Below are 65,627 nucleotides of genomic sequence, written 5' to 3'. Positions count from 1 at the left end.
AACACCAATCAATAAGGATACAATACAATCATTGAAACATTGAACCACATAAAAATATGGATATTTTGAAATGTCAAAAAAGTCAAATATTTTTCTGTGTCTTTTGAGTGCCTATTCAGTTTGTTCTAATAGTTTCCTTTACACTGTTTGTTATATTGTACTTATATTTTGATTATGTTCATGATACACGGTATTGTCTATATTGTACGCCTCTTGAAAGATGATGGTGCTATTTAAATAATAATAAATCAATAGTTCTAACTTTAGCAAAACACCTTAATTGAAGGGCCCCCTATTCCCCCTACCCCCCTCACTTTCCTATTGCCATACCTTTTATTACATTTTTATTGTCACTTGTGTTTTTACACTGTTTTCCTTTCCTAGATTATCTTATCTATTAACTGTGTCTATTGTATGTCCACCAAGGCTTATTGTGCTTAGAACTGGAGTATGTACTTGATATCAATGATATATTGTGAGGTATTTACATAACTATAAATGACCATATATTACAAAACCTTTAATTGACATTTTTTTATTTTTAATCAGCGATTGCTGGAACTGAACAAGTTAGGGGATTTGATAGAAATGGGCTGCAAGTCTTTTAATCAACTCAACCCCCATTGCACCGTGCCCTATTTTGCCATATAGGCTAGGGACATTATTTTCCATATCCTATGGTTTGAGAGCGTCTTTCCTGCTTTAATGGTTTAACTTACATCTGTGTTTCCCCTGAAAAGATTCTCCTTTTCTATTTGGCGATCAGACACATAAAGTAGTGGGAAATCTATCATTTGTTGTCACTCGGACTGAAACAATAAATGCTCCAATGTGAACATCTTTACTCTATCCACAACTAAAATTTTGCTTTAAGGGCCCATTCAAGCTTCTCTGTTACTACATGTGCTTCATGTTATCTGTTCATGCATGATTCGTAAAGTCATCAAATTTTTTTTTGAATAGGCTTGAAAATGGACTATTATCATCATTAATATTATTATTATTAGTATTAATAAGCAGGATTTATGTAGCACATAACATATTACGCAGAGCTGTACATTAAATAGGGGTTGCAAATGTCATACAGATACAGACAGTGATACGAGGAGGAGAGGACCCTGCCCAGAAGAGCTTACAATCTAGGACTAAAAATGTACATGGAACCAAAAGAGGTTAAAACCAAGGATAGAAAGCTCTGGCCTTTATAGATCAGTCTGGTGTTAGTTTACATACTTTAAAGCAAAACTAAACCAAAAAAATGTGACCAGGCAAGTCTTTTTTGCAGAAGGAACAGGCTATGTCCCATCTGCAATAAAATAAAATAATAATATTATTCTACATATTCTATATATACCTGCCTGATCATAATTTTTTAATTACGCCACCATTTTCTTCCTTTTTCTCTTTCTGCTTTTACTCTTTGGCCATGTTGATTGGCTGGGCTGACATAACTCTTGCACAGGGACATAGAAACCCATCCAGTACTGCAGGGGTAGCCAGGCATTCTATGTTTAATGACAGCTTAGAATGGCAATCAGGCAGGTAAGAATGCTCATTGTAGAATATCTTCAATATTGCCTGCCCCTTGTTGCAGGCCGGCCTGATGCTAAAATTTAAAATTGTTTAATGTGTTCTGGAAAAACTACAATGGATTGGTTGTGATCAACAGAGATATGTGAATTGTGTCTCGGCACAGTATGGGGTTCAGCACGGGTGACTGCTGGTGATTTACTTTAACATGATTTATACTCCACTGTGCGCATCTTGTCTTCAAAAGCAATATAAACCCATTCCAAAATCCTACATCGGTCCTGCTGTAACTTATTAACACAGACAGGGACTGCAGGGCCCATCTTCTATCTCTGATGGCAGCTAAACATGTCAAACCAAAGGTCATGAATCAGGATGTTATTTGTGTCACTCTGCACTGCAGATTAAAATTTCAATTATTAAAATTATAGAAACTCTTTATGCCGATCTCCACTTCAAACCAATATAAAAAATAAAAGCTCATAAAAGGTTTCATAAAAAGCCACATTTGTTGCTATATTCCACTTTTACCTGGGGATGTTCTATGCAGAATTTCTTTTTTGCCACAAGGTGTCCTCAGTATTCTGTGTTAAATAATGGCTGGCATGATTCTACCAGCTTTCCCTAATTTGAGGCTGGCATTGACCTGGTGGCAAAGTAAAGAAAAAAAACAGCACATTGATGAGCTTGTCTTTGCTTTATCCCATCACATGTAATTTAACAATTTTCCCCGGCCTTCCCAACATAAGCATATGTCTTGTATAGTGCTTTACAATGGGTTCTGCTACTTTGGCTTTAAATCCCCAGTGATGTATCCAGGAATCATGCGATGAATAGAAGGGAATAAAATGTTTAAACCAATATGGTTTTCTTTACAGAGGATCAGTGTTTTGCCTATGCAGTGAATTAACAGGTTAGCTGTACAACATTGTCTCTCAGCAGCACATACCTCAATACAGGTGCTTCTTACAAGGGATTTGTAGCCAGTTGCTGTCTTATGGTATAATATCAGTATAGGCAATGCAAGTAGAAAATATTCTTTCCATTCTGCCCTTTTGAAAGAATGGGGTTATAATGAATTTGTTGATTTGCCCTACGTGAATCACTTCAGGTTAATATAATAAGATCTCTCAATATAATTTAAAATTCACATTTCCCCGTTTCTGTAGAGCAAAGGGACCAAAACCAAAGCTGTATTTGGCCATGACCATGGACCATGATGACTAACACAGGGATTTTATGTTCTCTGACCTATGGCCGTACCTCCTTTCTATAGTTCACCGGTCGCCAACCACCAGCCATTTTTGGTGGTCCGCAGCTCTGGCCAGTGCACCCTCCCCCAGGGGAGTCCTTCTGCTGACCCCGCTGGGGGGAGGGTGCACCGGCTAGAGCAGCGGACCATGTCTCCCATACAGGTGATGGACCATGTCTCCCATACAGGTGATGGACCATGTCTCCCATACAGGTCACAAGCTCAGGACAGTGGGCGGATTTCTGGACACAACCTGTGTAATGTAATCCAGACAGGGTTTAGATTGTCTTCCTGTGATAGTAAAGTCCCTGAACTTGTTGTGATCAATGGCTTCACGGCTTATTCAAAATAACTGCAGAGAATTACGTCAGGAGGCCCCTTAGGCGAGACCTAAATTGCTGCCAATTACTGCATTCCATTCCTAATTGCAGTGGTGAATCAATAGTCTCCCGCTAATGGCCCAGTAATGAACTAGCTAAATGTACAAAGCGAAATGTATATCCATCCCAACAGTGGATCACAACTGAATGGCATTTTAATGTAGAATTTAAACAATAATATTTTCTTTGCTAAATTATTGAGTATCATACAACATTTGTCACATTTATAAATACTGTTTACTGATTTTATTTTATCCTTTGTTACATCTCAGCATTGCTGATCTTCAGTGTCTCCTGCCTCCTCCTTTGTGTCTTCGTACAGCAACACCGTTGACTGAATATCTTAAGACAGGTTTACCTTATGAGGACAATAATGGGCCATGTCTGTGCAATGTCCATCAGCTATGGCTGGTTGTGGACCCCAATGGGGGAATGTGGGACAGGGTGACATTCTGTTCTCATTCTATAGCAGAAAGTACCTGAACCTTCACAGCAGTATAATTATATATATATATATATATATATATATATATATATATATCATACACTGATGAAATCTTTATATAGGCTGGTTTATTGTGAATGTTTTTAGATAAATATGCAATTATTTCATATAATTACCAAATGTATTCTGGTAATTATCTGAAATAATTGCATATTCATCTGTAAAGCATTTAATATAAACCATCCTGCATAATGATGTCATTGGTGTATGGTGCACTATTTATTGTGTATTACATTGGTGACATCTAGTGGTAATAACTGGCATTGCAGCAAAGCCATGTAATGCCGTTTTTAGTGTGCTTTCTAAGTGGGCTGATGGACTTTATTTTGTGTTTATAGGAGAGTATTGTTGTATACGAGCTTATGCTCACTAAAACTTCATAGAGACGCTCAGAAATGTGTTATCTGGGAATAATTATTAGTGATCGTTTCCAGTGACAATAGAAATACAGTGACCATAGAATAAATGAGCATTAGCAGTAATTTATGCTTTACAGTGAGTGGATGACAACTGGCAGAAGTTCTGCCTCTTTCCCCCCAATATTTTCACACCTTAGATAATCAGGAACAATCATCTTGGGACAGAACAGAAATCTAAGGCAGCTGTTCTACCAGAAAAATAAAGACACAACGCTTGTATTTTTCCCCCAATCTAATACCATGAAATTATTTTGGCTAGAATTAGATGTTAGTGTACAACCAAAACTTTTTTAGTTTTTTGTCCAGTGGTGAAAAAACTTAGGACCCCATCAGGTTCCTAATAATGTGCCTCATCTCTGGAGATTTAGTGTTCTGTTTTGTTCTGGTGACCACTAACAATAGGTTTAAAATTGAAGGAGAACACCTATTAGATTGTTGACTATCTAAATCCCTTCAGTTTAAAATTCCTGTTGTGTTTACATTACAAAAAGTGTTTAGCTTTAAATATATAATAAATGAATCAAGAATATGACAATATTGCTACTGGCATTTGAAACTGATTTTTAGTGGGAACTTACAAGGGGGGGTCTTCTATATATCCTGGAACAAATTGTTAAGTGATTCATAAAGATTTTGTTCTCATTGGATAGGGAGCCGGTGGGTGGATCGTGCAGTAAAAAAGTGAAACCAGGATCAGAGCACTGCACAGACAAAGCTCTTCTAACCCAAGTTTAGAAACTCTGTCACCAACCTCTGAGCAGGTTAGCAAACAAAACTTCTTGAGGAATCAATTACCTAGCACTACTCACAATATTTTTGCTGGCCCAGCTTATCCATCCTAGTTCAGCAAACAATCTTTACCATTTGCTAACCCGTTTGCTGCGAAGAGCTGATTTTCGATTGTAAATAGCAGGTAGTGTTCCCATTGGCTGGTAGTTGTTAAGGACAGAACCTCCATTAACAAACAGCAGCCAATAGCAACTCTTCCCGCTGTGTACACTAGCAACTGGCTGGAAGACAGAAGTGTACCCACTGGTTGGTTGGTGGATGCTAGGCCAGTACTGCCCTGTACCAATACTATTCACAAACATGCAGGTAGGTTAATTAGCTTCCCCCCAAAGTTGACCTTAGACTGTGGTAATGACATATGACTATGGTAGGGACATTAGATTGTGAGCTCCTTTGAGGGGCAGCTAGTGATATGAATATGGACTTTGTACAGCGCTGCGTAATATGTTGGCACTTCACAAAGTGTTTGACAAGGTAAACAACTGTGCTGTTTGGAGATGTGCAAATAGGTTTACCAACTTGTTGAGCAGGGGGACACCTACAAGTTGATGCTAATTGGGGTATCACCCCTGCTCCCTACATAACCTTTGATAAAGATGCCCATATAGGAAAAAAGGGAATTACTATAGAATGCCACTTGACAGCTCTGAGTCCGTTGGGGCTGCTGGCATCACAACCAAGATGGCAGCACCCAACAACACTTCTGGGAATTTTCAATGTCCACACAAAGGGGGCATTTACAGGTAAATAGATTGCTTTTAAATACAATAAATGCAGATAGAACCTAATGAAAAGATGGTTACTGAAACGAGTGGCCCAGCATCAGGGTCTTCTTTAATGTACACAACCCAAAGTATTAATTTTTCACAACAGCAAAAACTGAAAGGAACTGATAAAAATATAGGTTTTATTTTACGTAAAGAATAGCTTTATAGACACAATTTTGTTTTATCTGATGGTAAGGAAAATCCAAAGTTATTTAAAACATGTCAACTGCCCAGATTACATTACAGTGGCACAACCAGGAGCAGCCGTACGGTCAGTCTATTGATTCACTATTGAGTCGTGACATCACAGAGACACAAGGCAGTGAACTGATAGGCTGCAATCCTACTGATGACAACTGCCTTTGCACAACGACTGACAACAGGTTGAAGTGACCGTCACTTTAAGCTCTCGTACGTTAGTGTGATGTTGTCACTTTTTGTTACATAAGAACTCAAACCCATCAACGTGAAGACATGATATATCTAAAATGGTAAAACAACACCATCGTTTTTATTTTTTCTTCTTGTAGGCACACAATGCATTCGTATCTCAATTCTGTTCAACCACACGTTCCCTTATACAACGTGTTGGCTTGAAATACACCCGACAGACCCAGTGTTAGTATCTCCTCACAGGCACAACTTTTGCAAATCCACAAGTTTGATGCTGTTTTGTTTTCTTTTATTACACAACATAAAAATCTTGGTGTGACACAGTTATACCATCCTGGGGAAAGCGTGAGCAACGGAGACAGGGTGACCAAGAGATGTTGAACCACGAGCAATAGTGTGATGAATTTTGACCTAAGAAAAGACAGGACAAAGCCTTGCTTTGGTAAGTGTCTCATGTTGATTGGTTGTAAAACAACGCTACGGATGTGTCCTTAGTAGCATGGAGTCAACTCAGACCTATTCACCCTTCAGGACGGACCTGGCGGAAGTTAGGGATACAAAGAGCTTTGACTCCAGTCTGTAGTGTTATTTTGTACTTAGCCGCGTCCGCGGGTCCCCTCGGCTTTCATAGTAAAAATGGGTTGGTGGCATTCATGGCTTGGGCGTTCGAGGGAAGGATGGCAGTGTTGTGATGCGGCAAGGTGGCTGCCATGTTTATGTTCATGCCTGTTGGAGGTACCACGGGCACTGCTGATATGCCCATTAATGGGGGTGGCACGGAGGTCTCATTAGCCATGTTGTTGAAGGATGGTGCCACTCCCATCATGGGGCTGGAACGCAGCTGGTTTAGGGTCAGTGCTTGAGGCTGGTTAACCTGAAAGGGATTGATAGCAGGAGCGGCTGCTGGAGCAGTTTGTCCTAGGAAGAAAAGAGAAAAAAATCATTAGCCCGAGTTAAAAGAAAATTATTATAATTAATATTATTATTATTATTATTATTATTATTAATAAACAGTATTTATATAGCACCAACTTATCATGCAGCGCTGTACATTAAAAAGGGGTTGCAAATGAAAGACAGATACAGTGACACAGGAGGAGGGCGGGACCCTGCCCCAACGAGTTTAAAGCAAACCACCAATATACATATTTGAGAGGTGTTGTAGTAAGAAAAGGAATATTATTAGTGCCACATTCAGTACTGAGGTATACACAGCTCTGCCACAGAGCGTACCCCTGTATTGCAAGTCACCTGATTTTTACATACACCTCAAGCAAACGTGAAAGCGGAATTACTTCTAAGTTTCCATGATTGGGTAGGTCATATGATCAGTAGGTAGTGATATGCCTGCTGCAATAATCTTACCTATCTGCCTGTTTGCTCTGGCCTCCCAGGATACCTGGCGATCCCGGCTTCCCCTGCGTTTGCTGGGAATGAATGAACTTAGTTTTATCATCCCGGCCTGGCCACTCAAGATGGCCTAAGAGGAGAAAGGAGATGGCAGTGCCCTGCAAGGGACCAGGGACAGGTGGGAATTGCAGGGTTCGATGTTAAGTTTGCAATTCTGTCTATTGCACAGCTGGCAGTTCTGAAACTGCCCCCTTCCTGTGTAATTACAAAAATTATCATACCCTCTTAATCACAGGGAGATATCACCCCCAAATAATTCTTAGCAAGAAGCATTGAAGAATTATCTATACACAGAACCCATATATAGGATTGGACAGCTTCACCCAAATCATTTTTACTATAGCTAGGAGGTAAACCTATGACCATGCATGTGCAGTCAGCACTGGGAGGTTCTGTCATCAGCAGCATAAAGAAAATCTTTACCTATAAAGCAAAGCTTTTGTTTTTTCGGCTGTCTCATTTGGGAGATAGCCGCTCATTTCCTGCCTTAGAGACACAACAGGAAGTTTTTCTTTAATAAAGTATACGATTACCATTCAGTGGTCCCTGGAAAAAGTCACATTGAAAGACCTCCCCTACCTCTTATTTTGGTGACAACTGTTACAGTAATGACTGCCTATCACATTCTGATCCTTAACAATGAGCCAGAATAAATTGAGAGGATACAGCAGTAAAAGTGTGGTAGAGGTCTTAATAGGTCACCCTGTATCCAAAGCTGGAAAAAACAAATTTGGCTGAAGTGAGCTCCAGGGGCACCCCGCTGTTTCCTCCTCCATAGAAAACAGCAGCAGGTAGGGGCAGCTTTACAGATGCTAGTTTTACAATCTAGTATCTGTACTTATGGCTGCCTAAACCTCAGCCTCATCCACTCAGACCTAAAAACGATTCTAAAACAAGGACGATTTGGATTGAAGACTTGGGATTTAGGTTCGACACACACAGGAAGATTTGTTTCCCCAAAAGATTTGTTTGAAGCAACAGTCTCTACATTCTAGGAAGATAAAAGCTGATAAAACTATAATACAAACATGTATGATTCTTTTAAATATTGAAAGTAAATGGCAATCTAAAAAATATCTGCTACATTGAAAAGCAAAAATAGCCAGCAAATACCCTTCACCATAAAATCAAAGGAGTCATTGCAATCCCATTGCAATATAGAAGTTTGGACAAAGTGGCGGGTGTTCATACAGTTTTAATGGCGTCAAAATAAGTTGGGTGATCCAGAAATGTATGTGAGCTTTGTGGCAGGATCAGGGACTGATCATTAGTTAATAAACAGTAGAAGGAGGCACTGGGCAGTGCTGAGAAGTTCCTACGGCTCTGTCTGTATTGTAAGAGGCCTTATTATACCATTCCGAGTAGAAGAGGCGGGGGCGGGCTACAAGGTATTTCAGGAATCCCCAAAGTAAACAGGTCATTTCCGATTTTCAGGCAGACAGGAAAAACACAGGAAAGAAACTTTCTCTGGAATTAAGAGGCCCTGGCCTGGTGCCACAGACAATTAGAAAGTCTTTGTGAAATGAGAGAAGGGAAGCCTATGTATGTAAATCCTGCAGGAGGGTTTGGTGGTGGGAAAGATGATGAGATTTAGGACATCCCAGAGCTGGGATTCACATAGGAACTGTTTATTGGTCAGAAAGAATTGTAAAAGTTAAAACGTACCTAAACTCAGAAATTCCACTTTACATAAAAGGGTAGACAACACATTTATGTAAGGTAAAAATCGTGTTTTGTTTTTTTTAAACTGCAAACAAGGTGCAGCACTACCCTGTAATTCTCAATCGCCTGGGCGATCGAGAATGAATGGGAGTGCAAAGCCTCCCAGGATACCTACGTCATGCATCCCGGGAGGCGCAGAAGGAGCTTTTTTGGAAAGGGTTTAAGAGCTTCCCTTATCCCCTCCTCTATATCACACTGTGTTTGGGCTAATCAATACTCAAGCTGTGCATCCAAAAAGGAAGGAAAACATTTTCTGTGTGCCCCATACTAAGGGCTATAATGGATGAATAGCAGAGAGTGTGACAGATAAATTTCAGTGAGCGAGTGAAGGATGTCCTGTCATTTTCCCCAATTGGAAAGAACTTGGCTATATCTAAAAAGTCTGCAATTACTCTAAATTCATGTACAAACCTCTATCCCTACCCACCACACACCCTGTGCTCCCTCTATTCTCTAAACCCATAAGTACCCACCCTTTGTAACACAAGTATGATTGCAACTTTCACCTACTGTGTGCCAAATATTCAGTGGGATTGATAGCTAAAGATTTTAACCAGCCTGTTTTTGGAAACAGCACTCAAATAACTCTAATAAAGGTAAAAACAGTCACAGTAGTAGCCAAAATATGCCGGGCATTTTTACTCATAGCGTGCCTATCAACCAATGTGGCCATATTCACCAGATGATCAAGCCAGGTCCATTGGCTTGGTGCTGTAAAGGGAGTGATGAATTGGGCAGGTCAGAATACCTTTTTCAATAGATTACCATAAGTGTCAAAGGCTGTGTAGACCATGCAGTCTATACAGTCTCAACACTTTAAAAGCTGGGATGACAAGGTGAATCTCGGCTGCACTAAAGAAGTAGGAAATTTTTTCTGTACGATTCCTATTGTTCTGTTTTTTTTGTACTTATACTGATGTACCCAATGTTAACTTTATTCAGATGTTTGTAATGTTGTTTATATTTTACATACTATACACTATTTACAAATCATATATAATATACAAGTTTTATTGCATATACCTTTTTCAGTAAAAACAAATTCAACCATAAAGTAGTAGGAAAGAACAGTGGTGAAGGAGAAGGAATGTGAGGTAGACATTGTCTGTGGTTTTTCCATTGACAAAGGTTCCATTGTATTTTGAAAGGATCTCAGTCTGCTTTACTCCTATGTGTCTAATTACTTTAGCTACAACAATGCAAGAATAAGATGTTTGGCATGCCTTGTTATAATAAGGCATCAGAACATCACAGGGCTGAATAGTATGGGATGTGGATATCCAAGCACAGGAGTAGGGCTTACAACTATACTCCAAGCACAAAAATGATCATATAATTATATTCTTTAAATATGACATCCAATATTTGTGCACCAATTACCTTAATAAACACAGATATAACTTAAAGCGTACCTAAACTCAGAATTTTTACGTTTCATAAAAAGCTAGACAATGCTTTTATGCAAGGTAAAAATTCTTTTGCAACACCCTTTTAAAAAAAAAAAAAGTTGGCAGCACTGCCCCCTAAATCTCGATTACCTAGGCAGTGGAGAATGAATGGGAGCGCAGAGCCTCCCGAGATACCTATGGCAGGCATCCCGGGAAGCTCTTGGGCACTCCTTCTGGACCAGATGACGTAGGATGAAGAAACAGAGAAGAAGATGGCGGCACCCAGGGCGCCGGCTACGGGACGGATGCCGGGCCAACGCAAGACACCATCAGAGGGATCAGACTGCCCTGCGGGATTGAAGGTAAGTAGATTTTTTTTTGCAGTTTTGAGTTTAGTTCCTCTTTCACTTATCAACAATAGAACAGTAGATGGGACCTGGATGGTTCTGCCACTACTGGGTGTTTGAGGAACAGGGAAGGTAGCAAAGACCAATTACTCTGCACCAAGAAATTCCTACAATGAGCAGATCTGGAAGGTATGCTGTTGGTTCAATGGCTAGTAATCCCTTTTGGATCACTAGGGTCCCAGGTTCAAATCTTGATTAGGACACTATCTGCATGGAGTATGTTTTCCCAATGTTTGTGTGGCTGTCTTTACAGGGGGGATAGGGGCAATTGGTGTTTGACGAGAACTGTTTCTGGACCAGGGCCTTACATATGAGTGTTCATTTTTACATGATGAGCATGTTAACAACCACCCAGAAGCTGCCCAGATACTGTGTGTATAAACTTAGCCAACCAATTTTCCAAAAGTGAGCATGGTTTATATAGGTATGTTTTTTTTTATATTAGTTGATATTGGAGTCTAATTGAAGATGACAGGTAACCCAGCTATATCATTTAAAAGCTAATTGTTGATCTCTATCTGCAAATTTAGGTTAGTCTCTTCTAATCTACAATAAATGTTTATTAACTTTCCACCTGCCATAATTTATTAAGCATTTTGGACATTTAAGGTTCCAGCAGCTGCTGGCAAAAAGGACACTGTACATTCCCAGACCAGCACATCAGCGGGTCAATTGGACATGCTACTTCTACTAAGCAATGTTCACATTCCTATTCTACACTACACTACAGAGCGAGTATGGGCAAAATAAGACAAGGGCAGAGGGTATGTCTAGGATTAGGCCTATACAGTAGAAGGGGTTACATTTAAACTGGAGCTTACTGTAAGGTTTCGGGTGTAACCAGGGCCAGAATGAGTGGCAGGTAGAAGGAGGGAGTAAGGAAATGACCTGCAGGGCAGTTCAAAGAAAAGATGCACACTTAAATCCTTTTGCTTTATAAAATTTTGGACCTTGTCCCAGCATTGCCTGAAACAGGAGGATTGTGTACACTTGGGCAAGTTTGAAGATATGGTAGGAACTAGCAAAGGTTGCTTAAAATCAGGTAAGAGAGTATAGTTATTAGCAGGATTACGGTTTACAGGATATGGTTTAGATAGGACAAGTAAAGTGAGTATTTTTTTAATCTGGGTTAGAACATAAAGTATGGTTTGAATGAGGCTTGAGCAGAAGCTTAGGTTAAATGTGAATATACCAAGAATAGAATATAGCAGAATTTATGAGTAAGAATAGACAAAAAACAGAAAGGATTAGGATAGGGCAGAAGGTATTGTTAAAGTGCACCTAAACTCAGAAATTTCACTTTACATAAAAGGGTAGACAACCCTTTTTTGTAAGGTAAAAATTCTGTTGTTTGTTTTTTTTAAGTGCAACACACTTTTTAAAAAAAAGAAAGGTTGCAGCACCGCCCCCTAATTCTCAATTGCCTAGGCAATCGAGAATGAATGGGAGCGCAAAGCCTCCCAGGATACCTTCGTCACGCATTCCAGGAGGCTCTAGGGTGCTCCTTCGGAGCATGCCTGAGAATCCCGGGCATGCGTAAAAAGAGCCTTTCCGAGCAAAGAGAAAAATGTGCTGATCTCACGCCTGCGCAATGAGAGCGGCAAGTTTTTTTCCATCCTACATCACCCAATCTCACACCTGAGTCGGGTGATGTAGGATGAAAAACCAGGAAGAAGAGGAGAAGATGGCGGTGCCCGGTGCGCCTGCTCAGGAACAGATGCCGGGATGACGCGGGACCTGATGCAAGACACCCCCGCATGGATGGGTCTGCCCTGGGGGATTGACGGTAAGTCTATTTTTTTTTTTTTTTTTTTTTAGGCACTTTTCAGTTTAGTTCCTCTTTAATTTAATTTAGTTGTTTTTTTTTGGGAGTTTTCTTAAAACCTTTTTTAAAAAAAGAGACGTACCTGATGCCAAGAAAGGATTAAATGTAGGGGCAGGCTGTGCAGGCATCGTCACCAGTGTGTCAAGGTTCACTAAGGCTGCGTTGGGTCCCAGGAAGGATTCCGGAGTTTTGCGCGCAATAGCCTGTTTGCCAGTGGCCATGGCTATGGGTTGGGAGTCGAAGAGGTCTGGACTGGTGGTACCACTGCGTAAGGATGGTAATGTAGATATGGAATCTGCTAGAAGGAGGAAGAAAAAAACAGGTCAGCCAGAAAGTAATTCTTGCTAGAAGTTTTCTCAATAGAGCAACTGAAAGAGAATTGTAGCAATTGGTTTTATGTTACCCTGAAATTTTGAAAAGAGGCTCTCAAGATAAAAACCAGCTCACCTGTTTAATAAAATCCTAAAGGGAACAATAAGAAGCTGGTTTACAAGCAAGTCCTTGTTTTTAGAATGTGTTGCTGTTAGCAATTTTGCAGTGACATGGATGTGGTCTGGGACTGCCCTTAGCTAACATATATTTTTAATTGTACAAGTTGTACTCTGGACAAGAAAAGTCTTAAAGATGCTGGACCTCCTCCAACCAGGAAATGAAGAAGGCAGCAGCAAGACCGTTTACTTGCAGACTTTCTGCAGCTCAGTATGATAGGTCTTTTTTTTACCTTTCTACTTCAAGCACAGGATAAATAAAAAGTTCAACCTGGTTTAAACCTGCAGGTCCAGGAATGAGGACAGACTAATAAAAGCACTCCGTGTATGTAAGCAGTACAGCTGCTGTGCATTACAGAAACAAATGTCCCTGCACAGGTTTAAGTAGCAGCCTCTTCCTTTCCATATGTGTGTAGACTACAGGGGTTTGTGCACATGTGTGACCTATAACCCCCACACTCCATCCAAAGTTCCTCTACACCCAATGCCAGTTATTCCAGCAGATGTTCCGCTCTCAGACACCTGGGATACATCATATTTCACCATGGGCTTTTCAGGCAGATAGAAACATAAGGAAGAAAGGAAACCAGAAATACTTGCAGAACCCGGGCTGCCAGTGGAATGTTCCGGATGCAAAACATCTGCGATTCACTTTAGAATAGGCCATGGCTGCTGGAATAATCAACCACAGGCAGTTTGTACAGCTGTGCCTTAACCGCATCGCTAAGGCATGATGGGAGTTGGAGTTCCGCTACAGCAACCAAGAGGTACATGCAGGGGAGGAGGCCTGAACGTGGATATAACTCCCTAAAGGCTAAGAGAAGCCATTTTGTCTCCTTGTGTTACAGCCAACATAAACAAGATTGTGATTTCATTCGTAACCTTGTCTGGACAAGTATGCAGTTCCTAGAAACTTCATCGTTAAGAAAAACAGATTAAGCTATATCAAAAATTAGGATACAGCAAGTCAGCTGTTTCCAATGGACAGGGTCATGGTTCAATCCCCTATAACGGTGCATTTAGCAAACATAGAATTCTTTCCAAGAAATTATTATCACCTGCCTGAAGCTGTCCACACATATTACAATTTTTGGTCTACAATAAACTCTAGCCTTATGTATCAGCAAGTTAGATAGAACTTAACTTATTTTCTGGATGGAGAACATGTAACATCATTATGTTACATGTTCTCCATCCAGAAAATAAGGTAAGTGTCTGACTGTTCCTAGTCCCTTTTTAATCCTTTTTTGACAGCTATCATGAAAGTGTGATTGAGAACCTCTCTATTCTTATATTCTTTATGCAAACCCCTGGCACTTTTACTGGAAAAGTATGTCTGCATGTGAATGTAGAGAAATCTTTTTCCCCTTTCATTTATTAGATTTCTATTCTTGATAGCTGAAGGCTCGGCATCCCATGTAGGCATTATTTGGGGCAGTCTGCATGTAAATGCTGCTTGCCCGGGAATGCCCACTCCTCCAGACTGACGGCATAACGCTTCCTAGCAGTCAGCCAACTGCTTGCATTGGGGCCAAAAGTATAGATTTCACTGCACAATGTGAACTTCTCACAGTGTGATTTAAAGCTGCAGCCAACCAAACCAACCAAAAAAATGTCCATCGTCTTCTCTTTCCTCCCCAGCCTTACTGTCCCTGGTCCACCCCTTTAATTCATGAGATTTCTGTTCATTTAACCATGTGGTAATGGTATTAAGACGCTAGATACAGCAACCTATCCACCCTTCCCACCAGCTATAATCTGCATTGGGAAGACCTGATAATAATGTAATTGAGCCTTAAAATGGGTATATAATAAAAATAAAAAGGGTATATTGGAATGTGGAATTGGATTAAACTTCAATTTTAAGATAATTAGTTCAAAAAGTGTAAGAAAAAGAAAAAATATTTCTAAGCTGTTGAATGGTTTACTTGAATGGTTTACATTTAAATTTTTAAATGATCTAAAAATAGTTTCATATCACCCTGAGTGGATAATTGAATTAAACATTCTCTTGTTATTAAATGAATGGTCTCTACTACTTTAGTAAATCAAACCAAATCTCAATTCACAAACTTTATTTCATTTGTCTATGTTTCTTGTTTTCCTGTTAGCCTGAAGCTGGTGATAATTGAGTTTTAATGAGGTGTTTATTGAGTAGAGCGGGCAAATAAGGGATTTGGGGTGGTAAGTACCCAAGGGAAACCAAATATATTGGATGTGCAGACTGATATAGCAAGGACGTATTGAATATTACATACCTGATACTTTAGAAGTAGACCTCAAGCTGTCAAACTCAGAAAAGTCATCTTTTGCGGTCCCATTTAAATTGCTGAATGGGTCAAAAGATGAACCTCCTGTATAAAAAAAAAAAACGTATTTTAAGAATGAGAATTTGTGGATATGACTAATTATGACAGGTTCTCTTTCTCTAAAGACAGCTGTAATTTAATACTCTGTGCATCTGCTGCTACACCTCTCACCTGTGCTTGTGCTAGATTTAGTTGCTGGTGCGGCTCCCCAGGGGTCTGCTGTAGAATTAGCCGCTCCTGTGGCAGCGGAAGGGGCCCAAGGGTCCTGGCTTTTGGGAAGAGACTGCGTTGAAGAAACTGTGCTTGATCCCCAGGGGTCGGGGGTGGCAGATGTCTTCGTACCTGCGTAAAAACAGATGGCCGCTGTTAGCTCTAAGTGTTAGGAGCAGGCTGTGACATTTCACATGTAAGTGGGGGCATCCCAAGCAGGGAGCCTGCATGGAGCACAGACCTTTCCTGCTAAATACATGTTAATTTCATGTACAAATAAAAGCACCAGGGCTTCAGTTCAACAAAAATTACATTGCTAATCCTTGCCTGCAATATCACTTTCAGTGCCAATAGGAAGCAGTTTTACAGCTGGTTGGGTAGCCGCAAAGTAAAGTGGGCAACACAAAATAGAAAAATAAATTTGATATCTCCAAAGTGCTGCCCTTTGGATGTCTTAATTGTTCTTTGGGTCTCTTTTCCTCCAACAAACACCAACATGAGAAAGTTTTTTTTCTACTGATAACAATGATTGGGGAACTATTTCTCCCACTGACATCAGTGATGGGGCATTACTCGTCAACAACAGAGCAATGTTCTTCCCACTGATACTAATGACGCAGTATTTAGTGTTTTTTCCAATGGGAGTAATATATTACCATTGCTTCCACCGAGATTACTGGTGAGGCAGTAACCTACCTTCCACTAACCACAGGCACTCAGCCTTACCTCTACTGACCACCAAGCCTAGGGATAGTTTACTTCTGCTCACCAAAGTTTCTGGGGTATTATCTTTTTTTTTCTGGCCACAGCCTGGCCCTTCTCTATTCCAGTGGTTGCCAATCAGTGGTCCATGAGAAAAATTTGGTGGTCCACAGAAATATTTGCAATATTTATGTTTTATTAATAACAAAACAGAAATAATATTCTAAAAATTTCCTATATTCTGAATGACAATGTTCGCCTTTACATTGCACTAAATTCACAAACTCTACTAGAGATGGAAAAACAAGGGAGGTGCAGCGTGACGTCAGTTTAGTGTTAAGTCTTATGAGGGAACCATTGCTGAGCCGTACGCTTCACTATTGTTTCCACCATTACAGCAGTCACCCCGCTCCGCCAACACCGATTCTCATCGGTATGTTTTATTTTTGTCTCAGATGCTCTTTTAGGTAAGTATGACCTTAACTGTGTATTTTCTTTAACTGTTATATTTAATGGCATCAAATAGTTTGACTTTGATAACTATCATTAGTAAGATTGGAATGAAATAAACCCATAATGAGTGAGAAAAAGCAAACAAATATTTTACATTTCTTTAATAATACCAAAGATAATTCAACTAATGATAATAGTAACAGTAGTAATATTTCACTTAACCGTGAGCTGATCAATGAATCAGAGTCCTCGTCAGGCACCATTAGGAAGATCATTATTTTTCAAATGTATTTATCTTTTTTTGAAAAAAAATCATATTATTGGTCCGCAGGATTTAAAATTATGAATTATGAACCGAATGGTTGTTGACCCCTGCTCTATTCTACATTACTACAAAATAGCTGTTTATTATTTAGAAGGCTGAGGATCTCTGATTTAGATGGATTGGGTAAGACTGTCGTTTCTACTTTTAATCTAATCTTCCCAATATGGTAAATATACAGTGCCAGTCACATGATTGAATTCCTCAGGACTGGCCAAGTGATTGGTCCCTGATTGGAGGTTCACAGTTCAGATGCAGCCTCTAACTGGCTAACTCTTCCTGATCATGTGACTAATGCCTTTACACCTGATCATGTGCTCAGCACAAGAGAAAATTAAGAGCAGCAGTTCCTCCAGGACAATATTTTTTAACTGGTTTTATTTTCTAATTTTTTTATTGTGCCAGGAGTGACAAGTTGGAATGGTCACCTTAAAAATGGGTCTTCCTTAAACACAGAATATGCAGCAAGGCAAATCTACTTCTAATATTAAGGTCCAGAGCCCAGACTTTTTTGTTACATTTCAAGTTTCCATGATGTGGCTTTTTTAAATTAGAAATTTAGAGAACAATGTGGTCAGACACTTGAATTCCCGTCTTAGGCATAACACTTTCTACAAATTCCAACAAACTCATCTGTGACTTTCCACTAAGGAATGTGTCTGAGCTGCCAGCTAAACGACGTCACACTAAGCTCAATCCAACACTGGACTCCTGTGTAAAGGGAAAGTAAACAAGGCCACAGGTGACTCCGTACAACAAGTCAATAGGAGAAAGCAGAGGTCAGTGGCATTAAAAATCTAAATATATATAGTGTGCAAAATGAAATGGAACTCTGTGCCCCAATATTTACCAAAGTAAACTATTGCAGACTTGTGCTCTCAGTATTTTGGCATATCAAGAACTGCATCACATGACCAAATCCTAACAATACAGTTTACTCACCAAAAGACTGCCAGGGATCTGCTGAGACTGGAGAGGCAGCAGCTGCCCCCCAAGGGTCAGGTTGGCTGTTTGATGTTGGTACCGATACGGCTGCCCAAGGCTCGGATTTCGGAGGGTTCTGGGCCCCAGGAGGCAGTGCGTCAATTAGGTCCAACAAGGACGGCGGCTGCTGCTGCTGTTGCTGCTGATGCTGCTGCTGCTTCTTATAAAAAAAAATAAGTAGATTAGTAAACACTCTGAAAAGAAGAACATATTCTAGCCACGCATGGGCACTCAAATTTAACACTAATAATTTTTATCTGGATTCCATATGTTAAAAAGGCTGGGTCGCTTTTTCAGCTTAAGTGAAACTTTCCCAAAGTTACCTTCTACTTCTGAGTCTGGTAATAAAGTACCCCTCTAATGGTATGGAGATAAGAACAGGGGAGGGGACAAATCAGTTTGGGGGTTCAGTGCAGAAGCGTTGTCAGCTTAGGTTTGGCGCTTAGTGTGATCTTCATGTATATACTGACTTTTTTTTTAATTTGCCTTAGAGAGTTGACGTCCAGATTATTGTAAATGCCTTTCACAAATGGTTCTCCTTACAATGAAGATACTTTCTCTGTTGTATAACAATATTGGCCTCCAAGCTTAAGTAGGTGCCCCCTCCGGCAGTGACCTGTAACTTTGCTACCTTAGTTTATTTGCCTGTATCTAGTTTGCCAGAGGATACATTCTGCTGTATGAATCTTCCTGCACCCTCCCCTCTGTTGCTGTCCTTCAGCAGAATCCAAATAGAACAGTTTTTATGTCAAGAGGACCCTCACCGATTTCTTTTTTGGCCCTTTGATAGTGTCTTTTTTACTCTCTTCCAAGGCCATCTGAAGACGCAAATCATCACCTCGACGAATTCGCTCCTCCTGTGAGAACATAAAGTAAAATTTAAACTTGAGTGCTTTTTTTATCTCACCATTGTGAGGGGTCTTTTTTATTTATGCTAGCATTGTGTTGGGTCTCTTTTTTACTCCACCATTGTGAGGGGTCTTTTTTATTTATCCTACCTTTATATCCCAAGGCATATTAGTCAGAAGGCTTCTACAGGTGATATTTTGCATGTACGAATACCTGACAGAACAAAGGGCAACAACGCTATCCTCTGTCACTTCTCTATGTAGTTTCAACGGGGCCTAGAGGTCATTACTTACCTGCTCCGCCACCTCTCTGCTCATGGCAAGTGCCAACTGCAGCTGTAGCTCTTCCTCTCCACTTGTCTGAGGTCGGGCCTGTTCCAGCTCAGAGGAGACTCGGGGGGAAGTAGCTATGAAAGACAAACAAGTAAATTATTATTATACAGGATTTATATAGCACCAACATATTATGCAACGCTGTACATTATTACCATTTCCTTTTGAACATCCAACCCCTGTTAACATTTTTTCTTTTGGATACAGTAGGGAATAGTTAAAACCTTTTATTGACTTGGGAAGATTTCTCAATTCTTCCTGTCCTGGGAAAGAGGCTTAAAAGGAAAGGAAAAAGTTAACATCTTTCCAGTGGGAACATAGACAGACCCTTGCTGCGGGGCCACTCCACACTGCAAGGGTTAGCTGCAGGTTTGCCTAATGGATGGTTGACATGGTGATATATATATAATATTCTTCACTCCTTTAGGCTGGTTTTGTGTGACCGTTCTCCTAAGGACCTTACCCATTGAGGTTGTCTGACATCAACCTGTGCAGTGCAGGTTCTGCCATGCTTGCATGGGTTCCACCCTTAGCTCGGTCTAATAAAATAATGTTTATGCTGCTTATCCTGCTAGACATTTCACCACACTTCCTGTCCTGGGGGCCAGCACTGTCACTGGAAAAGGAAGTAAAGTGAAATCTCCCCAACAGTTCCACAGAGAACAGGTAAAACTGACAGATTCTATACCTTTCCTTGTGTCAGAAACTTTTAAAACCTTTTAAAACTTTCACAGCAAAGTTGGTAGTATAATGGAAGAATTATTTTTCAATATGGATAATGCAGAAATTAAAGTGATTAATATTTTAGTGAAACAACAATATATTTTAATTTTGGTTCTGCTTGTTGTTGGGTTTAAATCGAGTAGCACAGCAAATGTATCAAGCACTATTTAAAAAAAAAAAATTAGTAACAAAAAATGTGTGGCCACCAATAGGACCTTAGGCACGTTGTCTTGGTGTCACCTTTGGTGTCGGCCCTCTCATTTACCCCCCCATATTCAGAACGTTTTCAGGTCCGGTCACTTTCACCTGCGCAACATCTCCAAATTCCGCCCCTACCTGTCCCGAGACCACCACACTCTTTGTATACACTCTTATCATCTCTCGTCTGGACTACTGTAACCTCCTCCTCTCTGGTATTCCACTAACCCGACTCTCTCCTCTACAATCAGATGATCGTGCAAGGCCTCAACATGGAAAATCTGGGAATTACAGAATGCTTACTCCCCGGCACTGACAATTTTGGAAAAAGCCTTAAAATACCAAAGCGCCCCACAGACAGGAAGCAGGGGCAGGGTTATTGGATATACGGGGTCACTAGGCCTCATTCCCCGAATTCCTATCATAGAAAGCATGCAGAGCTGCAGTGGGCTGCAGAGACTATGTAGAAACCTGCAAAGATATACTGCATACCCCTATCATTATTACTAAACAGTATTTATATAGCACCAACATATTACCCAGCGCTCTACATTAAATAGGGGTTGCAAATGATACAGACAATGACACAGGAAGAGGAGAGGACCCTGCCCCGAAGAGCTTACAATCTAAGAAGTGGTGAAAGTATCACACACTAATGTGTAGACCCTGACATAGGTAAAAATAAGTGTCAGTACCCCTTGATCTCTCTCTCTCGGCTTCAATCACGCCTTTCAGTTTTTTTTAATTAACAAAATTCATTACAACTTTGGCAGCAGGCACAGTTTTTCTATAAAACTATTTTAACTCCTCAACAGCTTCAAGATCAAGTTTTAACAAATACCAGCCAAATACATTTTTAAAATACTTTCAGAAGAATATTTCCTCACTCTAATAATGAGTTATTATTATTGTCATTATTAGTCATTATTTGTGTCTCTGCCCTGGCAGGAATTGAAGGAAAGTCTACCCAAAAAGGACAGTAATATAAACATGACTGCAAAGTTTATGTGATCCTGTTGCTTGTCCCAACAATCCAATATTAGGATCACTAGGAAGGGCGGAGAATATTACTCACCTGTTTCCAAGGCATTATTCCATCACTGGCGGATGGGAGAGGTGTCGCTTCCTTGTTGACGGAAACGCTGCAGAATCTCCCTGGCTGGTGAGAGAGAGGGATTTCTCTCATACAGCCAGTAAGGAAGCAACACCATTAGTATTATTGTTAATATTATTATTAACCAGTATGTATATAGTGCCGACATATTACACAGCACTTCACAAGTCCATAGTCATATCACTAGCTGTCCCTCCAAGGGGCTCACAATCCAATATCACTACCAAAGTCATATGTCCTTAATACAGATCAATTTTGGGGGGAAGCCAAATAATACAAATGCATGTTTTTTGAAATGTGGGGGGGGGGACACCGGAGTACCCGGAGGAAACCCACACAAACACGAGAGAACATGAAAACTTCATGCAGATAATGTCCTGGCCAGGATCCAAACCTGGGACCTAGCGCTGCTAACCTCTGAGCCATCGTGCTCCCCCAACACTATGGATACAGATGAGTATGAAAAAATGCCAGTGCATTGGTAGCCCATTTCATCCAGAATCATTTTGCATTGTTCTTGTTTGAATATTTCATCAAAGCAATTATAACTTATTGCTCACCCCCTTTACAACCAGCACTCTCCTCTTCCTTCATGCGCTCTGGGTTCCCACACTGACCACGTGAGGTTGCGATGCATGCGAGTAAACTGCTGCATCTGGGGAGATTCTACATATTAGCCACTTCCTGAGGCAGCCCCATAGAGAATGAATTGGGGCCGCAGTGAGCGGTACCAGTACCACTCACTGACATCAGATGTCAAATCTGCAGGCACTGTTTCTATAGATACCAGCAGTGTGAGTGCCCGAGCGGCTACCAAAGTGCCAGTCATCCGCCCTTACAATGTCAGCAATGACAGAACCTACATTTCTACAGTCACAGGTTCCCTCTAATAGTTTTCAGAGTACATTTGCTGCTGCACTATATCAGAGTATTATCTCCTCTGGAATGCTCCCATCTTGATTTAATAAACATGCAGGTTGCTTTTTTTTCTGGCCTCCTCCAGGGAAGCTGAAATGAATTCCAAACTCTACTAATCACTAAAGCAGGATTCCCATTGCACCATCTGTCTTCTGTCCTTAGTGTTTTCTATGCCAAGTCTGCAGCCAAAGAGGGACAGGAGAAGTGGGCACATGTCACAGGCGGCAGGTTATTGCTGCCTCTGCAGACTGAATTTAAAGTGGAACCACTGTCAGAATAAAGCTGTAAATGTACAAAAAGGACAAGGTACTGGTACTTGGCATGACTTGATTGCAAGCTGCAAGAAAGATCACAAGCCAGTTTTATTATTATCCAGTATTTATTTAGCGCTAACATATTACACAGTGCTGTACAAAGTCCACAGTCATGTCAGTAGCTGTCCCTCATAGAAGCCCGCAATCTAATGTCCCTACAATAGCCATATGTCATTACCATAGTCTAAGGTTAATTTGGGGGAAGCCAATTAACCTAACTGCATGTTTTTGGAATGTGGGAGGAAACCGGAGTACCCAGAGGAAACACGGGGAGAACCTGCAAACTCTATGCAGATAGTATCCTGGCCGAGATACCTGGGACCTAGAGCTGCAAAGGCCAAGTGTTAACCACTGAGCCACCGTGATAACAAACCAGTAATAGTCTCTCTTTACAGAAAATAAAACAGGTATCTATACTTCCATTCCGCTGCGTGCAGTACCCCAAAATACTGCTGCAAGTGTTGACTTTCTGGAACAATAAATCCACTAGAAAAAAGGGGTGGGCAAACTTTTTCAGCCAGGGGCCACAATCTGATTTTTGACAATTTGACAGAGGGGCCGGGCAGATGGGAGAGTGGGTGGGGTTATGCCATCATGACACCAATGACTGTGATGTCATGATGGTATAACCCCACCCACTGTCCCATCGCAGACTTGAGCCTGCGATGGAAGAGTGGGCGGGTTGTATGTAGAGACATAGCCCACCCACCTCCACGAGCCGGGATACAAACGAGGGCCAGAGCCGCGGACCACCCACAGGGCCAGAGAAACAACCTTGGGCAGTATACAGACCGCGGACCATAGTTTGCCTATGCCTGGTCTAGCTGCTCAAATCCAATGTTTGCCTACAAAAAGAAATGACAAGCTCCAGCACAATGATCCAGAGATCTTATAGTAACACATACAATGGACGATGTCAGTGAATCATTACAGAAAACATTCATTAAAAAAAATCAGATTAGAAGTATTTTAATACCTTCTGTGTTTTGCTGTTACATTTACACTTCTGTATATTCTGGCATCCAATGCTATTATTGCATTGGGTGTAAAGGATGCATAAAATGCATAGCCCATTCCCCTTGTTCCATGCACAGTAACAACTAATTAGAAAGTAGGCTTTTGCAACACTGTCATTTTATGTACACCTTCTGATGTTCACACATAAAGGAACCACTTTTACCCTTTCTGAATATATTAGAACAATTTTCATGTTTCTGGTACATAAAGGAGTTAATGTGTAGGCAGAGAGGAAATCCAGCATACAGCTACAATGTACTAACCCCCACTGACCTTGGTATGTGCATAGCAAGCTTTGCTTACACTCCTCTGCTTTACATTTTCCTCCTCACACAGCTATAAACCTTAAACAATCTTACATGAGTAAAAAAAGACCTTGTCTCTAAAAAATAAAATTGTATAAACTGCCATAACGAGGTGCATGAAAGCACCGTAAGTTAGCTTGGCTTCAGTGCATGGCAGAGTATATATTGCAGGTTACAAAACTGCTTGTTCATTAAGACATTTCAGTATTATCCAATCTGTTGAAGTAAATCATGCAATGCTTTTTGGCCAAGAGGAAAAAAAGCAGAAGCTAAATTAAACAAAATTAAATGTACTATACCAAACAAAATTACAAAGCATATTACTGCATTGGATTGCTGTATAATATCCCATTACCATGAGCAGAAATATGGGGTAACAAGCTCCTGGACTGTTGTCATATAGCTATAGCTGTAAAGGTGGAGGGATTTTAGATGCATTTTAGATGAAGGTTTTAGTGCATTAACAAATGATCATGCCTAGGGCTACTAAATCTGTGTTAATATAGTTTTCTAACCGCACGGCAAGATTTAGAAGTTAGGTTGTAGAAGGGTCATTTAGTTTCCTGTTACTATGGCAGAATTAGGAGGTTAGTTTTTATTACATCAGGTGTATTATACAGTTTCTTGTTAGGATGGCAGAAGTAGGAGGTTAGCTTTGTGGGACAAAAACTAATATTTACCATCTAAGTACATAAGTGAATACTAGACGATCACCAAACTAAACCTAACTTTATTAGAGATCTCAGGGTTCTACACAGCTATGTCTATGAAGAAATGGGTACAAGAGTTTGGATTAAGTTGTGCTGCAGGGTGGTGTGTTAATTTTTTACAATACACTAAAACCTTCATCAAGCGAAGAAAAGGGAAAAGTTTTTTTCTACTTAAAGCACTCACTAATATTAGCATATAGCCACCTGAAAGTTCATAGGACAGCTGGATATGCAGGTACGATCTGACCATCTTTTGGGAAAGTACTGTGCCCATATGCTGGGTTCATATGCGCAGTAATTATACTGTGTAAAGGTGTTCCCTCTCTGCTCTCTGTTCATCTAAATCAACAATGATTATATAAAAGAACTTCTTGGAGTGGCCCCTGTCTCTGGTGTCCATTCCTGTCCATTAATTGCAATGTAAAGAGATACTTGAACTATTATGAGCATCCCATAACTGTGAGTTTTATATAATTATGTAATTATGTGTTTTTCCATGAAAATCGAGATAATTGTAAATACTTATGATATGATTATGTGTTAACATCAAAGATCTCCCTTTCTGCCCTGAAGAAGTGGACAAAGTTTCTGAGAAACGCGTTGACAGTGGGAATATCATAGTGGGTGTCCATGCAAGAGATACTCAACAGTATGGTGTATGTTTTTATGTAATTGTTTATTGTCATTTTGTATTTAAATAAAAAGCTTTTATGATTTATATATCAGTAATTCTGTCCCAAGAGGAGATATAGAGGAATTCTAATACTTTTTCTGCCTATAGGTATTGTTGATCAGGTTGTCCCAATAGGAAGTATAGAAACTAGTGATATTGAGTGGAATTGTTTTGAGATCCACACTCTTCGTATAGAATAGGAAATTATCGTCCCATAGTCCCTGATAGAAACTTAAGAATAAAGGATAACTATGACAAATAAGAACTGATGATATGCTTTCAGAAGTGAAATCACTGATTTAACATGAGAGCCAGACAACTAGCATTTATAGTAGCATAGGTCAGCATAGTTTATCAATTCTATATGGATACAATGCCTACAAGCAATCTTTTCTTAGTAGAGCATTTGTCATCTGACAGATGCATTTACAAATAGAGAACGAGAGAAGACCTGTGTGTGTCTAGGTTGGGGATGGACACAAAAGAGTCACGTGATTACAAAAGACGCAGGCTGGGCCAGCCGCAGGACAATCATCCATTTATGTAAGCTAGCATTTGCAGGCAATGCATCTTACTCTGTTCACTGCTGGGCTGCAGGGATGTACAATGCAACTCCCCCAGGTTGAGCCCTTTCCAATCTTTAAAGCTGCTCTCAGCCATTGCAGGGCGGTCAGATCGTATCTGCCATTTTTTTTATAAGTATACATAAACATGCATGCTTAGATCACTTGTGTACATGTTTATGCAAAAGCAACAGGAGCAGGAAGCCTCACCAGACACCTTGAGAGATATCCAACACAGCCTGTGGCTATGTTTCCAAAGGCTGGCTAGCAGGGGGTGTCAGCTAGTGCCAATAGATTGATTCAGTCATGCAAACCATGCAAATTTCCATGCCTGAGACAATGCACTCACCTGTGAGGACATCACACATAACTGGAGGCAGATAATAAAACACAACCATCCATGTTATTATATTGTAAATGACCTGTATATGTTAAAGAGGAAAACATAGTCCTAGGCATTACAAAAGTATGTAACCTAATTATGGCAAAAAAGAAATGAATGACAGATTCACCCAAGATTCAAATTTGAGCCAGCCAAAAGGATTCACCAACATCTGTATTTTGTTTTTGTAAAAATGAGGTCACCATTCTGTATAAAATTTCATGTATATATGTATAAAACAGGCTTAAGAGAATTACAGATATAAAGCAGCCACCTTGCAAATCAAAGTTTGACAAGTCTGAACCAGGTAAAAAAAATACAAACAAATTTTGTTAGGTCAACTTTATGCTAGGGGCCCATTCACAACAAGGTGGTCCACTGTGGCATAGTTAATGTGCCCTAACATACATCAGTTTAAAGCAGCCTATTCAAATCTGCAGAAAGTTTGGGTGGCATGGTAATGCCCTTCTGCACTGTGTGTGGTGCACTGCACCCCGGGTGCGATGGAAAGGGGTGTTAGAGCAGACAAATGTGCATAATGTTGCTGTTGTGCCTTGCAGTAATGCAATAGCAATATAGTGCACTCAAATTTGTGAATAGGCTCTAAGCTGGCCACAGATATTACAGTTTGATTGTACAAAATTCTACAGATTTTCCTACTAGTCAGCATGTTGGCTGCCCGTAAACTAGGATCCAGCAATCATAAAATAAAGCCGCCCCTCACCAATCTGCCCACCAACGTCACCGTCTTCTCCCCATGTCTTCAGGGTCCCATGTCTATGATCATCTTTGGGGCTGACATAACTCTGGTGCATGCATGCACTGGTAACATAATCCCCCACTGCATTCCTTTCATATTACAGATTGTTTTTTCTTTTGCATTAGAGACTATTTAAGTCTCCACTTACAGTACATACATACAATATATCACTTTGTTTTGCACTGACAAAGCACAGGTTAAAACTAAAATCTCAATAAAACATTTGCTAATTGTAGCTATTCACTTTAAAGTATCAAATTTACAACAAAGATGCAAAAGGGTAACATTATGATTGTAAATGTAAACAATCACAGAAATGCAATCAGAATTGAATAGCAATCTGCAAATACAAGCTATTTTGTTCCTGTCCTTCAGCCAGGCAAAACAAAAAAAAAAATAAGCTTTTAACACTCCACCAACTTCAAGGGATAATTAGTTTGGATTTTGTCAGCAGGCTGAACACTATTCTCCATTTCAAAAGAGAGCTAAATTGGATTAGCTTGGGGTGATAATGACAGAGGGTGGAGCTTGGGACTTGCATTGTCACACTGCATGTATAGAAATGAGAGATTAGATGACAGTTTATGTTACAGATAAGGAGGAAGAGCAGCTGTTCATTTGCTGACTTTCTTTTCATTAAAGGAATAACTTTGATCTGTTGTACAACTTTTAAATATGCACCTAGACTCAAAGTGGGGCTGGGAACACACGTTCAATAATTGTCAGTGGAAAGGATTTTTCACGATCCTTTGCAACGACAAAGACTGAAGGATGAATGAACGAGCACTGTACAGCACCATTCTGCTCTATGGAGAGGGGAGAACGACGGGGCGGCACTCTCCCCCCTTCACCACCATTACGGTCATCCTTGGATCCGCCAGGATGGATCCATGAAGGACGAGCGCTGTACACACACCAGATTCTCGTCTGATATTAGCCCTGTGGTGATTATCGGACGAGAATCATCTGACGTGTGTACGTAGCCTAAGAGCTAGAATTGGGTAAGCAGATAAGTTTGTTACAGGTAAACTTTTGTGTATCGCTCCTATAGACATGGCTATCCCTTGCTGTATAGGTCATATATTAATGCCATGACTGTGACATATCTTGCAGTAAAAGAAAACAGCCTTATCTTCCCATGCCCTAGCCCAGGGGTCGTCAACCTTTACTATCAAAAGAGCCCCTTTGCCCCCTCTTCCACTAAAGAAAAATAGTCTGGAGCCGCAAAACATAACATGGTTTATAAACTTTTAAAAGTTTTATTCTTTTTTTAATTTTACCTGTTACAACAACAGAATACAACAAACAGAAGTGCAGTGGGCATGTGAAGGCCTACTTTGAAATAAATTAAACACTGAACTATGCCAGTCTTTTTGAGTCCTGTAGAGGACAATTTGGACAAATCTTTAAATGCTTTCCAAATTTGGAAAGCATCTAAAGAAAAAAAACAATGGTTTTGATTGAATGCAAGAATAATGTGAGCTTTAGTTAAGTGGGATAGTTCATCTTATTTTATTATCAATTATTTTATTTAAATTTACTGTGATCATGATCAAATTAATCCAATTCATATAATAATATACTTATTTATTTAAATGTATGTTTATCATGATTCATTAACCCAAGATCAATGCATAATTTATCAGATGATTAATATATAATTAGTTAATAAAAACCTAAACAAATCCATAATGGCAAATTAAAAAAAAAATATTAAATTCATGAGGATATATAATTACATTCGGATATTAAGTACCGGTAATTAAATTGGAGTGCATGATCAAATACCTATATACCTGAAGACATTAAAAAATCAATGAATGCATAATGATGTTGAAAACTTACTTAAAATGTCTGTCCCCATCATGAGCTCCTGACATTAAATGCATCCAGTCTTGTGTCCCACGTGGCCCTATGATGCGCCTTGATGTTTGATTCCGGGTAAGCACCCGGGAACACGTGGGACACGGGACTCCTATCAGCGAGGGACTCTCTCAAATCCTGTGCTGATGGCCCCAAAAGGGAAATCCCTCTCCTCCGCAATGGATTTGCTGGAGGAAGTTTCAACGGCGGCCGCGGTAAATAACAGTTATTCTTTTTTTTTCCATTTTTTTCTTTTGTCAAGGCCGAAGGGAGCCACAACAAGGAGGCTGAAGAGCCACATGCAGTTCCGGAGCCCCGGGTTGCCTACCCCTGCCCTAGCCCCTGTATACATCATGCTTCCATCTGAAGCTTTTGTATATTGTAACAAAGCCTATCATCTTACATTTACCTGAAAAAACATGTTTTCATGATATAATAAATGAGCCTTCCCTAAGGTTTCAGTTGTCTATATTTCTATCCACTTAATCCCCCCTTGGGTGGTGCCATTATTACAGCTCAGAATGATGGCCCTGCATCTTTTCCGAAGCCTTTCTCCACCACCTATTATGTCAGATGATATCATCTTCTGTGGTCTTGCAAGCTTCTAATTGCATGGAAGCCTTTAGTTTCCGGAAAAGGAGGCATTTCACACATTGGGACTGTTTTATTGACGCTCTCCAGGGCTGGAGAGGATACACTTTCAACAGTGAAGTTGGGTAATCCAGCAAACCAAGAATGGATCTAGTCCAGAATTAAAAACAAATAGCAAATGACTTAGAAAATACATTCAAGGTTTATTGGATCTCCCAACTTTACTGATGAAAGTGTATCCTCTCCAGTCTTAGAGATATAATAAATTAGGGCCATTATATCAGAAGTTGTAGAAAGCAAAGTTATCCGCAGAAGAGATGCAGGTCTCCCACGTGTGTAGTAGGGGGGCTGCAAATCAGAAGACCTTCAGTAAGATTTGTGTACATTTACAAATAATATATAACTGACGTTTGCAACAGGTTCTCTTTAAATTGTTAGGAGATGCATTGCACAGTAAAGTTGCACCTATTTTTATTATCCACAGCCTTTAGTCTACCTATTTGTATGCTTAGAATTATGTTTCAAAGCTAAAAATACAAGAGACACTGATTTACTGCTGATGTGCAAGAGATAGCATGAAGATCAGTGAGTTGTTCCTTTGGGAGATTATTGCTCTGCTGTAACTATCAAGAGGTCCCAGAGAGGACTGAATAATGCTTTACAGAGTAGCAGTATACTAATAATAACTTAAAGCTGGTCATAAAGATTTAGCTATAGATCAATTGTGAATTCGACCAAAGCGTATGGAAATCAAAAGAACCTCGATCGGTCAAGTTGGAAAATATCCATTGATCGTACAATTATGTCTTTGTTACACAGAAAACAATTTAATTTGTAATAAAGATCAAAATTTTTTAAATATCTATAGAAAAGCCCTCGGAGCATTTTGATGACAACATAAAAGAACATCTGAACAATATGGAGTACAAAGACGTATGTTAGATTGACTTGAAAGATAAGTGGCTGTCTCCATATTAAAAAAATAAAAGGACACGTAGGAACTTGTGACATCTATCTAAAAATAACACTGTCACAGACGCCGTGTACCTGGCAAGCTCAATAATTCCCACAGTGTGTACAAGATCTGAGTGGGAACACAACAGGGAATGTAAACCCAAAAATTAATATGTCATATATTGCAGCTGAGCAGTCATTAGACGTGGCAGCTGCACTCATTTCTTGTTTCAGGCTTTTTTCCCACTTTTATTTTCAACTAGAAAACCTGACAGTAACACAACTCCTGTCCTTGGGTGACAGGACTCACTGTACTGAATTCATGGAGCTGGGGCATTGCCACCTTATGACAGGACTATGGAAGGGTTTTATCTCCTCTTTTCCCTGTAACCTATAAGGGAAGTGTTTTGTAGACCACATAGACAGCTGGGAACAATATGATGCAGCATTGGATGTTATTAGCCTAATAGATTTCTAACAGGATCAGCAGGGAGAGAGTCCTTAAAAAGCATGACAGCGATTGATTTAGCTCACCTAAAAATATATATATATATATATATATATATATATATATATATCAGATTTGGGTAGCGGGACCCAATTCATTTATTAATTTTTTTAATTTTAGAACGTTATTTACTTGAGCAGCCTCCCTTGTGTAGACAATCAAAAGCCCCAAAAACTGCTGATGGGTGCCGCCATCTTGGATGTGATGTCAGCTGCTTCAGCAGACTGTCCATCAAGTTTCTATTAGTATTTTATTTCTGCCTGTAACTACAATGAGAAGATCTCCCATTCTGCCCGCAACCACATTGAGAAGATCTCCAGTCACTTTCTATCCCTGTGACAATAGGACAACAAATAGGGTGAAAGGTTGTCACCAAGACAGGAAGTGAAAGTTCCAACCCTTTTCAGTGTCTGTTGAAGAGATTTCCCATAATACAGAACAATAAATACCTGACAGACTCTAAAAGTATCACTCTATCAAACAAAAAATACAAACTTTTGTCTGGAGTTGGAGCAACTTTCAAGAGCAAATAGATGCGTTGGCCATAATACCTACTCCCCAAAAGTTAGATGTTGACATTTACTTACATCCATGGTACGATGCTGGAGAACCACCTGACTTTCCGTAGTCCTGTTCTGAGTAACTTGTAGACAGGTTAGGTTGACTAGATCCTCGTCCAAAATTGATCTGGTTGTTGCTCCCCACACCAGTGGCCACCTGTGCCATGCGCTCTTTGGTCTTAAGTGCCTGGGCTCTCTCGCCCTTCAGCCGTTCATCGTCCTTCAAGAGGCTCACCAACTGTTTAGACTTTTCCCGTACGTTAATCCCCTGGTCTTTGCCGTCCCGATCGATATATTGGAAGTCCTTTAGCGTCTGTATGGCGAAGATATTCTCTTTACACTGGTGGGACACCCTCTCCGAGCCAGTCTTGATGAGATAATCCAACAAGGTTAAGGCTTTGTAAACATGCCTCCAGTTCTTCCCGTGGTCATTGAGTCTTTTCCAGATCATGCTCATGATTTCAGAAAAAGCCACCACGTTGTAGGTCAGGTCGGCAATCTCCGTCATGAGGGAGCTAGAAGGACCCCAAGGGTCATTGGAGGTGGCTTCCCTGACTTTAATCTCGGCTTCTGAATAGTTATTTACAATGTTTTTCATTTGCCTTCGAATAGATGAGGTGGTCATTTTTGTACAGTTTAAAAATGTTAAAAAAAGAGATTTGTAATAAAAAAAAATCTATGTCATAAAAGAGCCCCGAAAATCCAGGACCAAAATGTCCTCACGTTAAAAGGGAGAAGTTGTAAATCGAAATGAATCGAGTCCACACATAGGAAGGAAAATGATCCAATTTTTGGTAAAACCATCTCCTTAACCCTTGTACATTTTGAGTCCACACGAGCTATAGAAAAAAAAAGGGAGAAAAAAACAATGTTTTATTTCTATAAAAATATAAGTAAATAACAAAAACAGAATAAATAATGCAAAACTACTACAGGCTACTGGTGACCAGCACACTTTTGTCATACAATGGTATTAACACTACCTGAGCTAATAGTTATGCTTTTTATCTCTCCCCCTATTGTGTGATACTTCCCCCACTTCCTAGATTGTAAACTCTTCGGGGCAGGGTCCTCTCCTCCTCCTGTGTCACTGTCTGTCATTTACAACCCCTATTTAATGTACAGCGCTGTGTAATATGTTGGCGCTATATAAATCCTGTTTAATAATTATATTAATAATAAGTGGCTAAGCTCCACGCCTGAGTCTAAGCCTTGCCCACTCACCACCCCTCTGTTCAATGAGATCTCCCATAATAACCAGTGTACCATGCTCCCAACCTCATAATGTCCCTTTCGCTCCCATATACCCAGGGAAGTAAATCTACCAACACTGTCTCTGGTGGCAAAGGAGTACAAGGACTTTCAGAACCAGGTCCCTTTTTTTTGAGGGATATATACACCAAAAATGAAAGTTAGCATTTAACTATTACAAAGTGTTATTTTGCACTAAATCTTTAATCAGGTCTGTAAATTATTCCACCCAATAAAAAAAAAAGTTGTTAAAAAAAATCAATTTCCAATTTAGCTAATCAATTTTTACATTATTCATTTTTGGTCTGCAAAATGAGAGGTATTTTTAGCAATACCTGGAGCTAAAGTGTGTCCCTTTTTCCTGAGGGGTATGTTAAAACAAATATCAATTCCTAATATCAGTTCCTGATAGAAATGTGCTGTTACCTGGTCATTCCCACTTTCTCATTTGCATGAACAGAAACAGCTGTAATGGTATGGAAATACCTGGGGGCAAAGTGTTTGCATTATAATTGTCTGGTTGAGACACCTGCTGTCTTCCAAATGCAAAGAGCTGCATGGTCACTGGTTGCTTGGACATTTAGAGACGTGTCATCCCTATATAAGCTGAATTTGGCTTGGTTTTAAGAAAAATTGTTTTATAAAAGATAAAGGTCCATGTAACAATGGTTACTAAAAGCAAGTAACACCAGATATCTGAGGGCATATCTACTATTCTGCCCATCTTCCCTGACAGCCATAGTGCCCTATGGGACTGATAGGAGGGTGTGATGGGGATTTGAGTTTAAAGCATACCTAAACTCAGAAATTTTACTTTACATGAAAGGGTAGACAAGCCTTTTATGTAAAGTAAAAATTTGGTTTGTTTAGGGTTTTTGTGCAACACCCACTACCCCCTAATTCTCGATCGGAATGAATGGGAGCGCAAAGCTTTTTGGTGCTCCTTCTGTGCATGCCCGAGCAATTTGCCAATCTCACGCATGAGCAGTGAGATTGGCAAGTTTTTTTGCCAACCTATGTCACCAGATCTCGCGCCTGCGTCGGATGACGTAGGAAGAAGAACCCAGAAAAAGAGGCAAAAAAGGTGCTGCCTGGTGCACCGGCTCAGAGACGGATGCTGGGATGACGCAGGACACTATGGAAGACACCTCCGAATGGATCGGGCTGCCCTGCAGGATTGAAGGTAACTATTTTTTTTGTTTTAAGGACTTTTCAGTTTAGTTCCTCTTTAAGTCAAGGCTGCCAGAGACATGACATTGGGGATCCATTTGGCCAAAGTCAGGTGAATGTCTCATGATTATGGGAAAGTTGACTTTATACTAGTCAGTGGTGTCCTTGATAGGGATGGTTTATCTGGCGACCTTCATTGACCCATCAAGAAGCAGCACTGATCTGCATTAGGCAGCGCTCCCTAAAATCCGCTGGCCAATAGAAGCAATTTCCTACAATCAGATCGAATAGTCGTTAGTGTAAACTGCAGGGGACACTCCCATTGGCTAGTGTTTCTTAGGGATTACTCCCTGCTGCATAGTAATTAAAGAATGAGCATTTTCGACAAACATTTCATCAATAGATTATTTACATATTCAGAATGCTTAATTTTTATATCTGTGTCATATTTCAATCTAACATCACTGAGGTCTTTTGCACACCTTGCTGAGTTTATTTATGAAAATAGAGAATGTCACAAGGGAAGCTGGAACACACAAAGATGTGTGGAAACACACAAACCACCCAAAGTGACAGGAACAAGGGAGGGGCAAAAATATCACAGTTAAAAATATCCAGGACCAAAGATATCTGGGGCTGACCCACTCCATCAAGAACAACCTGCACCCAAAATAACACTTTGCTTGGACTGCCCCTTTAGTCCAACACTGCACAATATGATAGCGTTCATACAGAATCAAAAAGTTCTTTTGGCATGAAATCTTTGTAACATGTATGTTGGTCAGTTTGCAGTTGGATTTCCTGAGCTGATTTTAGGGTATTCTATATTGTCTCAGAGCCCCCTGGTAAGTTCCTGTGTGTTTTTAACACAAGATGTAGCAGGTTCAGGTACTTCCTGCTGCTGTGAACAATAATCGTGTAAATAAACACATTGACCACACGTTCCGGAGGAAAACATGAGACCCAAGATACAAGCTTAGTTATATGTTAGGCTTAAGTCCTGACTGCATGGTGGAAAGGTTGGAGCACAGCTGGAAAGGTTTATCACAAAGTTGTGTCCACCTGAAACTGATTTTGTATTCTGGCCAAGTGCTACAGAATCCGGGTACAAAAAATATATTTAAAGGGTCAGTTAAGTTACATTGTTTTTTATACAAGCTAAAAGTTGAAAGAGACATTTTGTTCATTTAAACCTGGGGACCCCATACTTACCTTTCCAACGATCCCCCAGAGAAACTTTCTCGATCACAGCCAACAAATCACGGTGGCTGTTTAAGTGACATCATGCATTCCATCATTGCAATTGCCTAATTGGACCCATCACTACAATACAGGAGGAGGTCACATGACACCCCATGCCGGGCAGTACCAATTACTTTCAGCTGGCTGCAATAAAGGAAGGGATTGCTGGGTTGGGAATGTGATTTTACACAGGTACTGTCCCTTTCCCCTATATCAGCAGATTGAAAGAATCTCTAAAGTGACCCCATGCTTTGGCAATGTCCATTGCACTTATCTTCTTCAGTTTCTGTGCCCTGGACACTCATTTGGTTACCAATTAGGCTGTAGGAGGTTGTAGCGCTCCAATGGATGGTTTTCTGAACTAAGAGTTGCACATTGCCTGCATATTTCAATGCATTTTTCTAGAGACATTCAGAATATACCTTGGATACAAAAATATAAAAAATATTTCTGTAAAGTAATCTGAGACCTGAGACAACACGGTAGCAGGTGTTTACCTTAATGATGACCTTTAATGATGAGACATAGTTGTCATCATAGAACCCTATGGCCATAATATGGATGGGGGTTTGAAGATCACAGTGCTGTGCAGGTTGATAACCTTGTTTGAAATGATACAGAAGAGTAAAGTTAAAGTTTACTCATATTAATCCCGACTTCAGCTCTCCTACAAAAACACTACAACTCCCAGCACACCCGGCAGCCTCTGGAGGCCTCCACGTGTCCTTATTAATGTAACCGTATCATCTGTCCTGGTTTGTCATAGTGTAAAGCAGACAGGAAGGCAGACAAGTGGGCATTGTGATGCAGGGAGGAGGAAGAGAATACAAACTTTGCTCTTATACAGCAAGACAGAGAGCGCTTCATGCTACGCTATAAATGGGGACATTCATGGGCTTTCCTGGTTTAGAGAGCGTGTCCTGATTCACACAGCAGACGTGCAAATCGTGCAGAGATTGTGCACATTGTTCTTCTCCGGTTTATCCTAAACTATGTAAACCTAATCACTCACATCTCCTAAAAGCTAATGTCATTTCAGAAGTCATTTTCAATCTGCAGCTTTCTTTAAAATAATACCTGGTGATCGTGCCATGAAATTGTTGTTTAGGTACTTTTTGTTGGATGACAATGCTCTGTCCCCATACTAATTATGTTCCTGAGTTTCCCTGGTTTGCCATAGTGGTATCATTACTAATGTACAGGGCTGCGTAATGCGTTGGCGCTATATAAATACTGTTTATTAATAATAATAATTACACTAGTCTACCATTGTCACAGATAGGAAATCCACAACAAGTGTCATGCAGCCATTGCTGCAGTACAATAGGCATTGGCTATAAAGATGCCGCATGAGATCAGCAGAAAATGGGCAATTTTCTATGATACACAATGTCATTGAGTTAGGGTTTAGAGCTACTTCAACACAAACTGGTAAAGTGTTAAAACTAGTGAAAAGGCTAGGCAGCTATCTTTTATGGAGGCCATTCTTGTTGACAACCATCCTTCAGACTAGGCAGCCATCTTTCATGACAACCATCCTTCAGAATAGGCAGCCATCTTTCATGACAACCATCCTTCAGAATAGGCAGCCATTTTTCATGCTAAAGGGTTTACAGCTTCTGTCAAATTATAATTGCTATAATAAACTGAAAAGCTGACACCATCCAGAAAGTAACCAATGACTAAACCTCACGATGATGTCTTCACATGCAAACCACCCAATGGAATAATATATTCAAATCAACTTACACTTACTTGTTGAAAGGATTGTATTGCCTCGAAGGCTTAAACACCAAAACATCTTACTAGAAGACCAAACATACCGGTATATAAAACAATAGTGCATGATCTGTACTGGCCTATGCTACAAGGTGAATATATAGTGATCATTTTAATGGCTCCTTCAAACTTAATGGACCCTTTGAAGCCATGAAATGTGTCAATGCAAGATCTAGATCTTTGCCATGGGCTGATTCTAGAGCCACGTCAACCATACACCAATGTCTCAGCGGTTAGAAATCATAGAGGACAATAAAAAGCTCACAGTGTTTCTAAACCACCCTCTACCACTAGAAGTAGTTTTTATTTGTACTCCCAGAGAAATGTCTCATCACTTCCTTTCACAGTGACCCCTTCCACTGGGACAGTAAGCGAGAAGAACCTCTCCTATGATGGACTAAACGTTATCGGAATGATCTCCAATGGTAACGCAGACCGGAAGTGATGACCAATAATAAACAAGTATCATTTGTGAGACCAAGCAGTCCTTAGAATAATGCAGTTTTCCATATTTGTGGAAATTTACACATTAAAATGACGAATCAGGGTGTAGGAGTAGGGTGGGACCTTTCCAAAGTCATCCACAGCCAATGAAATTTTCTGTTTTTTTTTCTCTAAGAACAGAGAATGTGGTATTTCGGAAACACAGCCATATTGCATAGCATAGCATGTACTGCTACGGCAGGTGAAATTGCTCATAAATAAAGTGTCTTATTTCCCAATTTTTTGCAATCAGCTGTTCCTCCAATAGTGTGACGTATGGTTGGTACCTGCAGCACACCGCACGAGCCCCAACAATCCTGCCTGTCTAAGTGTTAATTCCCAGTGACAGCTCGAGTCGCCGTCTCTTTATATGGATATAATCCCACAGGTCTGCATCATGTTAAATCATAAAGCAAGTGGGAGCAGGTTCTTGAGTACGCACTCTCGGCAGCGGAGGAGCCACACACTTTTCTTGGTCTACTTCCAGACACATGGAATTCATTCCCGGAGAATGTCTACAGCAGACTGACAGCCAAACTCAGGATGTTACCAAGTACAACGAGCCAAGAGGGGCCACTAAATACGCTCAGGCCCTGCAGGCCTAACTCTGCAGTCTGCATCTGCCAGAGGATAGCCATGCCGTCCACTGAAACCTATCAATGCTTTTGAAAAATTATAGCTTGGATCCCTGGTTATGGATAGGCCTGATGTCTATGGCAACCAGTTGGGACCTGTACAAAAATGACAGCTAGAATCCAGTTGCTTTGGATGTGTGCAACTCAAGTCAACCAATGTGGACCTTAAAAAAATAATATCTAGATCTTGATGAAGTCTTGCAAGCAGAGGCTGTGCAATACATGGAAAATCCTAAAAGGAATGTTATATCCAAATTACTGCACTAAAAAACTACAGAACATATAAATTTAGCTGCATCTTCCCTCTAAAACAGGGATGTTAAAGTCCTAAAATCATTTTGGATTTTTTTTTGCTTCACCTAACAGGCAGGCACATGTGCAAAATGTGCAATGCAATATTACATTGTGCCGATTATACTTGCCATACAATTGTCAGTCATCACACAATTGTGACACTGTTCCTGTCAATGGGTTGGGTGGGTTCTGGTGCCCACATTGTGTGTTCACAGCTCCTCCTTTTACATTCCCCATAATATAAAATAAATAAAAATCCAGCAAGGATGGTGAGAGTCCAATATAGGTGTGCGGACCCAGGAACTTGAGGTTTTCAGTGGATAGACCCTTTAACACCTGCAACCTTATCCAGGCAACTTCCTATTTATTCACTTGAATGACCTTGCAGTGGCCTCTCAGTCTATGCCCAAAATATATCAGGCATGCTGATTAGCTGGGGGACAGGATGCTTCACATTCCAAAACTGAACTCTGCTTTCCATAGCCCAGAGCAGGGTGCCAGGATATACCAAACTTGTAAAAGGAAACCTCCTCTGTACTTGAACCTCCATCTCCCATTCGAGGAAAGTGACATACCGGGTACTCCCTGGTGATCATGTGGCTTCCCTTCCTTCACATGACAGTGCCAGTGCATGTTGGCCTGGGTACCCAGTGTTGCCACATAGGGCTGGGGTGCAGATCTTCACCCAACTTGACATTGAGGAAGATAATAGGGAGCAGCAAGAACATAAAATAAGAGTAGGTGTATCTGATAAAACTAACAATAGTGTGAACCTGTTACTTTGTAAACATGTATATCTTTTTATACACCAACAAGGTGATACCAGCTGCCTTTTTGTCACCTTTGTGCAATGTTCATGAGTCTGAAACCTAAAAATAAGACAGGGCGCTATATATCCACTGGCTTGGCTCTTCCCTTGCAAAAGTCACCTTTCCAGAACAAGGTGAGATTTACACAGCCGTGCCACACATAGACCTGATTTTACTCATCTTCATCTAATCAACCCTTACAGGTCATGCCTGTGACTGGACAGTAAAAGGAGAAACAGCAGACTGATGGGTTCATCTGTTTGTGATATCCTCCTATGAGCATGTTCCGGAGCCCTGCAGCACCCTTACCTCCTACTTCACCCAGACAGAGCAACAAAAAGCTGATATCAGATTAAAATACTTTTTAATATGTATTATAGAATACAGAATGCATTACTTTGTGTCCTTTATATCAGCCTAGAATTCAGCATTAAATCTCAGAACTGTTTAATAACAGATCACGGATGAGCAGACAACATGGAAGATGGAATATATACAATAATCTAAAGCTCCAGCTCCGAACAGACCAGGGTGAATTAAGTGTAAAGGAAATATTTAGAACTTGTATGAGTGGAAGCTTAAAGTACCGCACCGGTTTATTTTCCGCCGTCAGGAAACCAATAAATAAACGGAGCCTATGTGAAATATAAGTGTGTACAGTCGGCTTGGCTGTGTGTACCTTTACCCAGCACAGTGTCTCATTGATGGAGATGTCGCACCGCACAGCGCTGTGCCTATTTTCCGTGACGTCATTATCGGTTGCCCAGCGACGAGCATCTGTTCTGCTTCACGACCGGCTTACAGCTGCAGTGCCATTTATCCCCATTAACAAGCTAGATGCAAACATTTCCTCATTGAGGTTTTTTTTTAAGGTCCCTCACACCTTCCTGAACTCTGGCAAACTACTTCTGGTCTGGAATTTGTACAAGGTGACAGCTGATGAGCGATCACATGGCCCTACCACATGGCAGCTGATAAAGGATCACATGACTCATTTCATTCCTGGGTCCTGTTCACCCTAAAGCTACTGCTGGGCAGGTTTGGAGAACACAAGCATGGCAAAGTAAATTGATCACCCACAGGAGTTCTAATTTCAACTCCCGTGCCTGTCCTGAGTCAGAAATGGTGTGGCAGGCAGGGAAAATGCATTTATAGAAGGATGTCAGCCCTCCCTGTTCTCCAAAACTAGGATTTGTCTCAGAGGCCGCCCAAAATTGGACTGCAAAACCCTATGCTGGACAAAGGATCCTGATCAAAACTTCATCACCATTCAGCAAACAGTGCACCTAAGCTATAACCAAAACCTGAACTACAAGAACTGCAGCCAAGGAAGCTAGAAGGGAGCTGACTTTATTAAACTAAATCAGCTCCAAAATTCAAATGAATAGAAATTGAACAATGCAACCCCTTTTCTTGATACTGAATGCTTTTGGTTGATCAAATTCAGAAATTATCAATTTATGGCCAAACGATCAAACAGGCTGCTGGGATGAACAGGAAAATAGACCTTACTAACCAAACATAAACCTAATATTAAACAATAAATCAGGTCCAATTCAACATTTGATATTTGCTGTTTACAAACAGGGCGGACACAATGGAATCTTTAGAGATCAAATGTTTATTAGCCTGTTAATGTTACATAATAAACCCAACTTGTGACCCACAAACCGCTGGGTGTGCCAAGTGGTGTGCCCAGCTAAAGGAGTTTGGGAGAACCTTGTGTGTGTATACGGGAGTCCCAACTTCTTAAACAGAGACCCACTCCTCCTGTGTACCCCCAGCTGCTTCTGCTCCTTCAATTTTCTCCCCATGCAGAGCAGCAAAGCAGTGAACTTAAAAGCTCTTAATGTACCAAAGCTCTCCAAGACTGGAGAAGATAAACTGTCATGGGAGAACTTGGGTAATCCAACAAACCCGTAATTGAATCTGGTCCAGGATTGAAAACATGTCCCCTGAGACCAACAAACCCCTTGTACATGCTTCCTATTATTTCTCATCTGGACTACTGTAACATCCTCCTCTCTGGTATTCCACTAACCCGACTCTCTCCTCTTCAATCTATTATGAATGCTGCAGCCAGACTCATCCATCCTTCCCTCCGCTCCTCTTCTGCTGCATCTCTTAGCAGATCTCTACACTGGCTTCCATTTTACCTTAGAATCAAATTCATCTCCTGTGCTTTGCCTTCAAATCCCTCCACAGTTATTGTCCCACTTACATTTCTGACTTGGTAAAAAAGTACTCCCCCAGCCGCTCTCTCCGCTCCTCCAATACCTCCTAATGACTTCCTCACTCATAACCTCATCACACTCACGGACACAAGACTTCTCTAGAGCTGCTCCAAGTCTCTGGAATGGTCTTCCTCGTTCTATTCGGCTTGCTCCTACTTTCTGCTCATTTAAAAGAGCACTCAAAACCCATTTTTTCAAACTTGCCTCTTCTTCTGTCTTTTGAAACTATCACTACTTCCAACACTACATATCTCCCATCCTATTGTGTGTGGAATTCCCCCACCTACTAGATTGTAAGCTCTTCGGGGCAGGGTCCTCTCCTCCTGTATCACTGTCTGTATTTCTGTCATTTGCAATCCCTATTTAATGTACAGCGCTGCGTAATATGTTGGCGCTATATAAATCCTGTTTATTAATAATAATAATAATAATAATTATAATTTGCCTACCTTACAATTTTTAAGAAATCCATTTCAGGTTTGCTGGATTGCCCAGGTTCTGCCATGATCTTCTCTAGTCTTGGAGAGCTTTAATAAATCAGGTCCAAAGTATATGACCTCCTCCAGCATCCATTCAGCCACCCACTGTCACCCAACTGCTCCTAAGGTCACATAAGAACCCCAAGTGACAGCAGGAAAACCAAAAAAGCAGGTAGTAATATGCTTTAAATTCCCCACTGCACTAAATATCATTGGTGAAGGAGCGGGACTTCTGGTAGTTGCAAAGTAAATGCCCCCTTCCCTGGCTAGATGCCCTAAAATTCTTTAAAGTGTATGTAAACCATAAAAATTTGAAACTTGAAAAACTTCTCTTATTTGCTCGCTCACATACCACGTGTGATAAGTGCAAAATACATCTGTTGATCTTTCCAACAGTGAGCTAATAATTTCCCGTTCCCTCTGTTACATTGTTATAAGTTACATTGTTACCAGCTATCCCAGCAGACTGCAGAACACCTCCTGCCTATGTTATGCTAAAGATGAGAGGGATAGGTGTTCTGTAGTCCTGTTTTAGACCAAGTGTGTTACTGGCAGAATTACCAGGTGGAAAATAAATAGAAAAATCCCTATAGGACTGGTAAGCTGCGATATAAAAAAAAATAACAAGCTTTGCCAGTTAGTATATAGCCCCGCCTGGCTGTTTTACAGGCCCAACACTATGACGGGCATCCTTATTCCATCACAGTGTTTTATTAGAAGCATGTGGCATGGAACAGGAGAGAGACAGCAGTTCAGGAAGCGTCAATGCTGTGTTACATCAGCCCCAGCTTCAGGATTCCCCAGTACTGAAGTATTCACCCAAAGTTGCGTGCAGGCTGTAATAGAGAAATGCAGAAGTCGGAGCCAGAAAGTCTGGGGAGTAATCAATGTGCCAATGATACATCCACCCGCACCAATCTCTTTACACAGACGCACATTTAAGTGGCACCAACAATATGCCCACTGCACTCTATTATATTAGGTCCAATGGCCACTAAGACTAAATAGAGGGTACATGCAGAGTGAATGTCAAGCTGACATGAGTCTCTGCACAAATGCAATTCACTGAGCTGCAAACCACTGAAGAATTAGTTAATTAGCTATTCCATAGAAGGTAACTAAGACTTCCTTAAGCTAGGTACACACTTCCAATAAATATTGATAGAAAACAAACAATTAAGTCCGATCAACGATTATGCACGACTATATTTGAACAATTGTATTGTGCAAAATTCTGTACATGCTGTAACAATACAATTGTTCAAATATAATCCACCAATAATGTACACACACTATCAATAATTATCGTTAGAAAACAAACGATTAAAACCGATCAACCATTATGCACGATTATAATTGAACGGTTGTATTGTGCACAATTCTGTACATGCTGTAACGATACGTTCGTTCAAATATAATCCAATAATGTACACGATGCAGGAAGTGAGATGGAAAGGACAGGACGGTCATTCATTTCCAGGGACAATCCTCGTTCGTTGGCGTCTTTGGTCAGTGGTTGTGCACCTTTTTGTTAACGATTCTCGTACGATCGGTCGTTAGTCATTTGTTTCCAACGACATTTATTGGAAGTGTGTACGCAGCTTTATTGATTTATCAGTTATGCAATCAGTTCACAGGTATGAGATGACTTGAAAGCCTGCCATATACTACATTAGGGTTTCCCAAGCAGGGTTCTGTCGGAGGTTGCTAGGGGTTCCTTGAGCAATTTGTACCTCTCAGATCCGCTTAACACCAATAATGGTTTTGGCTATCTGTATGGGTGGCATTGTACCCACTGACCAGCAATGTAAGAGGCATTCTTATCACTGACCCCACACTAATGTACGGTGAGCTGTGGATATAATATTTATAGATGGAGTTCCCTGAAGACCAAAAAGTTATTTTCAAGGGTCTGATACTTCTCCCACCTCTTAGATTGTAAGCTCTTCTGGGCAGGGTCCTCTGCTCCTCCTGTGTCACTGTCTGTAGCTGTCTGTCATTTGAAGCCCTATTTATTGTACAACACTGTGTAATATGTTGGCGCTATATAAATCCTGTTTAATAATAAAAAAGGGTTCCCCCATGTTTAAAGTGGTTTAACTGGTTGCCACAAATGACACAGGGATTTATACACGAGGCCTAGCAAGCAGAACACAGACATCAGCAAATGCAAATTATCAATCTTTAGCCAGGATACAGAAACACAATGGTTGCCGCTTGGTTGTTAGGGGTTACCACTGCCTAGCTCAGGCCTATAAATCAGGAGATTTGTTGCTGCATCACAGATCAGAGAATATGTAACAATAAAGGAATCCTCCGGGTTTATATCTCCAAGGTGCTTCTGTGACACAATAATAAACCGAGGATCACAAACACCTCGCCCGGGCTGCCCTGGTGCGTCCAACCGACCCTGATACTTTACTGGCACTCAAAACATGCAAACCGAGGGGGAATCTGACACTCCAGCATGACTAACACTAAAGCACGAAGATTGCAAAACCAGATAACCTTTTCTGATGAGAAAACCTCCGTAGATGTAACATGAATCAGCAGCGAGGAAAACATGACAATTTTAAAGTTGCTTAACGTGTAAAACGACCAAGGTGTAAAACGTCCTGCCTTCCGGCCTACATGCAGCGGCGGCGCTGGTCATTTAGTTCCCCCAGCCAATCTTCATACTGTGGTCAGGAGTTGATACAACCTAAACCTCTATAATGTATAAGATGTGTTTGCAAGGCCTTGAAAGGCATTACCTGAACCTCTCTAAAATATGTTTGTTTTTTTTACCAGATAGGAGAGAAGGTTCAGACCTGCTTCAGAATCAAACGGTCCGACACGGCAACCACTTAGGTGTCAAGACGACCGAATCTCATCAGATTTGGTTTTAGATTTTATCTGCTGGATCGACAAAATGTACTGTGGAGTGAGGGACAACCAAAATGTAGGTAGACACCATTAATGTTTGTTGGAAATGAAAACTGAACTGAACTGAAAATTATCTTTTAGTTATTGGAAGATAATGAACAACGGAATTATCTGCAGTAGGGGTGTCAAACTCAAATACACAGAGGGCCAAAACTTAGACAAAGTCGCAGGCCAAACTTGAAGTTTATTGAAAAAATTGAGGAAGTTTTTCCTTCCCATTAGATATAAAACCTTTTCATATGGAAACAAAGGAGTTTTACTTGACATTCAATCTGGAATAAGCCTATAATAGAGAAATAGCACCGCTACTACAATTCCCTGTGTCAGTAAAACAGTTCAATGTGGGGCTTAATGTTATGAGTGGCTGGAACTCGCTCTTCACTGAAATAGCACGGCTACTACAATTCCCTGATTCTATAAAACAGTCCAATGTGGGGCCACGATCAGGCAGAGAGCCCGCTGGTCTATAAACACGAGTGATGCTGGGAATTGTAGTAGCGGCACTATTTCAATGCAGCGGCGGGCCAGCTGCAAATTCATATTTAGATTTCCTTTGGGGACCAAAACAAATCCCTCTTAGCCCTCGGGCCAGCGTTTGACACCCCTGACCTACAGTATTCTATTGTTCTATTCAAAGATACAAAAGATTTAAAGCATGGCAGAAGATCTAAAGAAAAGGGACAGAACGTTGTCACCCTAACTTGTTGTCACTTCCAGCAACAAGATCATAAACAAGGACTTTCGTGGCATTGTAATGAACATAGCAACTTCACAAATATTCAAAACTATATTGGATTGAAGCTGTTGGGCTTTGGTCTTTATCAAATCTAAGGTTGGCAACTATGCTCATTGTTACACACATATCTAAAGCAACCAATCGGAAATAAGCTTTCATTAACATATAGCATGCAGGATAACAAGAGGTGACTTCTGATTGGCTCTCCTTGGTTACTGCCTTTTTAGAACAAATACAGAAGATGATCCTTATTTGACCTGGCCGGTAATGGTTGGATCAAGAAATAATTGCATGACTGTGGGCTACCCCAACTGCAAAATAATGAATCTCACAGGAAGAATCTAAATCTGCCCATAATATTTTAACATGATTAAACAGAGTTTTTACAATCTCCATCCAAAACTATCAATACACTTTGTATGCTATTAGGGAAGTCCATGCATTACATAGGTGTCAGTAACCCTAAAACTGACTATACATTACAATCTATTTGTTCAAATAGATCCATCAGAACTACCAAAAGAAGGAGACAAAACATAGAGGTGAGCAAAAAGACCCCAAACCTTTAGGTTATCAGGAACAGGTTGGGCAGTTATGACTGACTGGAGGAGTTAGATAGTGAGATAGAGTTCCCTGGTATTCAACATTTACCATAACATATAAAAAGTTCAGGGGTAACTCAGCTCATCAGGCTTAACCCATAAGTAACATCAGATTGTAACGTGTGTGGGCAGCAAAACCATGGACTACCCATCTATACTGTTCCCCTGAAGTCAACCTGCTAATAATAAGTGCAAAACACGTGCACTCAATCAATGCAATCCAAACATCTATAAAAAGCCATACTGCGATCTTCTCGCTCTTGCACTGTAGGTATCTTTACCAGCCACTTTTCGGTGGTGCCAACAAAAGCTTAGCTAGGCCACTAAGACATCTGGGCACCGATTATTATAGAAGCAGCTCATCATGCTAGGAAAGTAAATAAAAGCTTCTGATAAAATATATTTGGCTGCGTATTCATATCAACGCAACGTTTACCTAAAAGATGTTTACCAACCAACCCGCCGTCCATGTGCTTTCTATAAAAAAAAAAAAAGAAGCATACCAAAAACAATGCAATGATAAATTCCTTCTCGGTCTGGAACCCTACCCTCCGCACAAAAATGTCAGCACGCCCAGCTTTCGTAACCAGTGTCACAGGAGCTTACAAGTACAATGAGCCTGATAACACAGGAATTCCTTCTGAAAACAAAAACTTACAATTGTCTTGTACACCAAATTTACCGGCCTGATGGCGTTTTATCAATACGAAAATATTCGTTGGTGATTTACAAGAATTGGGTTCCTATCGGGTAAATGGAGCCAGTCTTGGATGGGAGTTGTGGGTGATCACAAATGTAAACAAGCGATTCTTCAGCGATTTATTATCGAACACTGTTCTGCACATTGTGATTAATGAAGGATACAATGTATCCGTTTTCAATTTATAATGATCTGGTAACAACTTGGAGGGGACTTTGATTTGTGCAACTTTGGTTAATTTTTTTCACATTGAAAGATCGATTAAAGAATCAAAGCCATGCACTTGTGGCTACCACTGAATGTAAACTTTTCATCACATTGAATGATCAATTAAATGACCACAAATGGAATGTAAACATTTCGAAAGGTCAACAAAGAGGTGGGCAGACATTAACACAAAAAAAAGACAATTCACAATGATCAGGTGGTCTCTACAGCACAAAAAGAGTTAATGACCTAAAAAAATGCCAAATTGTGGTGGGGGAGGTCATCCAAAGGCCCTTCCAACAATGCTCCTGATCCCAGGTCTTAAGTGTTACCCTATCCCACTTCCTCCCCTTGTCGCCACAAGGAACAAAAGTGCAACAGGGAATCCTACAATCTCATCCCAGCAGTTTACAAAGTTAAAAAAAGCATTGAATGCTAAAAAAAAAATTAATGAAACAAGGCGTGCGGTTCTGCCCCAGGGTGGGTGGATGGCAGGCTGTGGGCACAGGGTGGGGTAGTTTTGGTGCCACAGCGCAGAGGTGTTGTATCCAGCAGATTGCAGTACATGCACAACAGTGTGCCAAGAGGTATTTTAGGGAGGGAGGTTATTTATGCCAAGATACTCTGCCCACCGGAATTCTCGGGCACACTGGTGGTAATGGGGGAGGGAGACACCTTAATACAAGCCCTTGGGGTTTAAATAAATAAAAAGGGAAGGAAGGTGGGGGAGGTGTGGGGGGGGGGGTGATCCCACACACAAATAAAAAAAAGAAGAGGCCTCTTCCTGCAGATATCTCATGCAACAGGGCCCAGGGATGGCAGAGGAAAGTGGGCATTGGGTTTGGAAGAGGGGGGTGTACAGGCTGATCTCCCCTCCACTCCTCCAGATGTAAACAGCAAGACCACCCCCTCACACCCTTAATAGGAAAAAAAGAGACACACTCACCCCAGTGGGCTCCAAGTCCTCTTCCTGCAGGGGGATCAGTGGGCAGCAGAAGGGGCAGGGAGGGTAGTCCTCTCTCCCCACCCCTGGCAGCACAGGGTGGCAGTGCACAGGGGGGGGGGGTAAGCTCTGGCAGTAAGGCTCACAGCAGCAGATCTGGAGTGTGTGCAGCCCTGGAGCAGGCAGGGAGATGTGAGCAGAGCAACCAGGGAAGGATGAGGAGGGGAGGAGAGAAGGGAGGAGGAGAGAAACAAGAGCCTGCAAGGAAGGGAGGGGGAGAGAGCAGGGAGGAGGAAGGGAGAGGATGATGGGGGGGTTGTCACTCATTGCACAAGTATCTCATCACTGCATGACTGCCAGGTGTGAGGGCACTACAGAGGTCAGCAGACAGATTCATTCTAATAGGATGCAGGCTCTTGAAGTTTACCATCACAAATGGTGGCTTTGCATGTGTATCACCAGCATTGTATTGCAGCAGGGGGGCATCAGAAGGTTGTAGAAGCAACATGTTGCTTGCTAAATATTATAGTCCTATCTATTATTCTATGCTGGCTCTTGTAGTTCCCAAGCAGCTGGAGTAATGTCATTGGCATGCAGGGGTAATACTAATATTAGAAGGTTCTGGAAGCAACAAGTGGATTGCTAACTGTTCAGTGCTGGCTCTTGTTGTTCCACAGAAGGTGAAGGGCATCACACACAAGATGCATTATACGAATGTTGTAGCTGTGGACACTTCGCTGAACTACAAGTCACAGCAGCCATACTATACTGTAGTACTTCAACATCTGGACCAACGGTTCTACTTTTTGTACCGAATGAAGGGAGGGTGCGGGGGAAGCAACATGACACAGAGCTACAGGTCCCAGCTGCTATTTCATGCTGGTTCTTGTAGTTCCACAGCACCTGAATCAATGGCATCAGACATTGTCGCTTTGCATTATTACATGCAGAGTGGGATTGCATGAGTAAGGCTACGTACACACGTGCAATAATTTTCGTTGGAAACGAACAATTGACGACCGATTGGCCGATAATCTTTAACAACTTAAGTGCACAACGACGCTGACGAACAAGGAAAGTCGCTGGAAATGAACGACCAGCTCTGATTGTTCACAATCTAATGTGTGTAGGGTCGTTCAGTGATCGTGGATTATTCTGTGATACGCTTTCTCCTGTATAGATAGCATTCACATGCATCGTTCAAACGATCCTATCTAGTGTGTGTACATTATTGGTGGATTATATTTGAACGATCATATTGTTACAGCATGTACAGACTTGTGCACTATACGATTGTTCAAAATAATCATGTATAATTGTTGATCAGTCGTCAATTATTTTTACAACAATTATTGCATGTGTACGTAGCGTAACACATGCATTGTATGCATCAAAAGGGGCAGCTGTGGAAGCAACATGAGGATTGCCAGATGTTACCAGAAGTCCTAGTTGCCATTGTATACAGGCTCGTGTAGTTCCAGAACATTTGGGGTAAAGGCATCATGCCGCATTGCATTGCATTGAATCAGAAAAGAGACAAATGTGAAATTAACATATAAATTATCAGCTATTACAAAGCTTCTGACTCTTGTAGTTCCTCAGTAACTGGAACCAAAACATCCAAAATCACATAATGTGAGATCTGCCTTTTTATTGGAGGGCCACCCAGATCCCCCCAGACCTTCTTTACTCCATAACAGTCTTTATATAAATCTGCTGTACACTCACCTGTGTGTATGATAATTCTGAGTCCACTTTGTGGATGGATAAAGCTTCAATATTCATCAGACAGCAATGTCCCTAAATAGATAGGAATTTGGTGATGGTAAAGGGGTGTGGCATGGGTGTGGCTTATGAACATGCCCCACCTTTTCTGAAGGTTCGGAGGTGCTCATGCGCACAGGAGGGGTGCAGGCATGGGATTAAATGTTGCCTCTCCATTCCATTTTTTTTAGCTATATTTAGATTTTTTTTTCATTTTGTTTTTTTTTTTTTGTATTTATTTATTCAGCCTAAAATACAATTGAAAGCATTTTTTGTAAATAATTTTCAGTAAACTGAATATTCCTCCTTGGTAGAAAAGAAAAACACCACCAAAAACAATCAACAACCAACATTTACTAAGAGGCTAAAAAGCTCTATTTATAAAGCAGTGAATCTGACATTCACTGAAATATGATGGAGAATAATCAGACCTGCAGGATTCACCACCAGGGAATGTTTTAGTAAATGTCAGATTCACTGCTTTAAAAATGATTCCAAAGAGTTTGCAATATAACCATACAAAGTCATCAAAAAGCATCCACATTTGTAAAATTTTTCCAAGGCGTGGTTTCAATAACAAAAAAAAAACAATGAGGGATCTTTATAAACATTCATACAAATGTTACCCGGAATGAGTAAAAGTTGATTCACACATTCACTAAAATTCAGGAATTCCTTCTGAAAACAAAAACTTACAATTGTCTTGTACACCAAATTTACCGGCCTGACGGCATTTTATCATTATGAAAACATTTGCTGGTGATTTACAAGAATTGGGTTCCTATGGGGGAAATGGGGCCAGACCTAGATAGGAGTTAAGGGTGATCAGTTGTGGACCAAAAATTGTATAAAATTTGGGTATAAATATTTAAAAAAGACCCTGTGAGATCATTGGACAATTCTTCTGTACAGGGTTTGGCCGGAGTTGATCAGATTTGGGATGGATCTGTTGCTACCACACACTAGGACAGATTTATAATGTGTGAAATGTGTTCATTATGCAAAATGATTTCTTCCTGAGCTTAGTAAATAAGATCACTTTAAGTTTCCATGACATGAGGGTGATTTTAATTTCTTTTATTTCATTTACATGAGTGTTTTCAAAACAAACACAGCTTTAAGTACATCTAAACCCAAAAGCAAAAATGTAACATATTGCAGCTTACCAGCCCTTAGATGTGGCGTCTGCATTTGTTTTCTTTCATGATTGTGATCACACACTTTCAGGTTCCCCTGCTTCCTCTCCCATAGGAATGGACAGCAATGGTTGTTGTTAGTGATCCGCTTGGCTAAATGAGTTCAGGTAACCAAACATGCTCAATCAGACAATCACAATTGTTAGGCTGCGTACACACGTTAGACTTTCGTCATTGAAAAAAGGATCTTTCAGGATTATTTCCCATGACAAAAGACTGAAAGATGATTGACTGAGTGCTGTACATTCTGCTCTATGGAGAGAGCAGAACGACGGGGCAAAACCCCACTGTGCTCTCTCCTTTTCACTTCCGCCAGGGTGGATCCATAAACGACGTTGGACGAGCGCTGTACACATGCCAGATTCTCATCCCATACCAGCCCTGAGGTGATAATCGGACGAGAAACATCTGAGGTGTGTACGTAACCTTAATGTTGGGCAATACTCATCTAAATTGTGCGTGTAGCTTAACCCACCAATCTTTTAGCAATTTGTAGCTGTGACGGAGTGACGGAGTTTCAGCAGTGTTTCCAGATAACCAGGACTGGCGCTCTTAATTTACCTCCGGAGGCTTTGGGATAATTATACAAGGAGAGCCTTTTGTAAAAGCTGCATTGTTATTTAATAAATAGGGCAATGTGTAGGGTGAAGGCATGGTGGTCATATAACAGAACGTGTTTCATTTTTAGGGATGGATAGACACAACATTAAATGTCATACTACATATTACTTGCCTTTTACAGAATATCAAACCCTAAATCCTTTACCTCCGTACACAAAAGCTTTTATTTCAATATATTCCTCAAAGGTCCAGGAGATATAAATGTGCACCAAATGGCTTTGTAAGGCCAGAAGTTACTTTATAAAAGTAACATTATCCTGTGGGCGCTGTGGGAGGTACCCGGCCGGCCTATTAATTACAGACTGGCTGCAGAATACTGCAAAAGAGGCGGATACAAGACCAGTCACCCAGAGCACCACTGATTGGTCTATATTGCAGGGAGCTCCTGCACACAGGCAACAGTTTATGCTTAATTTAGACAAGTATCCCTGACATCCCTTCAGATGTGAATGCTATCTATTACAGGTGGGATGTACAGGGAGCACACTTCTTATTTGGTATGAAAAATCTGTTTATCTACTTCTTTATTTAGAGCCTAGACACCTTTAGCTTAAGACCTCCCCAAAACACACACCCTTCCACCTTTTATACAATTCCTTGCCTACATGCTTTAAGGCACATTTTGTAAGCATGTGCTGTTTACACGTGATAATTTGGGGTCATTGGCATTTGGTTAAACCAAGCATTGTTATTCAATGACTGTGTCCTGTACCTTTAATTATCATAAATCTAATCGGTAGCTGAAAGAAACATCAGTATTATTCTTTTTAACACTAGACTTTCTTTATGTAAGAGACAGTTAATGAATTTCAAAAAGGAGGAAATGAATAGTGCACCACAAATTGAATTTAGATAAAAAATGTTCTAAAGCTGTAAATGGGCATGATTAGCAATGCATGCTCGGAATGTGCTGGGCTCCTGCCTGTTGCATTAATCCCCATCTGCTATAAGATGGCTCACCAAGGTTACTCGTCCTTCTCCAAACACGTTTTATAGGCCGCTGCTCCTCCTTTCCATATTATTGTAGTGACTCCGCCAACAAATATTGCTTTGTGCAACTGTCACAGGGTGGCACAGTCACATCGGTAGCTCTGCTTACTACCAATCATCTATTGACAGTAAAGGATTCCTATATGATTTTATAACCTTCAGCAACCTTTTACCCTCCAGCTATATCCACAAAACATTATGGGCCTGATTTATTAAAGCTCTCCAAGACTGGAGAAGATAGACTATCATGGGTGAAGCTGATGATCCAGCCAACTTGGAAATAGTTACCTAATAATCATTTGCTTAGTTGGAAATCCTGGACCAGATCCGATCCAGGTTTGCTGGATCACAGGTTTTGCCATGACAGATCTTCTCCAGACTTGGAGAGCTTTCATTAAACATACCCTATTTGTCTATGGAGGGACCAGGAGGGTGGTGGGTGTCCAGCATTATAAAAGGCTGTAACAGTGAAAGTAACAGTATTTTGACCATCTTTGCATGGTGAGACTAGGTAGACTACCACAAGTATTATTGTATCGGGCAACTTAAAGCTAAACTCTAGGTAAAAAAAGAAAATATAAAGTTTGAATTCACATGGAAACTGGCTTACCCGCCTAAAGGATTTTTATTGTTCTCCATACTGCATGAGATTTGTACAGCTGTGCCACACTGCCCTGTAACTGGCAGGACAGGGGCCCATATTTTTCTTAAAATGTGTACAGAGTTTGTCTGTAGGGCCTGGTCAGATTATCATTTTTTTCCCAGTGGTACCGCTGTGGTTCGCCACTATCAACCAGTCCTCAACTGCACCAAAGTCCTGGTTCTCAGTGAAATGAACACAAGTGTTTGCCTCTGGTATGGTTGTGGTGCGTTTTTTGAGATGCTCCAACTGCTTCCTTTTAAAGCAGAACTAAAGTTTCACTTTTAAAAATGCTTGATCAAGCAGGTCATTATTGCAAAAACGGACAAGCAATATCCCTTCTGCAATAATCCCTCCTTGCTGCCTAGCCGGTTCCGGAAACTGCCATAGAAGCTGAGCTGCACATGCCCAGAATGAATATTCTCCCGCATGCCTGCTTAGTAGTTGCGTCATTCGGGCCCAGCCAACCAAGAGTGTCTGTATGAAGTGAAGAAGATGGTGATGTCCTGCAACCGAACAAGGACAGGTGGGTATCACTTTAGTTTTAGTTGGTTAAAATAGTTTAGTTCCATTTTAACCTATTCCACAAATTTAGATTCTTGTTTTAAGAAAACTGCACCTGAATATCTACAAAAAATGCCCAAGAACACTCATGGGCACCCATCAAAGAAAATGGCGCTGGTTAACTGCGTAGTTTTGTAATGCCAGTCCTAAGAAGCCCTAAATGGGGACCTCTTGGTGCTCCAATGGTCTGAGTTTTGCTATACAGGGCATTGCAATAGTCTTGATACAATTTATACAGAATACAGGTATAGATAGAAACCAAGACTTGCTGCACAGAAAGTCACTGACAATATTGTGTTTTTTTCTAGTGTCTTGTGATGGTATCATTTTTCACACGTGTCCCCAATGTGACTATCCCAGTTGCATTCAGCATCACCCGCAGCATTAGTAGTAAACAGAGAGGCTTCGGTGCAGCATAATATATTTACACATCTGTGCTCCACTCTAAGAGGCTTATGATAATACACTAAGATGGCATGAAATAAACATAAAGCATGCAGGGGAATGGACTGAGAGATCCACAAGCATGGAAAAATAAAGGACAAAACATTTTAGGGAAAATTTGTTTTAAGAAAACTGAATGAATTCTGTTATAATGAATAGCTACCAGAAATATTTTTGGCTCACCTTGTGCGTGAATGGTAAAGTCCTCAATGCTTTTTGGCTGTTTTGCTCTGAAGAGTAATAAGTATTTCTAAACTTGTTGTTATCACATAGAACAGGCATTTGGTTTGTGTAAATACGGCTCTCCAAACACTTTGCAAAACAAATACCTGTTCTGTATGTGAATAGTGAAAGATCTAGTACACACAACACATTTGTTTCTCTTGGCATCCCATTAACTTGGCGATTCTGCGGTGGAGCCAGTGATGAGCCAAACATCTTGAGTGACATCTGGAGGAACGTTAGATATCATTGTAAGAGGCAATGCCATTTTGCTAAAATAATGTTCATGGCAGTTAATAAATGTGCATTTTGCAAGCATCATTGGTACTGCATGTTGATCAAAATGCATAAAATATAACAATAAATAGAAATGTAGCATACAAAATAAACCTTTTTAACAGAAAGAAGTCTCCTCCCTGGAAAACAGGGGTTTGTCCTGGAGAAAATGCATGAAAAAAGTCCACTAAAATGGCAACTGTTAGGTACATATAAAGGCAGAATCTACCATTATGTCTGTAGGTGACAAATTCATGTATGTGTATATACTTAATGGGCCTGATTTATTAAAGCTCTGCAAGACTGGAGAAGATAGACTATCATGGGAGAAACTGGGTGATCCAGCAAACCTAGAACAAATGTATAATTTTTTAAACATCCATTAGTTGGCAAATGTTTTCAATCCATTTCAGGTTTGCTGGATCACCAATGTTTGTCCATGGTAGTCTTTTTTCTCCAGTCTTAAAGAGCTTTAATAAATCAGGCCCAATGCTTCAATATTCTAGGCTATGATAGGACCAACTCTGAAATACGTTGAATGGAACCAAACTGTTGACTCTGGCTGGTGGTTGGTCATGCATAAGAGTTTGCAGAGCAAGTCAATGAGCGATTCTACCTTAAGAGACTGTTACAATGCTCATACTCACCGTCTATACTCATTCTATACACTCCATTCTCGGGTCCAAGCCCTGTCTAAGCTTTATGTAGGATGGTGGCAAAGCTTACTGGAGAGAATACAATATCATGAGTGAACTTGGGTGATCCAGCAAACTTTGAATGGATTTCTTGGTTGGCAAATCTTTTCAATCCTGGGCCAGATCTATTACCGGTCTATGGGGTCACCCACGTTCTTCCATGATAGTCTATCTTCTCAAGTCTTAAAGAGCTTTAATAAATAAGTCTCAATGTCTCAATATTCTAGGATAGGAACAATAAAACGGTAAAGTGTTTTGGGGTAAATTAGAATTATCTTTACCATTACTCCTAAATTTGCATGTAGGTTACAGGAATAGGACACAAGTCCTGTACATATAAAACAATTCACTTTGGAGCAGAAATCAGCCCATGACTCCACCATAGCCCCATGGCTGTCATTGTTGTTCAGGGGTATCGGCAATGTCATTTTCCTTTTTCAGGACTGTACATGGCAGTTTCTCATGTTGCTTATTCAGTATTCTTTTAATGCCCTTTGTCCGTGACATCAGTGGGTTCATCACTCTGTCTGTTGGTTCTGTAATAATTTCCTTCATATTTTACTTGCTGAGCAAAGTTCAGTAAATGATGATGTGATTGTAGAAGACCTAGGTGCACTAGAATTTATTTTAATGAATGTGGTTCCATCCACAATAACTTCTGGTGAACATTGGTCTGGTGTTCGATGTGGGTAGATTTATGATCACATGGTACATGGCATACCCAAAAGACCCCTGGGAAGACCTAGTAATGAAGCAACAATAAATTACCTGCTGTTAGATAATGGCATTACCTACCCATTGTGGGCTGTTGTCACGTATTGTACCACCAGTGATGACTTTGAGGTGGTAGATTCTGTCTTCTGTCCAATTTGGATGCACTGGTATGTCTTCAATGGCTAATTTCATAGCTGAAATAAGCGCATTGCCTGTCTGAAATAATTTTGTTCAGCTAGTCAACATGACAGGCATGACATGACGTCTGTTTTCACTGTTGCAGTTAAAGCAAAAATCTTGGTCAAGGATACCCCCAGCCTTTCATTGGATAGCTAAGGAGCAGCAAGGCACTGATTCCTTGTAATTCTGCTCTCTTTTTATTAGCTATACATAAATGTGTACAATTTATATCTGCTTATGATTTTTCTTTAAACATATTAGTTTTAAAACCAACTTTACTAGCGGAACCAGGTTTTGTACCTCTGATCCTTAGGTTTCCCCTTTGACTGGTTTAGAAGATTCAGACAAATCACACATCTTAGATGATTGCAATCAATAGTCAAGCACTATGGAATCAATCCTCAGTTCATAAAACGTAATATAGCTGGAGCGATACCACCAAGTCTGCACAGACCAGGACCCCTCCGGGACCGCCGGGGCCGCTCCTAATTTGTTTTTATTCCTGCATTTCCTGTATTTTCAAGCATGGCAGTGAGCTCCTGTCGCCAGCACTTTGTGCTAATGGAAACATAATAAAATCAGACAACCAGCCTGGAGATGAGCTCGAATGACTGTACCGAACCCCCTCCAATATCAGCCTGCAATCTGAGCCACAAGGAGAGCGATAAAATGCCTGCGGTTTGAGAGTGATCTGCTTGGGAGGGGAGCTGAATGAGCCAATATTGATTGGTAATAGCACCTAACAAAGCCCTTGAGGGGCAACGTGCCTGAAACAGGATGGGCAAAATAGATCTTTCTGGTGCAAATTGAAAACAAAATCTAATATTGGTGCAAAATTAAACACTGTGTCATAGTGACTAATATTTTAAAGGATAACTCTGTCTTTATTCCTAATGTTCACATTCCCCCTCCCCTCATTCACATTACACATTTCCAGACAATCCTGACTGTTATTTATAAAAGAAAACATGATCCTAATTGAAAGTTGTTCTAGGAGGCAAAGTGGGAAACATGGCTATACTAAGCCAACTACAACTGTGCCCCTGTGCACAAAGCCAGATCCATAAAGAATGCTTTGACCAGTCCAGTGGGGAAGGATTGGAGGCACCTTCACAGAGCCCTGACCTAAACCCTATCGAACACCATGAGCATGAATTGGATTGGCAATTGGGAGCCTGGTCTTTGCATCCAATGGAACATTTGTAAGGCAGCAAACACACATTTAATTTTTGTTGCTGGAAATGGTCTTTGTGATTGTTTTTAGCAAAAGAGTTGCCGATGAATGATCGAGCACTGTACTTACAGTACCATTTAGTTCTATGGAAAGGGGAGGGGGAGAACAAGCCAGTGGCACCTCTCTGTGCTCTTCTCTTGTATAGCAGTCGTTTACTGTCGGTCATTGATCTGTCAGGACGACATCAAACAACCTCTGCACACATGTCAGATTCTCTCCCGTAACAAGCCCAACCATTCGTATCGGGCAAATATCATCTGACATGTGTACATGGCCTAAAGTTAGGTACTAAGGTACATACACAAACCAAAATCTTGTGCAAAGCCTTCCCAGAAGATTGGAATCTCGTATATCAACAATGTGACAAATACATATTGAATCACGTGGTTTTGGATGGGATGACCAACAAGCTCATAAAGATGTGATGGTCTGATCTCTAACAACTTTTAATAAACTTTTTTTTTAGTTGTGTTATAGTACATTGAGGAAGGAGTCGCTTAACCGGGAGATTGTTTTCTTTAAAACAAACAATCTTTTGTTATCCTGAAACTCAGGGGCCTGAAATACACATAGGCTTATTCTATAAACAAACAGCAAAATGCAGCCATCCAAGTATGTGCGTGTTTATCACAATGTGCATTTGGACAATGGGCACATGGCCAAGCTTTCATCATATCATACGAAAAATGTCTTCGTCCATGCACAGGATTAGGCTCTGCCAGGCTGCCCACCAACAGTCTGGATCACATGTCGACGTATCATATTTACATTTCAACCCCAGAAGCCTCGTGCCGTTTGATTAACACATTCCAGGCCTCCTTCTAAGTTCTGTCTGTGTTTATAGAGCAGCTTCTGGTTTTTCTATATACACTATGGGATTTAGCTTACAGTAATCCATGGCGCAGCAGAACCAGGCCTGGGTCATGCTGTAAACCGATCTCATTACTGTCGTGGGATATAAGAACAATGCCAAGCCTACAGCTTAACTCCAGGGAGATAAAAAAAAAAAACACAGTTGTAATACAGTTATGCTATCACAGAATACTTAACATGAATTAATACATTTTACTTTGTGTTTTCCTGATAACTTCTTTCATTAATTGCACAGCAGCTTTCAGATTGCAGGAGGGAATGGTAATTAGATGTACTGAATGCACATGTTCATACAGGGAATGCACGGACAGGAGGAGAAAGCTAAATGAGCTAAAGGATGACTTATCAATGCTTTGCTGCTCTTTTGTTAGTCAATCAGAGTGACAGAGAAGTGACCTTACGGGAACCTTTCCCCACACGCAGTTTTTTAGGCTCATTGAGCCTTAGATTAATATTACGCAGTATTTAAATCGTGCCAACATTTTACACAGTGCTGTACAACGTCCACAGTCATGTCACTAGCTGTCCCTCAAAGGAGCTCACAATCTAATGTCCCTACCATAGTCATATGTCATTATTACAGACTAAGGTCAATATTGCAGGAAGCCAATAAACCTAATTGCATGTTTTTGGGATTTGAGGGAAACAGAGTACCTGGAGAAACCCATGCAAACACTGGGAGAATCTGCAAACTCGACGCAGATAATGTCCTGGCTGAGCTTCAAACCTGGGACCTGGCGCTGCAAAGGCCGAAGTGCTAACCCCTGAGCCACCGTGGTAATAATATGGTATAATGTTATATGTTACTGCTTTACTGAGCACAAAGCACTTGGTTAGGACATTCTAGGGGCATGTAAGTGTCTTCGAAGGGCAGGACATTGTAGTCATCAGGAGATTTCTGGGCTTCTTGATGGTCTTCCTTTGCCCATTCCTGCATTCACTCATATTCTCATTCATTCATATTCTCCCTTCTTGAGTTTTAGCAAGGGAAAGTCATTCTGCTTCCAGAGCTCTTTGGTGGATAGTTGTACAAGGCTCCTCTTTATAAACAATAGCCTGGTTTTCCTGTACCCTTGAGTTCTTCTTTAAATTACTAATTGAAAATAAAAGAAAAGCCTTTATGATGACCGATAGACTGATAAATAGTCTGGGTCTGGTGATTTGTTCTTGTATTGTCTGAATACAGATAACTGCACTGTAAACTCATCACATTCTCTGTTTACAGCTCTGCCTTGTATAGAGTCTGCAAAAAAGGCCTATAAATGTGCAGAAAAGTGCCTGGCACTACAATGGGGTATAAATAATGGAAATAGGAGCTAAAATAAGCCAAACAATGCAAACAATAGAAAGCAACATTAGGCTAATATATATAAAAAATGAAGAAAGGTTAAAGGAAGCCTTTGAAATCTTTGGGACATGTACTTTGTATTTGTATAGCAATAGGATTGCTTTGTTTCCTATCCCTAGAAACACATATTCACTTTTCCTACACTCTGGTCTTTTCTGTTTAGCTCCTGGGAGCAAAGAAAATGCCAGATACTCAGGAAACAGTATGAGAGGTCTTTGTGGGTCATTGTAGTATTGTCACTTGGGTCGAGCTGGAGCTTACACAAAGCTTTCTTTCTTCCTTTCAGAAATGGAGACCAGTGATCCACCATTGAAGTCTGAGCCCCCACTGCCCTCTGTCTTCATGTTCTGGAGCCTGAGAGACATCTAAAGGATGTGGGCACCTAATACATGGGTCCGGCCATTCTTCAGTATAGGGTGCTAACACCTTGCCTTAAAGCAAGTGAGGTAGATGAAGCCAGGTGTCAACCCTGATGATGAATGGAAGGCAATGATCCACCATTGAAGTTTTTGTCCTCCACCGATCCCCATCTTCATGTTTTTGGAGACTTCTCCATTGGATATCCAAAGGAAAGCATCCATATCGCCCAACCAATAGTGTGGGCAACCAAAACTGGGCCCTTCCATACTTCAGTTTGTGGTGCTGACACCTTGGCTCAAAGGAAGTGAGGTAGATGACGCCAAGAGTTAATCTTCAAGAAGATTGGAGGGCAGTGAGTCTACTTAAAATAGGGTGAATGTTGCAGCAATAGCAGCTTATTTTCTTTTACCTACTAAATATCAGCAAATTTGTAGATATTTTTCTAGTAAGCTAGCTAGAAGCTAATGAGTTAATTTATCATTCTCCTTGGCATAAGTGGCCTCTGGACCATAAAGTCTGGGAACGGACATCACACACCAGGGAGCTCTTGTCATTGGTACCCAGCTTGTATACCATCCATGTACCTTTTATTTATGCCACCCAGCTGGTTCCTTTCCTTCTTCCCTTCTCTGGAGCAAATTGTCCATTTCCAGACCAGCCCTTGGCTTCCGACAGATTAGCCAGATGCCCAATTAGGCTCCGGCCTTACCAGGAATCACAAGCACCCTGGCATAGTTCCCAGTTCCCTGTCCACAGCCGTTTATCTAAAGAGCCTCTGTGCACAGACTATAAGGACGAGCACACAATGCAGCCTCAGGAAGAGCCGCATTCATCCAATCTCTTCCTTCCTGACACTCTTTTTAAAACTGGCTCCAAATGAGTCACCCCCATCTGTGCTGGCAAAATTTCTGCAAACATACGTTGAATAGGGTGGCTTGTGATATTCCATGATTACCTGCAGGAGGCGCTAATCCATGGAGAACACACCTCATATTCCACTTCCTCTTTATTATTATTATTGGTAAACAGGATTTATATAGCGCCAACATATTACGCAGTGCTCCACATTTATTAGGTCATATTTTGAACATTCAAAGCTCTAATTGCAGGATGCTATAATTTAATTCATGTGAATGTCACAATATGAACTCCAGACAGACCTAAGAGACACATATTATTGAAGCCCTGTATTAATACATTATTAAATACATTTTTTTTATCTGCAGTGTACTTACCTAAAACTGACTTGATATCTGTCACTTGCAATTCTTGTACCGCAGAACTCAGACTGGGAAAAGGGGAAGCAGCACAAGGGGTACATACGGTGCTACATACCAGGCATGCACACCCAGAACAGTGAAGAAGAATTATAATTCTATAATTATAATAAGATTAATATAATAATAATATAAGATTATAATAATAATAATATATTATATAATATAATATGATTATTATTATAATAATATATATATAATATATAATATAAAAAAAATAATGTGAGAATATTCTAATAATAATAAATCTATAATAAGTATTATAATTTTTGGCAATAAAAATGACAGCACGGAGGAGACCAAGCCAGACAAAAGGTTTACAAAAATGAAAGTTATCGGTGGATTACATGGAAGGGTAAAGGGTATTTTAGGTATGTCACTTGTAAGCATTTTTGACCATATCTTCTTTTTTGTTTTTTCAGAAAATATGTAAGTAGATGTTCCTGTTTAACCTGCCAGCATGTATTTGGGGATAGGATGTAGAAGGAATCATATTCAAACATGGTAAGAATATACAATCTGCAGGCAAATAGTATTCTGCACAAAATTCAAGCCTGTGACCCCAGTGTTGGGGGAAGTAGTAGCCACCATGCCAGCAACCTTTATACTTACCCTAATATTTTTATTATTATTAATAATAAACAGGATTTATATAGCGCCAACATATTACGCAGCGCTGTACAATAAATGTAAGCAGAGCTTACAATACCTTCCTAGTAGATGGCACCCGGTGAGGGAATTACTCCATCTCACGACTAGTTTTTTAAGTTAATTCACAGGTTACATTTATGTAGCTCATCGAATGTTGTGGAAATCCCAAATCTGATTTGCTGGTACTTGTAGTTTCCCCTGGTCATGACCTCTGCTAGAAGAAGTAATCGGGCTCCCTGGGGTCACCCGCGCTTTAGCGTGGCAGTTGGATCTGGCGGGAGCACATGTCAGCCTATATTTAGTTCTCTGCCGCCATCCAGCAGCTTAGATGTTGTATGGGGACAGCTGCCTTCAGCTTGTCACACCGTGTCATGTGTCCGAGTGGTCAGGGACATTCACAGGTCAGACCTTTCCACTCTGAGGGTGAATAAAGAAAAGTCTTAAATCTCAAGACATGATAAGAATTTCTATTTAATGTACAGCGCTGCATAATATGTTGGTGCTCTAGAAAATACTGTAGCAATGTAAAAATAATAATAAAAAATGTTTATACCCTTGTGATCTTCTTACCTCTCTATAGTCCGTATGCTGTATCCTGTACACTCCTTGGACCATTAATGAAAATCAAATTTTAGCTTTTCGTAGAATGGGCCTTTTAGTATTTTTACAAGTCTGTGATTATTTTTTACTTATTTTGTGGCAGTCATTCTTTAATATTATTTTATCACTTGAAAAACATTGAATAAAAACTCTAGTAATTTTATTTTGCTTAAGCAAATTTTATCAAGCATTTTGGGTTTATGAAGTATTTGCTCAGTTTCCCCCCATCATTCATTTTAGTTGTGAGAAATCACATGACAAAAGGCAGCAAAAAAGGCCTAATCTGTATGAGTTTAGGCCTGATTTAATAAAGCTCCCCAAGGCTGGAGAGGATACACTTTCATCAGTGAAGCTGGGTGATCCAGCAAACCTGGAACCAATTCATTGTTAATGTATACATTGTATACATGAATGTAAAAGAAAACATTTTTCAAAATTTTATCATATTCACTCAATTTTTTCAGCATAAAAGCGAAGTTTATAATGATATCTGGTAATATATTGTGTATACAGTTCAACAAGTGAGACATCTCATAATATATTACCAGATGTCATATTATATTATATAGTAAATATATATAATATATTATATATTATATAGATGTCATATTATATTGCCAGATGGTATACCGTAAGTCCTGTTTGGACACAAAAAATTTTGCTTGGTATACAACCTTTCCTTGGTATACAACCTTTGTACTAGAACTTGTATGGGTCAGTATGAGTCATAACACCGCGCGCTACCCTTATTTACCTCTCTCTTACAAAGCCACCACTGGCCACGAGCGTCAGTACGCCAGTTGCTACCATTCAGTGAAAAACCTGCGCTATAACTCTATGAATTACTTAACGTCTCCTCCTTCTCCCTTCTCAGCACCATCCTAGTAGGCACTCCACTCTTTTCAGTAAGGTAAAGGGAGGTTACATTTTCATTTATTTCATCTAATTGCTTTTGTATTTATGTATTTTAGTATTAAGCAGTGTTTCAATTATTTTATACAACCCCATCAATGTAGAATATGCCAATAACATTAGAATTTTTTTTCATGGGAACAGATTAATCATTTTCCTTTTATTTCTTATTGGAAAAATTTGTTTGGTATAAGTCCTGTTTGGTATAAATACAAGGATCTGGAAAGGATAAAGGATTTATACCAAGGTACCACTGTATTATATATTTTTTGTGCCTAATTATAATCGATTTTTACATAGAAGAGGCAGTAAAGGGGGGCTGAGCTGTATGAGTGTGTTGGCCAAAGAGCAAAGAAGCAGCATGGAAATCTAATTGTGTAGTAAATTTTTACACTGGCTAGTCAAAGCTCATACCAAAAACTTTGATGGATTTTTTTGCAAAGCTAGCCTTGTGCACAGGGGCAGTCATGCTAAAACAGACACTGGCCTTCTCCAGAAAGGCTTTGAGCTTGGGAGCTTGTATAATCTTGGCCATCACCGGTTAACAATTTCAACAGATTAAGCATAACATATTTTAAAATCATTAAATGTAACAAAAATCTTTTAAAAAACGGGATTCCCGAATAATGTTTGATTGATATATTATTTTTATATGATTGGAAAATGCTCATTCTTCACACAATCGAGTACTGCTCCACTCTGTTATCACTATGTGTATATATATATATATATATTATATATATATATATATATATATATATATATATATATATATATAGGCTAATATAAATGTAACGCTACAAGTGCTTCCAGCAGCCTATGTGATCTCCCTTACTTTACCCTTTTGAAATTGGTGGGAGGTATTGGGTTCCAGTGATGGCTGTACAATGGTTATGCCATAGGTAAACATCTGATATCATGAAGATGGCCTGTACCTACTAACCAGAGTATGACCATCTTAAGTATGCCGTGGCATTACCATACCTGAAAACACCTGAACTCAATAACCATGATGGTCGCACACATACTTCTTGGACATATGACGGGTGTATAATAGTCAGGTGTCAGGAGCAGATTCTACTATTTAAAAGATCAGCATGATCCTAAATAGCCATGTTCATTTCCTAAATAAAATCATGTAATAATACTGTTTATTTCTAGTCTGTTCAGTCCTGCCCATCATGCTAAATCATCATTAAGATTTTATGAATCCTAACAAAGGTGTGATACTTCATAAAAAAGTCTTTTAAATGCTACAGCACCTCAAGTTACAATCCTATTATAAGGTGCCTTGTTTGATCAGTCTGTAAATAATAATTGTACACCTAATGTTCTCAATTCACACTATTAGAACCTTTTGATGAGATTAAAAAGAACAGCAGTTGGTTTAAGAAGAACATTTCTTGTGTTATTCAATGGAACAATGACAGAAGTGTGGTGCATCTGTATGCTCATTTTTTTATTGGCAGATATGAAGTAAGTGTGGTCAATGATATTTCAATATATTTATTTTAATAACAACTACTCCCAGTTGGTGCACATATTATCTACTCTACATCCCCAAAATGTATACAAAACAAATCACATATGGGACTTTTTAGGCAGCCATACTTGTGTTCAACAAAACATTTATTAGCAAAATTTTAAAATAAAAAAATAGTTTTTATTGTTTACATTAAAAGCAAATAAAAACATAGCAATTACTCATGTGTATACTTGTTTCTCACAAAAAAAAAATGCAGAATCTCTAGATGAACAGTTTCTCTACACATTTCGCGGAAACAATGTCTTCATCAGGATATCTAGAGAGCTTGCATATAATAAAACACAATCAGTATACATTGCAACAATCACATTTTAGTTCAAATACATTTATTACAATCTACTTCTTTAAATCATTGTTACTTACTTTCCCGTTCTCTTTCCCCAAGTTCAGAGCATCCTATTGATGTTCTTTCCTATTAGGCTCCAGATATCAGGAAGAAAAG

General features: G+C 40.2%; 1 protein-coding gene across 3 annotated transcripts; it reads right to left on the bottom strand.

The window, feature by feature from the left end:
- Window positions 1-5,765: 5,765 nt before the first annotated feature.
- EPN2 (epsin 2) lies at window positions 5,766-48,280 on the bottom strand. Of its 3 annotated transcripts, none has more exons than XM_072417463.1 (9): window positions 48,082-48,280; window positions 31,617-32,428; window positions 19,398-19,510; window positions 19,020-19,112; window positions 18,214-18,415; window positions 15,756-15,926; window positions 15,534-15,629; window positions 12,870-13,082; window positions 5,766-6,953 (listed from the first exon to the last, which is right to left on the bottom strand). In XM_072417463.1, exons 2-9 carry the CDS (start codon window positions 32,212-32,214, stop codon window positions 6,661-6,663), a joined length of 1,779 nt encoding a protein of 592 aa, XP_072273564.1. In that variant the 5' UTR covers window positions 32,215-32,428; window positions 48,082-48,280; the 3' UTR covers window positions 5,766-6,660. The 3 variants fall into 3 exon arrangements, with proteins under 3 accessions (XP_072273564.1, XP_072273563.1, XP_072273562.1); XM_072417462.1 differs by having other exon boundaries at window positions 12,870-13,085; window positions 18,214-18,412; XM_072417461.1 differs by having other exon boundaries at window positions 12,870-13,085; window positions 48,082-48,279.
- Window positions 48,281-65,627: the final 17,347 nt, after the last annotated feature.

This window comes from Pyxicephalus adspersus, chromosome 7, assembly GCF_032062135.1.
Source record: "Pyxicephalus adspersus chromosome 7, UCB_Pads_2.0, whole genome shotgun sequence".
NCBI classification, from domain to species: domain Eukaryota; kingdom Metazoa; phylum Chordata; class Amphibia; order Anura; family Pyxicephalidae; genus Pyxicephalus; species Pyxicephalus adspersus.
The sequence above is the reverse complement of the archived record's forward strand: the minus strand, read 5'-3'. Positions and strand labels throughout refer to the sequence as shown.

Bases quoted from the DNA above. Each gene is read 5' to 3' on its own strand.
- EPN2 (XM_072417461.1), bottom strand. From the start codon at position 32,214: ATGACCACCTCATCTATTCGAAGGCAAATGAAAAACATTGTAAATAAC. The intron at 15,927-18,213 runs GTGAGTAAACTG...GTTTTTACGCAG, and splicing joins AGATCCCTGGCAGTCTTTTG to GTACGAAGACATCTGCCACC. The intron at 15,630-15,755 runs GTGAGAGGTGTA...TTTTTTATACAG, and splicing joins TAAATCTAGCACAAGCACAG to GAGGTTCATCTTTTGACCCA.